Source organism: Struthio camelus, chromosome 30 (assembly GCF_040807025.1).
Source record: "Struthio camelus isolate bStrCam1 chromosome 30, bStrCam1.hap1, whole genome shotgun sequence".
Lineage (NCBI taxonomy): Eukaryota > Metazoa > Chordata > Aves > Struthioniformes > Struthionidae > Struthio > Struthio camelus.
Genome location: NC_090971.1, coordinates 5014276 through 5066725, shown reverse-complemented (window position 1 = coordinate 5066725; position 52450 = coordinate 5014276). Strand labels below are relative to the sequence as shown.

Below are 52450 nucleotides of genomic sequence, written 5' to 3'. Positions count from 1 at the left end.
GCAGAGTCTCCGTGCTCTGCTTCTTGGCAGTCTTGTCCTAATTCCTAGCCTAAATTTAGTCCTAACTGCTTCTGCTGCGTTACCGTGCTTCTCAGGCAGAACAGATTGCCTCATTGAAAACCCACTGGGCACAACAGAAACATTTTGCAGGCAGTCAGCACATCAAAGAGCCCAGTTCTCAATTGCTTCATTCACGCACCAAGCTCAGGAATGGACTTGTTGGAGTTAAGCCTGTAATCAGCCTTTTCTAGCCAATACCCTACCATGTACGCTCTCAAAGTAGAGCAGCCCAGGGGTCGTCCTAAGTTTGTGCTCAAGTTTGCAGCACTGCGGCTGGAGAACAGGGAGCAGCGAGGGTGCCAGGCCGTGTTTCAGGCTTCCCTGCGCACCTTGGGAGAGAACAAAATGTCAGCTTGCTGCAATATCAACTGCACAGAGGTTGGCCAGGTGCCCTGTGCAATGGGGAGGTTCTCCGGGGACTGCCTACATTCAGATTAAGTGCGCTTTATCCTTCCAAAATAGGCAGAAAAGGCCTTGAATGTCCCTGAGATTCAGGCCCCACATCTGAAATTTTCAGTGTGTATTTGCCACCTGCATTATTTTCATTGTTATTTTTAGGCAGGACCAAAGCCATCGGGTTTTGAAGCAGAGCATTTGAAAAATGTCTGAATAAAAAGGGGCTTTCATGCTTCAGGTGTGGCCAACACAACAGCCTTCTGCTGCTAAAATAGAAAATGCCTAAGAACAGGGAGTTTTCTCTCCTAAAGGACAAGAAAAAAAAAGTTTCTGTGAATTGGACACTTCTGGCGCTACAAAAAATGCCAACACCATGTACCGTACAGGCCCGTTTTCCTGGGAGGCAGGGCTCCCAGACTATATAAGACTATATTCCCCAGATCTTACCCTGTCTTTGCATTGATTCATTGCTTCACTGGTGAGTTGGGTAAGTCTGATTTTGAGGCATCTATTAAATATTACTAATTAGGCTTGTCATAATACGACTTACTGTGGGGGCAAATGTAGGATTATAATTTGGTGGTGCCAGTTTTAGCCTCTTCCACCTGCAAATGGGATTAAATGAGATTACATTTCAGGGGCTGCAGGCTCTAGAAATTAAACCGTTTCTTCTCCCACTGTTTCTGCGCCTGTGTAATGCCATTGGTTGATGGAGATAATCTTGGTTTATACCTGTGCCACTCTTTCGACTGCGATAGCATCACTCCATTGCACAAGGCGATAATAGGGGGTGAATCAGGCCCGGAGGACTTAGAGTTTATACGAACATGGCTTGCGCTGTGAAGCCAGGACTGCACTGTTAGCTGCATTGCTATGGAAAGATGAAGTTTAAAAAGTTTTGTGTGTCCGGAGCATCTGATTTAATAACATAATCTGGCTGATAGGAAAAACTCCCTGGGGAGGGGAAGGAAGGGATCAACTCCAGAGCTGCAGGAGAGCAGAAGAGAGGATTCTGAGGAGCACTGCAGCTTTGCACGAATGCTGCACCTGCCAAACCAGACTTTGATCCAACCTGGGAGTTCTCAGGGGTTTCTGGTTTGCAAACCAATATCAGCAAGGTTGGGTGCTGGAAGACGATCATCTGACAAGGGCTGGCTAATGAAAGGGACCTAGAGCAGATGACTGTAAAGCAAGAAGATAGCACAGGAGGGAAAATTATTGGTCTTCAGGCTTGAGAGAGGGAATTATCTTCGATATTCTGCTTCCCATAGCTCTGAGTCAGTTGTTGAAACCACAGCCATCCTGAGCTCTCACAGTTCGCTTGTTCCTCACACCGGTGTGTGAATTAGGGCTAAGTTATCAGTATTTCTAATAATATTGCTACTTTTTTGCTGCTTTTCTTTCCTTTCTTTGTTTGTTTTTTAACAACAGAAACAAAAAATTGGTGCAATATTTTTTTTTCCTCAAAGCCACTACCTTTCCTTTTTTCCTATGGTATTTTTCTCAGTCCCTGGCCTGGCAGCAGGATATCGTCACAGTTAATCCAGCAGCAGGGCAAGCAAGCAGCCCCTCTGCCCCCGGCAGCAAGCAAAGCCTTGCTGGAGCCCACACGGATCCCCCCAGCGGTGGCAGAGCCAGAGGTACCAACAGCCGAAGAACCAGGAAAGAAAGCCGAGGAGCTGCCTGCAACACAGCTTTTTGCGCCAAAACCCGAGCAAGGCCCACCGTCCGCTGAGGAACCCGATGTTCCCACTTCTGTGCCACCCCTGGAAGAGCAGCCAAAAAAGCAGCTGAGCCAGTGGCCTCCAAAGCGAAAGTAGCTCCTGGGTATGGAAAATGTGGAGCAGGAAAGAAATCCAGGGCATGCTGCAGCTAATTTGGGGTACTTTTTTGGAGGTCTGCAAAAAGTATTTCACACTTTTATCTTCTCTGGGTTAGTGCTTTGGTTCACTTATGCTGTTACCCCACACACGGGCAAAGCTGCTGGCAACCGCTGGTGCTGCACGGCCGGGAGGGGTCTCACAGCTTTGAGTTGGCATCTGCTGCTTTTGCAGAGGGGAGAGCTCAAACTTTGAACATATTCCTCCGCGTCCAGGTTTCTCCTGCACTGGAAGCCCAGCTAGTGTAGGTGATGAGTATGGGCGCCGGAGTGAAAGTCACTCGCATCAGTGTCAAAACTGTCAATTCAAGCATTTTATAAGTTACCAGGGCTATTACGATCCTGTAGTCCAATTTTCTATAGAGACTGAACTCCACTGAGCCTCGTAACACCTAGAACAAAGAGGTGTGCTGGGGCTACTACTTGCAGAGCAGCAAGAGTTCATTAAGTAATAAAATGCTTTTAAAATGAAGCAAGAAGGAGCCTAAGTGAGGAGCATTTCATTCTAATGTGTGATGGCCTCCAGTGCTGTTAAATCATTGAAATAGTGATACTGCAAATTTGCTGCTTGCTGGGCTAATAATGTGCTAAGTTTTGGTGTCTACAGCCTCTATGCTGCTTTCTAATTACAAGTCTGATACAATAAAAACAGGCAATCTGCTTATTCCCCTGTTTCCTTTTGTCGCCATCCTCCCCTCCCTGCATGCACCTTCGTGCCCTGCAATGGCTGAATGAGCACACTCGCACGGCATGCAGCTCCGCTACTGTTTCAGTGTGTTTTAAACGCACAGAAGCACGTTCATATGAGCAGCTGGAAACAAGCAGCTTTTACAGAGGTGGGCTCAGGCTCGCAGGAGGCTGCGGCTTGGCCGTGCGGTGCCTTGACAGCTCAAGACAAATCCCTGTCAGTGTACTGGTGCAGTAAGAAGCATTGAGACATGAGGGTCCTCTGATGCAAAGGCTGGGTCGAGTCACCAGTTTAAAGCATCTGCCTGGAGAGAGGGCATCCAAAGGTGGTTTCCCAACTTTCCCCAGAAGTAGCTGGTCCTGCTGTTGCGCAGGCGAGTGCTGCGCTCTAGCGGCTTCACCACGGCTGGAGGGAAGGGCCTTGCCTGGGCCAGCCTGGAGGCCCTGCCGGTCCCAGCTCCCCGCAGGAGCAGCCCTACGTGATGCTTGCTGCTAGCAGGATGCCGTCACGCTTGGAAGATGCTGAGCAGAACTTGGCCATGGTGGCACTTCTCCAAGGCAGATTTATTGCCTCGAGGGAGGACTCCCCTCCTTGGGCTTTGCTTTTGTAGCCTAACGTACTTAGTTTCCTTTGCTGTGCACTAGTTTTAATGTTTTCTTTTCCACACACCAGTTTTAATGCTCAACAGCTCCCCACAGTCGCTCCCTCCTGCTTTACAGTTCTTTGTTGAGTTTAACAGCATCTGCTCGTTACTGTTAATGGAGCAAGGCTAATTTTACACCACTTGAGCTTGCAAGCCAATATCCCAGATCCCACCTGGCCTATTTACCTCGTTTCTTCTCCCTCCTTTAGGGCTGTCTTGCTCTTTTGCCACTTCTGGCTTTGGCATAGGCAGGGAGCTGTGAATTCTCGGCACGTGTGCTCACGCTCTGAAATCGTCGCAGCATGATGGCGCTCCTTTGTGTGCCTCCCTTATTAAAAGGCAAGTGGTGGATTCCCAAATGTCTCACCTGGCATCTCTTCCAGGATGTTTTCTGGCTCCCTCTTCCTACTTCTCAGTGCCACAGCTCTATTTTTATTTCTTTTTCCACCTTGGTCTTGTGCTGTTTTCCAGGTTGTCAGACAAGTCACACATGTTTGAAGCGTTCAGGAGATTTTTCTTAGATGACAACCACTTTAGGGCAGGGTTAGTTTGTGTGGATAGGGTGGATACTGCCAGGATATGCTCAGATAATGACAACAGAAGAATATATTTTTGCAGGCATTATCGTGTGAAAATGAAACACTCATTAAATTGCTGCGTAGTGAAAGTCTCCAGTGTTGCTATGCTGCCAAAGTTAAAATGGAGCCTACTAGGGCTTATGGGGTTTTCTTTGTCTCTTTAATCCTGTAGGTTTGGGGTGCACTGCTTAAGTGGGTTTAGATACATAATCTTACAGAAATTACCAGGTATAAAAATAAAAGTTAAGTTACTGTTGTGATCAACTAATTAAAGCTCCCCTGAGCTTTCAATATGTTAGGTAGGTTCACAAGGTTCAGCCAAGTACTGAATGAAATTAGGATTTGTGTGAAGGTTGGGGCATTGCTGGCATGAAGAAGAAATAGTTATTTAAGGGACGATTCATCTGACAATGTACATATGAAAGCATTGATTAGATCTTCAGTGACTTTAAAAAATTAATCTCCCGATTTTCTATCCAGTTCCTTTAATCTGGATGCAGTGTGTGATAAGAAGTAGACTTGCTGAGAACGTCATCTGCAGAACTGGAGGAAGCTTATCTGCTCTTGATGCTGCTCATGGTCTCCTGTGCTGCTAGTCACAGCTCTGACAGCTGAGCACGTTATATAATAGCTGCAATCAAATGTGATTGTAGCTAATCCTTTTCCGTTCATCTGGGAGTCACTGGGTGACATGTTCCCATCACTCCGATAACAGGTGATGGTGTCAGGATCATGGGAACACCGTGGCATGCACAGCCAGATGCTCTCCAGAGCTGCGTGAGCTAACAGTCAAGTTCATTGCCAACCTGAATGATGAACTGTCCCGTGAACTTTTGATCCACCCCAAGGGGATGATTTGAATTTTACTGAGAGTCCCTTTTTTTTCCCCAAAGGGGCCATTGTCCTTTGTCCAACCTGCACATGCAGCAGACCCCAGCTGCTGTGCCATACAGGCCAGATGAGGAGTGCTACCAGCTCTTACCCAGTGAGCTGCAGTGATTGAAGTTGGAGAAGGGACATGGAGCGGTCAGGACTGCTGTCATGTGGCACAAGCCAATACAAGGTGTGTCTGAAGAGTGGAAACAGGCCCAATGCTGGGTCTTGAATGTACCCCCATCGTTGGTGACCACCAGCTGTTTGCAGGGACTTTGAAGGCTGCCCTCAACGGGGTCCCATAATGCCACTACTGTTGTAGTGTTGTACCAACTTCTGCTTTGCAAAACCCCTGGGGCAGGAGGTGGCACTGTCGTCTGCCTCTCCAAATGCCATACAGTCTTACCATGCCAGGAAGGATTATACAAAAGATAATTGGTCTTACCATGGGGAACTGACATTCAACTACTCATCTTTGGGGATGAGTACACTGATGCTAGTCACCAGAAGTGTTGCGCACAGAATAGGTTTTGCATAGGCGCTAATAGGGTATGTCGTGAGCACTTCATACCTTCAAGGCACGTCTAGAAGCTGTATAAAAGCTCTCCCTCTATTAGGTCTCAGTGGTCACATCACAAAGTTGTTCTCATCAGGGAGCTGGGTAAGTCTGGTTTGTGCTGAGCCTCTCTAGCTGAAGTGCAAATTTGTTTCTGCTTTTTTTTATATATATAGAAATGCTTTATGGGAAAGATTGTCAAAACTGGTGGGTCTGGGTTGCTCTGTTGGAGCGGGAGTGTGCTCTCTTACAGTATCTCCAGCTGGGACTCCAGCTCCACTAGCAGCTTCTGGAAAAGCCGAGGAAAGGCTGTTAGCAGCGAATGGAGGGCTGCTAAATGTGGTTTGCTTTTGGGGGTGTAGAAGGCATGTGGCAACAGTCAGAACTGCTTTGGTGCATCAGGGAACAACGCTGTAAGAAACGCAAGCACGCTTGTGTTCAGTTGTGGTAACTCTCCCCTTTAATCAACTTTGGTCACTCCGGGACCAAACCGTGTACCTTTTCCTGCCCAGTTTTATGGGGTTACCAAGCCCCGGGTGCCTTGGAGTTGTTTGCTCCTCTCGCCACAGCAGATGCTCCCAGCTGAATGCCCTGAGTGGCTTGTTTCTGGGCTGGGAGCTTCTCCTCTGCTCATCTAAAAGACATCAGAGGTCGTCGCAGAACCAAAAGCAGAAGGGGAGAGCTGGTTTCGGTGGCTGCAAGACAGCTCTGAGATGGGGAAATCTTCTACTGCGCTCAGAGCCTAATTCTTCCCCCGCACAGGTCAAGGTGGTGGAAGGAGTGAGCGGCTGTCTGGGGAGGGCTGAGGTATCGAACCCTGCTTGTGTCTCTGAGTGTTCCTACTTCTTGATGCAGTAGGAGCCTCAGAATTAAAAGTGAAGGGGCAGGTCCTCAGCTGCTGCTGGCATGGGCAGGAGGCCACAGCGTGGGCGGCTTCACCGTGGGGAGGTGCTGGCCCTGGCACTGCTCTCAGGGCTCTGCTTTTCCCATATCCTTGCAGTCTTGCTGAAGCCTTGCCACGATGTCGTGCTACCTGCCGCAGCGCCTCCCCTCCATGTACCAGGAACCCCTCCCCGTGAAACGCCCACCGATGTATGCTGCCTCGTGCCAGCCGGTGCCGGTCCAGGGCTCAGCGCCATGCATCCCGCAGTATGTGACCCCCTGGGTGTCCCAGCAGCGCTTCGCAGGCTCCAGTTTCTCGCAGCAACAGTGTGTGACCAAGTGCGTGCCGCGGCAGCAGTACACAGCCGAGTGCGTGCCACAGCTGCAGCATGCGACCGCGTGCATTCCACAGCAGCCGTGCGCGACTAAGTGCGTGACAACCTGCGTGCCACAGCAGCAATGCACAGCCAAGTGTGTGCCGCAGCAATCCTGCGTGACCAAGTGTGTGCCGCAGCAGCAGTGTGCAACGAAGTGCATCCCCCAGCAGTGTGCAACCAAGTCTGTGTCCACCTGCCTCCCCCAGCAACCGTGTGCGACCACATGCATCCCGCAACAGCAATGTGCAACCAGGGGTGTGACCACCTGTGTCTCCCAGCAGCCGTATGTGACCAAGTGCGTCCCCCAGCAGCAGTGTGCCACCAAGTGCGTCCCCCAGCAGTGTGTGACCACTTACTTCCCGCAGCAGTGCGCCACCAAATGTGCCACCAAGTGTGTGACCAAGTGTGCCCCGCAGCAGTGTGCCACCAAGTGTGCCACCAAGTGCACCACCAAGTGTGCCCCGCAGCAGTGCACCACCAAGTGTGCCCCGCAGCAGTGTGCCACCAAGTGTGCCACCAAGTGTGCCCCGCAGCAGTGCACAACCAAGTGTGTCCCGCAGCAGTGTGCAAGTGACTGTCTGCCCGCATGTGCCCCACAGCAGTGCCAGCCGGGGGGAGTGAAGATTTCGAGCCATTCGAAGAAGTACTGCTCTGCCTCAAAGTGGCCCTGGTAAAACGGAGAGGGGAAGGGATGAGAGTTCATGGAAACAGAGTGACCTACAGCTTTGGGGCAGGGGTTATTTATCTCCTTTTAACCCCTGCTGACTAGTTTCTTTTGCTTAGTTCCTCCTTATCTCTGTTTTCCAGTATTTCCCCTATACATCAGCTCTATTTTGGGGCAGGGTGCAATTGTATTTCCCTGGCTACTCTCTGGGTGTCTGTGGCTTGTTCCTTAGTCTGCTGTAATAAATAGTTTAGTAGTACATTAAGGTCTCACCTAATTGAAATGTATACTGATAAAAAAAAAAAATTAAAGTAGGTAGACTAGAACCATCTAAGGAGTCCAGCTCAGGACACATAAGAGGACCGGTGGCACTACAGCTCGTGGTAGCAGTGGTGCTAGTCCTGGCGATGTCCAGGTTCACCTTGTCTCCGTGAAGCTGCGAGTTCTGCACTATAGCTGCGTTTACGATCAGGTTTGGAAGAAAGATGTAAATTGGCTAAGCAAACAATATGTAAGTCTCATTCCAGTGGCCTTCATTTAGGAAGGTGCCCTGAATTCCCTGCTGCTCTGTGCTGACATCAGCAGAGTCCCAAACATTTACAGTTGGGATTTCTGGCTCAGTGAAGCCAATCTTGCTGAAATTTTTATACACTAACATTTCCTTTCACTTAGTTGCTTTAATTAATATTCAAAATACAGTTTGAAACAAAAGAAAGATATTGCCGAAAGATATAGCACTGCTGTTTTATAAAAGTTTGAGATGCAGAAGTCATTACCTGCGTTGTTAATGCTGCCTAAAGATGTGTACTCTACGCTACATTGAAAACACATTACAGATATATATGCATATTTATTTCATACTTACATATATTTAAATAAATACAGTTCTATGGCCTCAAAATTAGATATTTTGTCTTTCCTCCGCCCTCTGGTGGTTCTTGCTTTTTTTTTTTTTTTTTGGGGGGTTTATTAAATACAGTGAACTCCTGTCAGGAAAAACACAAAAATTTTACAATAATACCCTCTCATTAGGAAAATGAGAAGGTGACTGCTCAGGCTAAGTAGCTCCTGCAACATCAGAGGGCAAAAACACCTTGCAGGTGGCGGCAGTGGGTGTGCCTGGGCCTGGGAGGCTGCCCCGCGTCCGGCCCTGGGATGCCGGGAGGTGCCCAAAAGCCGCATGGGGCAATGCCTGGCCGTGCCGCAGCAGCAGCCGGCTGCCTCCTGCCGCTAAGGAACCGGCCCTTTGTACCGCACCCCTTCCCGAAATCGCGATGCTGCTGCAGCCTGGAGAGGCAGCATGTAAGCAAGGGATGCTCTTGCGACCAGGCACTTTGGGTCACCTTTAAAGTAGGAAAGGGAGCAGCAGCGTGGGGTTATGACGAGCTTTCGCATCATCCCGGCTTTCCCTTAGGAGCCAATTTCCCAGGGCCGGGCACTCGTTTTTCCTGCAAATCCCAGGTTTTGCATGGTTGGGGCTGCAGGATAGAGGCTGGAGCAGCTGCTGAGGCAGAGGACGCATTTCAGCGATGGGTGTGATGGAGCCTGATCCTGGCCCTGGCTCTGACTCATCCACCAAGTGACCGCAGTGCAGTGTGCCTCAGTTTCCCTTCTGCTTAATTGGGAATAATAACAGACCCTGCAATAACGTCCTATGTGGCGCTGCGAGTCTCTTGGAGATTAAAGGATTTCAGAGAACTTTGCAGATGCTAATTAGGAGTATTTGGATGACAGAGCGTGATGTTATCATCGGGTTAATATTTGCTACCTGTCCTGGAAACGCTTAGCTGAATGCTAGCGTTGCTTTAGGACCCCTTGGGCTGGAACTTGCCCAGGAACTAGCTTGAAGAGACTTTTCATAAAAATGGTATCAGTCTGTTTGCCATTTCTCAGGTGGCTATCTGACTTCTAAAATCTCCGGTCAGATCATTTAATATTAAAAAAGGGCTTGGTAGTTAAAGGGCTTTAGAGTTAAAGGGAGTGAATGCAACTGAGCTTATAGAAATTCAGGTAGGAATTAGTGCTTTTTTTCTTCAGACACAAGATAAGTCTAGAGAAAGTGTTCTTCTCTGTTTATTGCATCTCCCAAAATGTTGGCATTGACTGGGAAAATACACAGTTCATCTGCATTTTCTCTTTGATACCGAGGGAGACTTTTGTTGGAAAATCAAAAATGGGAAGAAACTCCTGTACAAACACACCTTTTGGGATTTCTGGTGAAAATAGAAATAGGAAACAAACTCAGGCTTAAAACTTCGACCTTGCTTAAACCTAGACCTTCCCGGTCTCGGCACCGGTGCTCATGTTGCAGTTAATCTTCCCCAGGGTTTGCTCCTGGTGCAAAGGGAGGAGTGATGGTGGCAGGGTCGGCAGGCGGGCAGGAAACAGGGTGGCAGTTTTCAGGGCAGCAGCTCGCCGTGATCCAGGCACCTTTCCCTGGGCTGCCCCAGCTCTCCTGCTCACCTGGTTTCTCCCTTGTGCAGGAAAAACGTCACCTCTTTCGGCAGGTTATTCAGGATGGGACAGCAGCATGCTGCGGTAATTAAGTCCTGCGAACAGTTCCTGGACCTTCCTGGACTGCGTTTTCAACATACGCACGTGGAAATCCCCCATGGAAATGCAGCCACAGGGGGCAGCCCTGGCCCCCGGCCCCCCGCCGCCCTCGCCAGCTCAGCTGCAGCCCCAGCTGCGGCGCGTTTGCAACCCGGAGGCAGGGCTGTTGTGGTGCCCCGTGCTGGAGTTTGCAGTGCGAGGGTCACCAGCAGCCTTTGTGCGTGATGTATTTGGCCTTCAAGGCCCTTTGGCTGGTTTTGTCTCTCCCCGGGATGGAAAGGAGGAGGTTGGCCCTCCCGATGCCCCAGCGGTGCCAGCTGTCCCCAGCAGCACGGAGCTGCACGTGGCTCGGCTCAGGCTGGCAGGCAATTACAAACATCACACGGCCACGCCACCTCGCTCCCCTGGGGCACTTATTCACTGTATAAAAGCTCTGCCATCGTGGGGCTCTCCCAGGCACTTCCCTCCGGTCCTTCTCACTGATGAGGCGGGTAAGTCTGGCTTTTAGTGGTGCTCCTGAAATGCTGGCTTGTTCCCGGGCGGCCGACGCGGGCAGAGGGCCGGTCCGCGGGCTGCAGGAGACCCGTCCTTGGCGGGGCTGCTGCCACCAGCACTACGGCTAGAAGAGCTGGAGCATCTCCCCCGTGCTAAAGACCACCAGGAAAGCGCTTTGGACAGACTGCAGACTCACGGGAGGGGGATCTGCTGGCTCCTCTGCACTTTCTCAGATATAGTCCAAAGGAGGCTATCGACTACCTACAGGGCTCAGTGCTGTCGGCAGTCAGATATGAGACCATAAATGAAAAAGCAAAACCTGTAGTGGAAGCAGCGGGGAGAATTTTGCCACTGATTTCAGGATCTGAACAGAGCAACTATCCCCGACTAGCCAACTGGCTTCAGTACCAACACACAAGCTAGCTCTCCAGTGAAGTCTGAATGAATCAAAATTTCTATTTGATTAATAATGATAAAAATAAGTCAGAGATGCAAGCAACCCCCTGGAAGCAAGTAACTCCCCTTATGTTAGCAGGCTCTGACCTTGATAAGAGTCACCAGATACTTTAATGTAGTAGTAGCCATTGCTATCATTGTTTTTAGATTAGTTATTTTTATTAGTCAATAATTATTATAATTACAGTGATTATAAGTTTTATTAATGATAGTAACACAGCATTGTATTGTTAATAGTCATATAGTGATAGGTTTGGGGAAGACAAAGCATCTTGCCCTAACTCTAGGCAGAACTAGGGGTGTTCAGGAAATGCAAGTGGGAAGCTGTGCACCTGCTGGACCATGCTGCTGGGTCCCTTCCCCTGAGGCGGGAGGTCCTTGACTCGGTGTTTCCTCCTTTGTTACCGCTATGGTTTTACTGAATGCTTAGAAAATACTCTTGTATTTTCTGTTCTTGCTTTTCTTAAAGCTTGCCCATGTGACAATATAAAGGTGGGATTGCAACGCCTGCAGAGGCAGTGAAGCTGGTATTAGGCTAGCTAGCTCCAAACCTGATAATTGCGCAGGTCTTTCAGCCTGTCTGTCCCAATGGGCTCATGAGGACACGTTGTACGTGCCAGGCTCCCTGCTACCCTGAGCTGGCTAATTTAACCACAGCTTGGGCTCACCCACATGGACAGCAGCCACACCTGCGTATTACAGCCTGGACACACCTTTAATTTTGGGTTGGCTTTCATCTTTTGTGCTTAGGTGTTGCAGCTGCTTCTGAGTCACGGCGAGCCTGCAGCAGGGCTGAGGTGCGGGCTCCCCCTGCAGTGAAGCCTGCTGGAAACGTCCGATCCCGTATCACGGACAAATAGCCAATGCACATGTGAACTATCCGCCTTTTTCCTGTTTTTTTCAGGCATAACCACCTTGCGTGACCATGCACTATTATGGGGAGCGGTATAAACACCTGTGCCTGCCAGGCTCGGGCTACATCACCGAGAGCCTCCAGGTGTGCGTGCCCCAGGCCGACGTGTGCAGCACCACGTGCCACCCACTGAGTGTGACCAAGAGCCCGATGCCCAGGTGGCCGAGCTACGTGCAGCCCTTCACCATCCTATGCCCACAGCCGAGCATGGCCCTGCCACCCCTGCTGTGCCACCAGCCCTACGTGCAGCAGTGCGTCCTGCTGGGCCCAGAGGCTTGCGAGACCTCTCGCCTTCTGCCCTGTGCCATGTCCAGTGAGCAGCCGGGTGCTGCGCAGAGCCTCCAGCCCTGTGAGACTTGCTGCACCGAGAAAAAGCGCGTGGCCAAGAGCCTGCCGCCGTGTGCACCCAGGTGCCCGGAGCCGGGCAAGCTCAGGTTCCCACCGTGTGGGATCAAGTACTCGTCCTCGTGCAAGAACGAATGCACGGCGCAGGGGGGGTCCAAGCGCTGCTCGCTGCCGGCGATGCCCGGTGGGTACTCGCGGCCGCTGCAGGGGGGCACCGAGTGCCCGCCGCAGCAGTGCACTGTGCAGGAGCAGGGCGGCTTCCCCTTGCAGCGCTGCGTGAAGGGCTACCCGACACAGGAGTGCGTGTCCGCCTGCTCCTGGCGGCAGTGCGCAGCCCCGTGTCCGCTGCCACCAGGGGCGAAGGAGCGCCCGCCGCCGCCCCTCGCCAAGGGCTCGCTGCCGCTGGATGCAGCCCAGCAGAAAGGCTTGATGACCCCGCGTGCCACCAAGTCTGGGTGCCCCCATGCGTCCCGGCATCACGCCAGCGGAAGGAAAGGTTCAAGCCATGCCAAGAAGAGTCGCTGTGCTGCAAAATGGCTCTGGTGAAGGAGCCCAAGGGGCCGTCACAAAAACAGCCAGACACATAACCGGGGTCTGAGGTTATTTCTTTCCCTCTCTTCCTACTCCCAACCACTGAAGAAGCTTTGGCTGCATTTTTTCCCCTTATCTTCTCAACGTTACATTTGTAGGGTGTATTGCCTTCCTTTTATGACTCCAGTTAATTCTGCAACAGAAAATACCTTAGTGAGAAGTTAAGCAACTCTGAGCAGGTGCTTGGACTTTGCACTTTAAATTGATGCAACTCTGCTATAGTGTCTGCACCTGTGACAGGTTTTTTCTTTTTTTAAAAAAAAAAAACCTGTGACTGGGTCAAATATATTCGCCGGCTGTGCCACTCACATTAAATTGCAGGTTGTGGCTGGATTCCTGCTCTCTCATGTCTGATTTATTCTGTTTTTCTAAACTGTTTTTATTGCTGACTGCCAGGGAAAATTATTCCCTTTTATTATGCAGCAGCTCAACTTTACATAGAATAATGAAAGCAATTATGCTTTTAGGACTAGAAAGATTGCCTGGCTGTGGGACCAGACCTCGGCATAAAAAGGTAAGCTGGAGATGTAGCAAAAGATGTGCAGGCAGGAGTTTAGAAGACTTTGCGGAAGTAGTGAGATACAGCCTTCAGTGAGAGTTTGCTGCCAGCTCAGCCATGCCAGTGTGCCAGCCACCGAGCATAACACAGTGAAGTCCTGCACCACAGGACTGGAGCAAGAGCCCTGCTGGTGCCCCCTGCTCTCCTGGGTGCTTTTGTTCCTGGACAAACCCCTTTGGATCCAATTAGGAAAAGGGTGGTATGGGGTAGCTGCCTGGGATGACGGGGGAGAGGATGAGGCAGAAGGTCCCTTCCAGCACCGTGACCTGGCACAGGCACAGCCTGCCCTGTGAGTGCCATCTGCATCACTACTCTGTGTTTACAAATTTGCAGCCAGATGGAAAGCCAACTTTCCCCTCCAGCTGTTTCTGGGACATAATGTTTTCCTAGATAGCAGGAAATAATTATCTTGCTTGGTTTTGATTTCCCAACACATACGTAAGGGGCAAAGTCCCAAAGCACATTTCTGTGCACACCTGCCTGCACGTGCTGCAGCTCCCAGGGCAAATCCCAGCAGGAATATCTCCTTGTGTCTCCTCTACAGCACCCTAAATGGACCAAGCAGGATTTTCATAGGTTTTCTTTTCTAACAAAATAATAGATTTACTCACAAAAACAGAGATTGATGCTACTGGCAAGATCTCTCTCCTGGTTGAGGAGGAGTCTTGCTTTCCGTGGCGAGGGAGAACTTTAAACTTCTGGTAAATCACTAGCCCTGAGGATTAAATGGAAACAAGAGGAAAGGCCTGGGTAATGAGGTGCTATTCACCTCCTGGCTACCCCATATCAGATAAGCTGGTGTAAGAAAGGGGTTTGATTTACAAACTGGCTCTGCTTTTGCCTCACTCAGCCTCCCAGAGACTTTTCCAGGAGCCCTCTGGCTCCTTTAGGCTTGCGCAGGTCTGCACCCTGCTTTCAACGCTGGGCACTGCAGTGCAGCAGCAGGGCGTGCAGCCGTTAGAGGGAGATGGAGCATCATGATCCACTATACAAGCACAAACTAATGTAAGAAAGACTGGTGACAAGGTTTTTTGAACTTCTGAAAATCTGAGCTTCTGTTTCTGTGCTTTTGCTCAGAACTAGAGTTGCTCTGACATGCTGAGACAAAAACGTGGCTGTTAAATGGTGCCTTAGACTTTTTTTTTGGCTCTCTGCATGAGGATAGTGTTTCATGCTGTCTTGTCAGCCTGGGTCAGTAATGCAACTTTGTCTTAAAGTCAGCATTTGAAAAGAGGTTGAAGATACCCAAATGCCTTTGGCTGCTTTGATCATACTCAGGCTGCCCCTGCTACAGTTTTTTGTTAGTAAGGGGAAGTATCTCTCTCTCTCTCTCTCCCTCTCTCCCTCTCTGGTGGTCACCAAAAGGCAACGTGACTCAGCTCTGCAGCCTGCAAGCTGGGCTGCAGGAGCGTGGCCAGCAGGTCAGGGAAAGTGCTCCTTGCCCTCCAGCTGGCACTTCCACACCTCTGTGCCCGGTTTTGGGCCCTCAGCACCAGAGCTATGGACATCTGGGAGCAAGTACCATGGAGGCTACTGGGTTGATGAGCACTGGAAGTACAAAAGGAGGCTGGGAGAGCTGGGCACATTCACCCTGGCAAACAGGATGCTCAGGGAACAACTTATTACTGTCTTCACCTGCCTAATGGCCATTTTCAGTGGGCTAGAAAGATGGGCTTTCTAGGATGGGCTAGAAAGATGTTCCCACACCACCACTGCTCAGTGGTGTCCAGGACAGTGGTCCTAGCATAGAAGGAGCCACCGGTTTAACAAAGCTTGATAATGTGCAAGGTTTTAAAAAGCATCAGACATTTAGGGTTGTGTTTCTACTCCCTTTTCCAAAGGTGCTTTTGTGTAGAAAGCACCAAAGTTCCAGAAATTAAACAACAACCTAAAAATTTGGACTGTCATAACTTTGAGTTGCTGCCTGCAGATTGATTAATTGTATTATTAGAAGCAAATCACAGCCTTTCCCCATAAACTCTGCTTTCTTTTCTTCCTACAAGTAAGATTGGGCAGTCTAAGTGTGTGTTCAGTTTGGGTATTTGAACTCTATGCAGGTAAAGTGGCACAGAAACAGGAATTTCCATTTTTAGGGGCATTTTTCCCCTTTTGAAGGGAAAAGGGTATGATCAGAAATTGATTCAGAATTTAGTCACAAAGACTCCTGACAGGTTTCCATACACAAGCTGCAATTAGCAAAGAATATGAAACATGATTTTTAATATTGATGGTACTCTCCAGTAACATGGGTTAGCAGGGTTAGCATCTGCTGTGAGGCATGAATTCTGGGTCTGCCTTTTCAGATAACTTTGTGTGAACTTTTCCTTGTCTCTGGTGAAAGAATGGGAATGTAATCCTGACAGCTAGGACTGGGGAGCTGAGATTTCCTCACAACATGGAATGTCAAAACATTTCAAAAATATTCGTTACTGTTTCATGCATGCAAAGTATTTTATCATTATAATATTAATAGCATGTTAGCTGAGACAAACACCTTGGGGTTGAGTAATAGTACCTTTAAAAATATGCACTTTTTGATTAAGGTGTCTCAAGTCGTCCTCATAAACAGGATGTAGTTTAGAGCCCTGATAATTCAAGGTGTTTTGCATTTTCATTTCTGTTTGCATTCACAGTCATTTCTTTAAACTGGAATTTCAAAATGGGCTGAGAGCAAGGCTTCTGCTAAAGCTGTGTGATTTGGATGAGTGACTCATATTATGAAGAATCCAGTTGAACCCTTGGGAAATTAGTGAGGTGCCCCCAAATTCAGAGATACTATGCAGATACTGACTGGGAACATGCTTCTATATATCAGGAAGTCTTTTAAGGCCTATTAGGTATTTTGATCCATAGATGTAGAGGTTTTTCTTGTCTGCAATGTTATCTCTTTAGGAAATTTTTTGAATACAGTTAGTCCACAGAGTTTTGTGCTGGAGACTGTCAGTTGTCTTTTAATTTGTTGTGGATTTAGTGATGCCTGTCAATATACTGAGCTTTCAGGTTGAGTCTCTCCAACTTTGCATCGTCCCCTGCTTTCTGAGGGATTCAGCCCTGGCAAAGGAAGGATGAGGGAGACAAATTTGGTGGCTAATGCATCAAATTTGTCAATCAAGATTTCCAAAAGGGGCTTTCTTTTTTTTATTTTTTGGTATGCAGCCTGAGGCTGTTTTAAGGAGCCTAGTGCAAGTTAACTGAGCGTTGCATGTGCTGGTCCTACCTGCAGACCTTGACTCTGAGCTTATCTGGAGAAGTCTGAGGGTTTTGGGGCAGTGCATCAATAACCACATGATGACATCCTCCTCTCTCTCTCTCTCTTCAGCAGTTTTCTTTCTTAACCTTCTGATCCTGCTTGCAGATAGGTGCCAGTAACCCACCAGCAGGTCGATGTCTAGAGCGTGGAGCCGGGCAGGCTGCTGGGGGTTTGGAGGACTGCTTTAAAGTCCAGTACCTTGCAGCTGATACGTCTGACTTATCTGCATGAGATCTATTGTCATTTGTGACCCACCATTCCCATTGCCAAGGCTTAATTAGGGCTGAACAAACTGGAGCAAAGTGAGTTCACGTGTTAAGACAAAGAATTGGTAGAATCACACCAGTGATGAATTTAAACAGTAAAGATACAATGTGAAGGGCATTCCACAAAAGGTAACAGTATGTGCTATGAAGAATTATGCCTGTAAACAACGTTAAAATAATTATAGTAATTATAAGTGTTACACGTGGGAAAAATTGTTTGGAAAGTAATTAAGACCTCATGCACAAAGGTTGTCTCATCTTCCTGGATGTTGAAGAAAATATATAAAACTTGGAGGATTCAGGGCTCCTCTGACCATTTCTCTTGACTTCTTCCTGGACAGCTGGTAAGTCCCATTCACTTCAGTCTAATTATATCGAGCAAGATGCTGCTGTAACATGAGCTGGGATTTAACATTAAGCCATGCTATGGTTTCTAATGATATTAGTGAGTTCCTTTCTAGAAAAGCCTTCCAGAAATTTTGTTGCATACTTGGACCATATTCAGCCTTAAAAATATATCTATGGGGATAGGTATTCTTATCAAAAAAGGAATTTATTTTTATTATTATCAATTAACTGTATATATCTACGTGGTATCCAAAATGAAAGGCAGTTTAAGCTTAATTCACGTAGAATTTAGATAATTCTTTTCATAAAGAAAATTGGAAGAGATCTGAGACGCTCAAACCAGATGTTCTAAATTTTTACTTCCCACATGCTTTTTATTCATAAAATTAAGGGATTAAGAAGGGATTGAAATCTTCTTGTGTCCATCCTTTCCTCCCAGAATGATCATGTTTGCAGCCAAAACAAGGCTTGAACAAACAAAGAATTTATTTCCCTACAGCGATGTCTCCCTAATTTCTCAGTCAGTTTTTCCCTACAGCTCTGTGTTCATGGCTGGAGCCTCTCTCTTTGAGTTAATCCCCTGTATCATAGCACTGTTAGGAAGAAACTGTGTATGGACAATTGCTTTCACACTGAATGGGGGGGGGGGGAAAAAGGGGGGGGGGGCTTCCTGATGAATGTCGATGCTCAACATCAGCTACCGAAATGAAATACTGGGCATGAGAGGTAAGAGGGATCCCCTTACCTTCTCCATCATAATTGGCGTTTCATGTGACTTGTTTAGACACCTACCTTAGAAGGAGTTTGATTGCACTTTGATTGCCTATTTCTCTCTAGCCACAGAAATAAAGCGGCTACTTTACAGGTAATCATCTACACTGTGCAGTTTTAAACTTTGACAAATAGATCCCACAATATGTTTTATAATTACTTCCTTATGAATGGCCTAGAAGGTGGATTCAGGGTCTGGGCAGTAAGTTAGGTGCTGAAAGTCTCTCTGAAGGTATTGGCTCTGCCATGGATTGTCTCTGCAAACCTCCCAGAGGTATCTGGAGGCTGGATTTCCATAAGAGTTTAACACCTAGTGTTCACCTGTCACTGAGCTCAGGTCCCTTCACCTTTTGCATGTCAGTTCCCAGCTTGCGAAGCTGCGATAATGATCTTTTCTCCCAGCCTTTGTCAATGCTGTCTAGTTTGTCTGTATGAGCTTGTCAGGACAGAGCCTGCCCATAGCTTTTCATGGATACAGTACCCAGCTCAATCTTGGGAGAGGCACAGAAACCCAATTACCAGGGATTACCCTAACAAGAGCTAGGTGAGGTTGGAGGTATCGCGGACACACCAAATGATCCCGGGCAAGATTTCTATCCATTCTCTAGTACAGGGCTATTAACTGCCCGTTCTTAGATGACCACTGGCTGCATGGTGCTGGAGATGGTTGTATTAAACTTGTGGGCTGCAGCTGCAGTAACTCATTGTCCTCGGTGCCTGGGTGAGCCTGGACCTGCAAATGGAAGAGGGAGAAGAGGCGCTGGGTGGGCGTGGAGGTGGAAACAGCCTGTGGGCAAGGGATGCCAGCGAGATGATGTAATGGAGGAGGGGTCTAACCCAGAGGCCCAAGGGTCCTTTTTGAGAGGGTGGAGGCATGAGGTGCAAACGCTTTTTTGAGAAACACCGCTGTGATCTCCATTGTGTGTGCTTCAGGTTGGCCACCGTTTCTGTTTCTCTGAGATGTCCTTCACAGGGGAGTGGTGTGCAGGACAACATTGCCATCTGTGTGGCATGTGGTGCCCACAGCCTCTTGCCACCAGCTGCAACAACCCATGCGTTGTGTCCTGCGGAGGGTCCCGAGTCATTATATACCCGCCTCCTGTCGTTGTGACGTTCCCAGGGCCGATCCTCAGCACGTGCCCACAGGAGACAGTAGTGGGAAGCTCCGCAGTCCTGGAGGCATGTGCACCTGCCCCGCAGACCTCCCTGCGGGCGGAATTTGTGTGCTCAGAGACATCTGTCGAGAGAGTGTCCCCAAATTACGAGCCTCAGTATGCCCCAAGATCCTCATGCGTGTATTTGTCCCACTGGATGCACCCTTGCAACAGGCTGAGATACAGGCACTACAAGTCCTCCCATAACCAGAAGGAAGAGCATCCTCCAGAGAAGGAGAAACCAGAAATGGAAAATGCAGATACTGAAAATACAGATACTGAAGAAAATGAGACCTCGGAAGCCTAGCTCTGCCCGCACCACCCGGCCAGTGCCAAGGCCTCGTGGATCCCGACTGCCTCTCTAAAATAGCCTTACCTATGTCTCTCTTAAATGATGTTTTACCTTAGCTTCAAAACTTTTTCCTCCAGTACATTCTCAGGCAGGTGCTTAGGCTCACAAAATGCCCCTGATTCTAGTATTTATTGGAAGAAAGTTTGAAATGTCCAGGATCTGATTCTCGTTACCAATTGGTTCTTTTGGCATTAATTTGCCAGGAAAATGAAGAAGGTAGTTGTTTCAAGATGAATGCAAATGTAGTTAATTAAGACACAACAACCCCTTTTTACTACTAAAGCTGGTTAGACTGGCCTTGTCTAGGCCCAGGAAATTCACTTTTTCCTTTTTTAAATATAAATGCATATACACAGGCCACTTGTTCACAGCTTTCACTTTCATTGCTGGGAAGAAGTATAGCGGAAACAAAATTGAGCCTCTGTTTATATTTTGCCTAACAGAAAGGGGGAAAAAATATTTGGTGAAGTATACATTGGAGTAAAGGAAAGGTGTTTTAATGCAGTGAAACTGTAATAGCATTTCCGTGTCTGGAACTGCACACTGTACACACCCCATGTTCTTGCTTCTAGCAGCCTCCTCCTGTCCTTTTCCTTCCTATTAAACAAATTCTGCATTATCACAGTGGTTTTCTGGTTTTCTTTCTTCTCCACTTGTGGTTTGCAGGTGCCCACTGGGGAAATCTAGATGGTGAACATCACTCCATGGGTGAGCAGTTTTGAGCACAGATCAGCTCCCTCTTGCTATCTGCCAGCACTCGCCTTTCATTTTCACTCCTGTCTCACATCTTTCATTTGTTCCTCAGCCTGTTAAATAGCACTTCTGGTTGTGAGAGTTCAGGGCTTGATCTTTCAGCAACAACAAGGTGAAAAGGAATGATGTGTTCAGCCTGAGAAATTCTTCCTTCTTACTTGTTTCAGGAAAAAAACAGCCTCCTGCAATCTTTGTTTTTTTTTTTTTTTTTTCCTGGATAAAATATTGAATGTGAATGCTATAATCAACAGCAAACTTATATGCTTTTGTATATGATGTAATCTTATAATTTCAGTGCTCTGCCAAAAAAAAAAGAAAAAATTCTAAGCTTCTGTTCCTCTGACGTTTTGCGCTCACCTCTTGCTTTAAGGGCAAGCATTGTCCAGTTGGTCCCAAGAAGACTATTACTGTGGTTATACTGAGGCACCTCTGTTAGTCTTCGCAAGCTAAACACCCAGTTCAATACAAGTGGAAGAAAATTCCTAGGCAGTTTTGCAGATTTGTCCTTAACACAAATATAAGGTCGCTTAACCCTAGCGAAATGTGAAAGCTGGCACACGTTAATTCTGTAAAGTCTGATTAGTTAGTTGTGATGGCTGGTATTTATTGATTTCCCCTCAGTTGTCTGTGTTGTTCACCCTATCAGAGGCAGATGTGGTGAATATGACAGTATCCACTTTATTGTGCAAGTGGCCCTTGCGGTCACATCCAGGTGCAGTTGTTTTTCCAAAGACTTCAAAGAGAAAAGGGTCTGCAGGAAACTTGGCACCAGCCTATTGCTCCGGAGAGGAAGGGGATGGGCAACTTTTCTGACAAAGCATCTCTTCCTTGGAAAAAGCTGATCTGATAAGCTGTCATGTGAAAACCATACAGCACTGAAAAAATCGTATAGAAAACATGCTAACAAGCCTGGACCTCGGCCAGGCTCCCGGCTTGCAGAGCCCAGCCCCATCTCCCTGGGAGGCTGCCAGCTCAGCATGGGCTGCAGAGACGAGCAGTCTGTGTGTGCTCCCTGCCTCCAATAAACCTTTTTTTTTCCCAAATGAGGGTCCCAAATATACGTGGTGCCCTCAACTAGGAAATCAATCCAATTCAATGCCGGCTTAGCTAGCTGCTTTCTAGGCAAAAAAGGGCCCATAGAGTTGCCTCTCATCACTCTGCTGGTTTCCCGCGTGCTAAGTAAATTCCCAAAAGCTGCAACTTTGGAATAACTTGAATTTTTCCTTCCATAGGATGGAAACTCCTGTAAATTAGCTTGTTTGTCTTGCAGGCATTAGCATATGCCCTACTTAATCGATCCAACATGAAGATGTAATTAATATATCTTGGAAGATTTGGTCTGTGAGCTGGATCTCAGTGCCACACCCCAGATAAGCTGGGAGGCAGGGCAGAGATATAAGCTTGTGTTGTTTGCCTTGCTCACGCAAAAAGTGTTGTGAAAAATAGTATAATGAGGTTGTCTGCAGGGTGGAGTTGTCAGGAATCTGCGATCCCAAAGACCCGATCTTGACTCATTACCTCCACCCCATCCAGTCTGGCGGTCCCAGCAGTTTGATAATCCACTTACACAACAGGCTTCAGGAACCAACTTTCACCGGTTGAAGATGACTCATGAATTATTATTTTTTAAAAGTATGTGCCTGAAAACAGACGACTGTTCTTGAAAATGAACCTGTCTGTGCAAGATTGTCCTCCAAGATCCTTGCTGAACCTTTTTAGGGAAAAGCCATTAGCCCTTCAGCTTAGGGATTTCCAGTTTGATCCCTTTTGGGTAAATTTGTGTGTGGTACCCCTTCCATACACCGTAGCGCTCTGCTGTCTGATACATGGGCATGGCGTTAGCGTCCAGGCAGCATGTGGTAACATGTGGCATTTTCTTCAGTCCTCAATCTTCTTTACCAGTCTGCCTAAGTCCTATATTAAGACATTTTGGTCAACAGCCTAAGAAAAGCCAATATGTCTCATAATACTGCCTCTCTCTGCCAATTTGGCCATCGCTCTTGGTCTTTCCTACTTTCCCTTTTAACGCATTTCCCTTTTTTTTTGAAAATGCCTGTTTTGGTGTTTTCTGTCCGTACTGCCCGGGCCAGTGGTGAGTCTGCTGCCCCCTCCTCAGTTTTGTGTTCCTCTACATCTCTCTGCTCTTTCAGTTTAAATCCCATTTCCAGCTGTGACATGGGTTACCAGGGACAATGAAAGAGTGCATTGACCTTGATGACAGCTTTTTACCCAAGCTGGAATTTTAGCCTTGTCGACTCCATGGAAAGAGCAACATGATGTAGATGTTGACAGCCGAAGGGGAACTGGCTCTGTAATTTAGACAGTATCGCGTAGAGCAGAGCTCTACTATCCCTGACTAAGCCTGACTATAAATTAGTTTAACAGAGTCCTGTTCCACCCAACTAAAACTCTTTCAGCCTAACAGGCTTGAAGGCACTGAAAGTCAGCTGCCAGCCTGCTAGTTTTTATTGTTGAGATTGACAGGCTTAATTAGATAATGAACCAGGATGAAAATTTAATGTACAGCTTTGGAATTAACAGGTTATTAAATCGGATGTTGGTGCCACACCTTTGTGAGCCATGAAGTGGTGCAGAGCTATGGGTTCACTCTTACGGCATCAACAGATGCCATGAGCACTAGGCAAGTATTGAAAATGTGTCATTTGCCCAGGTGGGATGCCCCAGTCCAAGTGATCCAAAACTGGATTCAGCAAATCCCACCTCACCAGCCAGCAAACAGGTCTATATGTGGCTCTATCATACTTGCATTTAAGAAGGCCCAGTTAATCCCAGGCCCTTTCTCCACTCTTCGCCATGGGACAGAAGCGCTATTCCAGGCTGTATTTGTCTGAATGTGGGATTCCCATTTCAGTGAGTGCACGTTGCTGTGTCCCTGCTCACTGTCATGAGCTTCTCAGTTCTCAGCAGGTGAGAGAAGTCCTTTGCCTCCTTCCTGCAGCTCTGATGGTGAGGAGATCTGAGTCTCCTCCAAAGAGTTGGCTGCGTGGCGAGGGACTGGGCTCCTTTGCAGGACAGCACTGTAACCTCAGCTCCTGCTGTGCCACTTCTTCCTCCTTTGTGGCCCTGGGATCACCCGGCAGCCCTCAGGCCAGCATGGCCCCGTTGTTGGTCCAACCAGGCAGCTCCGGCCTGGAAAACATGCTTGGGTGGTCCGTGCTTTGTGTGCAGCTTCAGCAAGATACAAGCTGCAGCTGCATCTTGGGCTGCAATTTAGTATACCCTCAGGTTTTATCGAGCAGAGCAGCACTCACACATTAAAGAGCATTAGTCCTGTTCTATTTTTAAGGGGAAAGATGCATGAAATGATCGTGATAGCATAATTATTCCTGCATTCCAAGCAAATCTCATTTAGTGGTGGAGAGGTATTTTTCAGCTTGAGAATTATTTGTATATATAATTATTTAATCACCACCTTTTGTTACACTGTAGCTAGAAAATGTAACCAGTTCTTTCCATAAGAGGTGAAATCCATGTAACGAGAGCTGCACTTAATGAACATGACCTGTCTTTTGCCATTAAATACTTGGAGATGGGAACAGGCATCCAGGCTGTGAATGAAAGATGAGTAGACTGGGGTCATCGACCAGCAATTGCCCTTAGGAGCAGGTGAGTTTTGCTGAAAGGGAGTTAAGTGAGGAGCATGGAAACGGCAAAAGAATTGAAGAAAGCTTTAGTGCAAATGGAAACTGGGGCATGCACCAGTGTCCAAATGTGGGTCTCCACGTCTGGGGGATTCCTAAACTTCCAGTGCACTCAGGTACAGCTGGACAATAATGTGGAGAGACCGCAGAAGTGCTCAGTAGGTGAAATGTAAGCGTTAATGGAAAAGTGCCTGGATGGATGGATCTCCAGGCTCCCCGAGTGTGTCTGCTGGACTCAGATCTCTGCCCACTGGCAGTGACTCTCACCCCAGTGTCCTCCTTTCTCCAGTTTCAACCACAGCATTTCATAATCAAGTCCCACTTTCAGACACTCGCAATGACGTGTTTGAATGGCTGAAAGAACATGCAAGCAGGAGTTTATATTAGAAGAAATTGTTACTAGAGGAGATTGTTATAAATATAAGATAAAAGCCTGAGAGAGGAGAGACAGATAGGGATCTGCTTTTAAGAAGTAATGACTTTCCGTTGTGGGGGAAACATCCATGTTTCTGGAAAGCTACGGGCTCCTTCATCAACCTAGGCTTTTTTTCTTTTTCTTTTTTTGGTTGTCTTGAACTCTGCCTGGTTCAACACAGCCCACAGTCACAAGGTTTCCCTTACCAACAGCACAGTCTGAGTAACTCACATCAAATACTTCCAAACACTGGGAGAGGACCAGGCTGCCAGTACAAAAAAGACTTTTTTCTTCAGTAAAGATGACCAAAGAAAATCAAGTAAGTGTAAAGCACAATTTACAATGAATATAAAGACACTAATCTGAGATGTGACTATGGTCTGAACCATGTAATAGCATTGACTGTACAGATAGAGAATAAAAGAGCAGACAGCAGTGAGCTAGTCCTTTAGTTCCCTGTTTCACCTTCAGTTTTGCAATTAGGCAATGAAAAAGCACTCAGTAATATTAACCATGCAGATTGAGCTGTCTTGGGAATAAGCTCCCAGCTGACATCTCTTACAGCATACCGGAAACCTGTGCCAAAACATGGATGTCCAGGATCCAAAGCAGTGCTATAGTCTCCAGATTGTACTCTTATACATATGTTTCCCACATCTTGGCTGATCTGTGTTGGCGCATTGGGGTATTTGTTATTCCCTTACAAGCACTGTATTTCAAATCTGCCTGGAATTGTGATAAAATCTGCAGAAAAATGAAGATTAAGGATTTCTTATAGGATTAAGGTTTTCTTATAATCTCTTATAATGATAGGAATTATTGCCTTTCAGACAAATGAACTTTCAGACCAATTTAGAAAATTATAGCATGACACAGGTGAGAGCACTAGCAATTATATCAGCTTCCTCTTCGAGATTCAATCTTCATATGCAAAGCAGGTGTGTAAGAATCAGAGTGCAGCACTGGGATTTCTAAAACCGGAAAATCAATAAGGCCTGACGACAACAACAACAACAGAAACCTGGAAAAAATAAGATAAGGAATCTTTCAGGTTTGGAATTACCTTACATGAGGTGAGTTTAAATCTAAAGCTGTAAAGCCAAGTTTGAGCTTCCTCAGCCTGACCAGACTGCAGATTGATGTAGTCTGCTGTTTTGTCTATGAAGCAACAAGTTTTTTAAAGGAAAGCAGAAGATCCCTGAGGTGGTCTATTATATGAAGCAGTGTTTTTTCTTTGTAGTTTACTTAGATTTATTTAGATATGTATTAAGTATAATGATTATGTATGTGTTTAGCTTTTGTTTGCTAAAGGAAGATATCTGTTTCTCTGTCTTTATAATAATTTTTGCTGTAAACATTTTGGGATCATCTATTCAGCTGACATAAATTACTAACATAAGACAACTGAGTTTCAGGCAATATGAAAAGTTATGCTAGTATATTGCCAATTACCACTTTGTATTTTATCTTTTATTTTTCAAAGATATCTACAGCATGTGAAGGCTGACCCCAGTTTGGTCTTGAAAACTCTAATCTGCTTTCATGACTTTCTACCTTTGGTAGAAGATGCATTCACCATTATTTACAACTGCTAATGAAAAATATCAGTTATAGAAACGATATAGATGGTCAAACCAGTGCAATTTTCTGCAGCCTGGGATGTGGGTAGCTGGAAAGCCGTGTTTTGAACTTGTCATAGGTACTGTTGAACAACCTCAAGAACAAAGAAATCCTTATTTACTCTTATATAATATTTTGTTTGGTAGCTGTTTCAATTGCTTCAGCTATCAGTGATTGCAATTATTAGTTACTTGTTATTCCCACAAATTATGTGACTCATTACTCTGTGCAGCTTGTTGTCATTATCTCCATTGGCTGCACATGTTCCTCTGGCCATTGCACTGATTTCATGGTCAGCAGACATAAAATCATCTATACTTTTTTAGCTCTAGTTTTAATAATTTGCCACAAGAAGATAGTTAAGAGATTTATGATATAAATGTGGTTATGTGAATCACAGACTCAGTATTTGCCATAGCCTGTGAATTTATTCTGAGTGAGATTATGGACGTGTACTTCAAGTAATGGTTCCTCAGGAGATGCTAGTCCCACAGGTAATGTGTATTGTCCTCTCCTCTTACTAGACTTCAGCATAAACTCTGAAAAAGAGAAATTCAAGATTTTCACACTTATTAGTAATTTTTGGAAGGGAATGATTTCTTGAGAGCAGGAACTGATGCAGTGTTGTAAAAGCCTACCCAGGTGCCCCTCTTCAGCTGAATTTCTAACTGAATCGTTATGCCTGACCCTGGGGCTCACAGGAGAGTTTCTGCTCAGTTTCTGCTAATTCCTACTTAGTCAGGATGTTATTTTTTCATGTGTGGGGACATGTGTCCAAAGGACAGGACCAAGCAGTATGCTCCGTTCCCACTGCTGTTAGTGGGACGTTACTGGCTATTTTACATAAAATCTGCAGAAAGCGATTTCCTACCTTTAAAAGGGAAAAATGCCACCAGGTCCCCAGCTGTTGTTATCTGAGATGTCAAATGATAAACTAGAGTCTGGCCCTTACTAGCAAAGTGTTGATGACCTGAGCTACCTCCACAAGGGCAAGCTTTAAGTGAAAACTAAACCAAACTCAGTTTCCTGAGATTTTTCAGTGAAAGGATAAGATGGGGTAAATGTGTGCATCATGCTGTGTAAGACTGGAAATTAACCAATAACCATAAGCTGTTATCAAAACAATTGCAACAAAGGAAGGCATTACCTGGGGAAAACTTTTTATTTCGTAAGATGTAGAGAATGGTTGCGTAAAAGTGTCTCTCGTTTTCTATTCTCTGAGACAGCATATAAAAGTACTCAGAACTCAGGTCTCTTCAGCTGCTTCTGCTGACTTATTCCTCTTGGTGATTGGGTAAGTCTTATTTTATTGTATTAGTTCATAATTAGAGAAATTGATGTATAGATAGTTTTAATATAAGGCTATATCCTACCCTATTTTAGTGGTATTGGTGTAAGTCATTTGTCTAAAAGCATTTTTCTTGGAAACAGTAACTTGTGAATAGAGGTGGATGTAGGCAATTGCCATGTGTAAGAAAAAAAAAAAAAAAGAATAGGTTTTTCAAGAAATGTGAATAGTAGCAATTCCTGGGAACTGGGCATCTGTCTCAATGGAGAATAAATGAAAGCTGCTGGTCTTGCACTGCTGGGGAAGAGTCAGCGTTACTTCCACTGTTTCTCTCTTTGACCGAGTTCGTGTATAGAACAGAGACCTACAACTTCTAAGAAACAGGTAAATCCATCTGTGAAAGGTAGAGCTGCTGTATAAAGTCTGAGAACAGGATGCTGGCTCAGGTGTTGAACTAAATATTGCAGTTTCCAAGAATTTAGCAATAAAATCAGTCAGTGAGGACCCCAGCTCTCGTGGGGCTTGATTGATGTAGCTACTTTGAAACTGGGCAAATTCATTCTACATAAGCATCTAGCCTTTCTTTTCATTAACAAGGTCTCCCTTACTACTTTGTACTATATTTATTCTAAAATTATTTGTACGTTTAAGGAGTTCCAGATGCAGCCTATCTGGCTTACAGATTTATTAATCAGTTTCTATGTTTTTGACCATTCACATGTTTTGGCTGATAAGAAAAGCTGTGTTATGCTCTTGGCACCCTGCATGGAGTCAAAATATACGCTTAAAGGTCTTACTCTCTGCCAGAGATTTGCTTTGTAGTCTTGTAAAGTCACATGAGACTTTTTTTTTTTTTTTTTAAAGACTCATTTAGTATAAATACCAAGAGTAATTATTCCTACTATTATTACGGAATTTTTCTGCCCAATTGCATTGGAAAATCTGGGGACAGAAAAGTCTCTTACTTTACACATTTGTACAATGGCTAGTGCAATAGTGCTTTAGCAGCGACCAGAAGAAAAATGTGAATTTCAAATAAATGCTTTCATTAGCAAGAATTCAGTGCACCTCCTCATTCCAGCTCCTCTATCGTTGCACAAAGGGATGCTGGAAAAAAACAGGGAGCTTGTCCTGTTTATTTCTGTCCTGTAATACAAACATAGCAGCACTTCTTCGGTTCACATGGGAATTTATGCAGACAGTCTCAGCATGGACAAGAGAGGATGAAGTTTGCTACAATGGTAGGAGGCAGCAAAAAATGTAAGGAGCTACTTGGAAGCTCAGTTAAGAAAAGATGTATGAGCATGGAACGGGTAAGAGTCAAAGTCTCAGTAGTTATCTCTTTAGAGAGATTAACTGTGGAAGCAAGACACTCACAAAACATTTTCAGAATAGAACTGCTTCCCAGATTTAAAAAAAAAAAAAAAATACAGCAAGGGCCAGGGATGTAAGGAAAGGGCAGAGGGACAAACAGCTCTTCCTGGGGCTCATTTAGGGAACAGGCGACAGGGCGATAGAGCAACAACACACAGGAGAAACAGGAGCAGACTGGAAGTCTCTACACAGCAATTCATCTCACCTGATTGAACAGACCTGTAATGTACAGGTCTACTTCGGGGTGGAACAAAATGCAGCTGTTTTTCATTTATTTTATTTTATTTTTTATTTCCCACCACCACAAACTCTAAGTTGAGCGTGGACGACTCAGTCAGACATGTATGATTTCACGTTCATCTGGTCAGATGAACACCATTCAACATGTCTGCACAACCCATGTTACTATAATACCATTTGTTCTTTTGCTCCCGTGGCTGCCCACTCTATCAGGCTGTTGCACACTGTGCGTTTCAGGTTGACTTGCCTTCTGGAAAGATGTCTTCCTACGGACAGATGCTTAGCTCCCGCTGCGCTCCACCATGTGAAGTGACGTGCCCGCAACCATTTGTCAATGCTTGGAATGAACCGTGCATTACCTCATGCGCAGATTCAAGAGCAATCGTGTTTGCGCCGCCTGTTCTTGTGACTTTCCCAGGACCCCTTATCAGCTCGTGCCCTCAGGAAAGCTTCGTGGGAACTGCCGAGCCTGAGCTTGAGGGTTCAAATGGCTTCAGAGGCGGGGGCATGGGATTCGGTGGTGGGGACAACTCCTATGGATCTGGTGGTTCCTATGGTGGGGGATCTGGCGGCTCCTATGGTGGGGGGTCTTCCTATGGCTTTGGGTCCTCGTATGGTGGTATGGGGGGCTCGTATGGTGGGGAGGGCTCATGCGGTGGTGGAGGCTCTCGCATTGGCAGTATTTACCGAAACTCATTTCTTTCAGGATTTGGCAGAAATTGTTTCCCCTTTTTTAATAGGGGGTTCTATAGATATCGCTATGGAAACTGTGGGTCATTTTAAGTCTTTAAGAAAGATTCATGAGACAAGAGCCAATAAGATGCAAACTAACGGTTGACATACAGGCCTGGATATTAGACATACCAAGCAGCCCCTGCTCCTGCTGAAGTCAGTAGGAGCAGTGGTTGCTTGGAATCTCTGTAAATCAGCCTACAATTTTTTCTTTGTGCTATATTTTTGTCTGAGGCTTATGATCCCAATGTTACACTACTTTACCGTCTGCTGATGTTATGCTTTGTTCTTTCTGAACCTGAATAGAGGAAGTGTAATGGGACTTAATGGGTAATGTAGTCAAGTAATGTGTAATGTGGTCAAGTAATGGGACTTGACTGTGAAAGTGTACAGCTGAAAGAAGAATGTCTTGTGAGCAGTGTGCTCCTCTGAATGACTAACTGGTTGTAGTCCTTGTTGAAATGGAAATTACATTCTTTGTCTCTATGTTGTCTCATACTGCAAGAGTGTATTCCACTTCTTGTTTGTATTAAAACCCTGTTGCATCATAGCACTGTCTTCTGGCTTTCATTTCACTGCAGTTCTTTAGTTATAAATGAGTCTGCAGAGTTTAGATGCCCATCAACTCTGATGTGTTAATCAAGGACTCATCAGAGGAGAATTAAGTCCCACACATGATCAATATCAGTCTTCAGGAATTCTTCATTAGGGTGATTTATTACCTCTTTGATATATTTCATAGTATACAAACTAATAAATGTAATATATTAGAAATGGAGAATAATTTTGCTTGGAAGGACCTCTGGAGATCATCTGACACAGTCCCCACTCAGAGCAAAGCCAACACTGAAGCTAGATCAGTTACTCAGGGTCATTTCCAGTTGAGTCTTGAATATCCCTGGGGAAATTGTTTTAACCCTAGAGCAGCTCAGCAGGTGTCAGAATGACTGCATGTGTCCTTACTCCAGCAGGAGGCAAGGCTATGCTCTGATCTATCAAGTCCTGATGGAAAATAGTTTATCTGACTACAGACTACAAGAAGAAATTGGTTAGCCTAGATCTGAGTATCCCAGGCTATCCTAAGACCAAAGGGAAGGAGGAGTTTATTCATACACACTTGAGAATCAGACTTGAAGACAAAGGTCTTGCACCTAGGGGCATGCCCTGAAGTAAGCTGAGAAATTCACCCTGGCGGCTAAAATAATTTTCTTTGGGAGACCTTTTGATCATGATGCTTTTCATGATAAGAGAGGGCTTGTGTGTAGGCTGTGCCAAACATAACATTCATTTCCTTCCTTTGATTGTCTTAATCCTTGTGGTTTATTGATTTAATTGGAGCATTTATGCTATAAATTACCTGAGCTTGTTAAGCAGCACTGTGGGGATCCCTCAGGCAACTACTACATGGCTGCCCTCATGCTCACTCAGAATTAAGGCTCGCAAAGTGCCTCGCATACGCTCACTTGAACTGCCTGAGAAACGAATTCTTACACCTTAACTTTGCAGCTGGTTTTAACTTTTTTTTAATTAGTTTTTTTTGTAAATGTTTAAAATAATGTGCCTGCAAATTTTGATGAAGCAGGAATTTCAACCAGGAGAAGATCTTATGAGGAACTTCATACAGCTCTACTCCTATTATGGGCTTATGCGTGTGCTGTGTGCTGTACCATAATATTAACAATATATTGCTGGAATTAGATCTCCCAGTAGTAATGGCATTACATTAAGAGCAGTCTATCAAGCAAAGTAATGATGTTATGCTAGTTGGACTGTAATCTATAGTCTTTGATGACAGTATGTGTCTTTATTGTAATAAAAGCAGGATTGTTTTTGTTTGGTATAAATTCTTTCTCCTAGCACAAAAAGTGGTATCCTCAGCGGCAGATTGCAGGTGTGCACAAAGAAGAACGTGCATACACACCAGGGTCCCAAAGACATTGAAGGAGCCAGCTAACTGCTGTGGCCCCAATGTCAGTTTCAGCTTGGGGATGTCCAAATTTGCTCCAGTGCACTGCGGGTAAGATCAAGATAGCAATGCCCCAGTAGTTTTCCCTCTTATTGCACAATGTTTCATTCCTCAGACTGTTGAGTAAGAACCGTTGGGAGGTGTAACACTCCTCTAGAAATTGTAAGGTACCACCTTCACTGAAGTCACATGTATGATGGTTTATAGAGATGTTGCTAGCTGAGCTGAAAAATTGCTAGCTCTTACCTCTTAGTAGTGTGCAGATTCAACTGCATAAAGCACTCCTCCTCTGAAAACTGTTATCCAAAATGTTCTCAAATTCAAATGAGTACTGAAAAAAGACCCCTTCCAGGATCAGTCACCCAAAAAAAAAATATGGATAGAATTTCCTACACAGGAAGATCAGTGAGGTTGTTTCTTTGACTCAGCCATGCATCAAGATACTGATTTCTGTTCCCATTTACATACATGGAGCTCTGGTGCTGCTCTTTTTACTCCTACTGAGTTGGATTTCATCGAAGCTAGTTTGAAAAGCAGAATGGAAGATAAAGGAAAACCAGAAGGTCAGTAATATAACACAATGGGGCTTTAATGTGATGTGATATAAGTGCTTCCAGAATGAAACTGTGCAAATTATTAATGATCTATTCCATATCCCAAGGGCAGCCAGAAAGTCTGAGTTGATGATAAAAGGTACTGCGCTTTACAGGGTAAAGCTGAAATCTTTGCAGCAAAGCCCCGTTCTCAAGTTCTGAAACGTTTCCACTCCACCAGGAAGACCATGGTACAAAGATAATAGAATTTAAAGAGAGAAGCCATTAAAGGAAACTGCTCCTGATAGACTATGAGGCATAACACAAAAAAGAGAGGTGCTAGGCTACATTTCAGACTGATGCAGTGGGCTTTCACCAGCTCTGGAGTCAGCCCCAACAAGAATCTACATCTTGCATTTTTGTCTCCCAAATTGTTCTGGGGTCTAGGGGTATTTGGGCTGCCTTAATGCGAGCCACAGTTTCCACAGCAGGCTCCATGGCTACTTCTGTAGAACCTCCTGCTTTAACAGTCCCCCATCCCCAAGGAGCCCCTAGACCAGAGATATTCCCAGACCCAAAGATGCTCCCCAGCCCAGAGAAGCCCCACATATGAGAAGAGCCCCAGACATGGACTGATTCCCACTATGCAGCAGAGGAAGAATTATTCCCACCATGCTTTCCTGGGGGCAGGTTGAGATTCGGGCCTGATAAATGGGTGATGGCCAGGAGGTGGTAGACCACAGCTCTCGAGTCCTTGCACAGTCTAACACAGGGCTCGCGGCCATAGCTGAAGGTGTACAGCTGTGGACACATCACCTCGTGGGTGGGCAATCACTGGGAGCTGATGTTGCTTGACATTCCTCTCAAGGAGCTGGAGGTTAAGCTAGACTAGGCAGTGTGCAGTCAATAAACCATCACGCTCAGGTGTCAACAGATTCCCAATATAAAACAGATTCAGTTTGATCCTTCCCCTCCAGGTGCTCTGCATCTCACAGATTGCCCCTCCCTTCCTCCCAGTTACCATTTCCCCACTAATTACCTTCCTGACTAAGCCTTAAAAAGGCTTCTCATTGCTTTTTTTTTTTTTTTTTTTTTTTTTTTTTGGGGGGGGGGGGGGTGGTATCACCTATCTCTCTTATTTCTCTCAATTTTCTGAATTGCTTGAAATATATTGTTTTTTTCTCTGGGACAAAGTTACCTCATCCTTATGTAGTTCCTGATTTAGAAAAATCTTATTTATTCTCTTTTCCTACTAGGTCTGCAGCAAAGTTTGTTTATAATGTCAGAAAATCTCTGAACGAGAAGGAATAGATTTTTCCCTCTTCTACGCTTCTCTATACTCTAACTTCTCTAAAATTGCTAGAATTCAGCAAGATAAACAAAGCAAGTATTCTATAGCTACAAAGCTACATAATGAATTTAAGCTTAGCTTGCTAGCTCAGAGGAATGGATCAGTGGACATGGAAGAATAGGAGGCTTCTTGATTTCAAATCATTTTATACCATTTCTTAGACAATAGGAAGGATATGAGGTCATCTGTTATTCATTAAGTTCTTGCCACTTAGGAAAAAAATTATTATTTTCTGGCATAAGTCCTCTAATCACTGTAATTATTTTGATTTCAACTATTTATTAGTGATCCACTTACAGCCCTATTTTGTGTGACATGTATATAACACCTAGCAGCTTTCTTTTGTCATAAGACTTAATGGAAAAAAAATTCTCTTTGGTATCCTTGTAGTTGCAACTGAAACAGTTTGTTTACTTCTTAGTGGCTTTAATGAAGGTAGCTCACAGGTGTATCAGTTCCATAACTTGTTTGCAAGTATTATATTTAGGTTTAATGCCTTCTAAGATGGGGGAATCATTGCATCACCTTGGCAGGGGTGTGAGCATTATCTGCATCACTGACTGTAATTATCAACTAAATGGATGAACTGGCACCGTGAAGGAATGGGGCCTTACGAATTATTCTTCAGCACAGGCCAGAAAAAGACCCTGATAGAGGTGTGTCCTCCTATCAAAATAGACAAATAGGAGTGAAGTGGCACATGATATCTCCTACAGGCTGTGAGCCCTCTAAGTGTTTTTTACCCTAATATGAATAAAAATTCACTTTAGCTTGTCTTGTCCACAAAAAGTATAAAAGCATGGACAATTCAAGAGTCTCCTAAAAACTTCTGCTGATTTACTTTTCTTGGTGACCTAGGTGCATTTGATTAGACCTGATAGTTTTATACCTATGGTGTCTCTGTAGTGATAGTTTTAAACTAGGACTCTCTTTTCTGCCAGTACTCTGTGATGTAAGCAAGGAAGAGAGATGTTGCAGTGAAATCTTACTTTTCACAGGAGGCTCTCTACAGTAACTAGTAGAGAGTGGGATGGATAGATTTTATATTTAAGGATAGAATTTTAACAGTTACCTCTGTTTATTCAGTAGAGTTTAGCTCTATAACTACACCCTGAATTTTGGAAGAGGTAACAAATAAAATCCTAGACATCCCCTAAACGGGCAAGTAGGAAGGAAGAAAAGGGATCATGAGCCAATAGGATTGGAGGCAGGAGAAGGAAGCATGAACAAGGATCTAACCTGCCATCTCGACACCGTTGCCACCATGTGTGCACTGGGAATCTGTTGACACCTGAGTGCGATGGTTTCTTGATTGGTCTAGGGGCTCCTTGGGGATGGGGGACTGTTAAAGCAGGAGGTTCTACAGAAGTAGCCATGGAGCCTGCTGTGGAAACTGTGGCTCGCATTAAGGCAGCCCAAATACCCCTAGACCCCAGAACAATTTGGGAGACAAAAATGCAAGATGTAGATTCTTGTTGGGGCTGACTCCAGAGCTGGTGAAAGCCCACCGCATCAGCGGGAACCACCCTTGCTCAGTACCTCTGAAATCCAACTCCACACCTCTCTCTTCTATGTTATGCTTTATCTTTAATTAATAGCCACTTTCATTAATCACTTCACAATTATAGAGCTCTCTTTTCCTTGGGCCAGTGCAAAACAAATAACCTGAAAGGGCTGAAACTGGGACATTGACAGTAAAACTGCAGCAGAAGAGAAGAACCAGAGCCGGTGGAAAGGAATGTTTTTATAGGCAATGCCTGCTGTAACCTCTCCTGAACCTGTGGAAGTGCCTGCCTTCTCTTGTGTACTGCTTCATTCTGCAGGTCTGTATCCCACTTCTCTTTTATATGAAAATCCTTCTGCATCATTGAATTCTGTTCAAGTTATCTTTCTCCCCTAAATCATTTTTGTCCTATACTTTTCACTAGCTTATTAGGCTTCCATGGTGTGCTAAATAGCCTGTGAGCCCCAATCATCCCTTTTTAATGATAATATGATAATAATTGCCTAGGTAATACAGGTGTTGTGAAAACGGGTGGTGGAATAAAGCATTCAAAATTTAAGCATGCAAAGCCATTCAGGATTGCTTCTCCATGGAGCGCAGAGGTTTCTGAAGCTGCCTACTCAATAGTTTGTGCTGATGTATGAACAGATAGCATCAATTTGCAAACAGAATTCCTTCAGAATAGACAACCCTCAGATAAATCATTTTCCATCACTGCAACTATTGCATTTCATGTCAAATGGGGGATGAGATCTAAAAATGCCGGATGTACAAGTAAGACCTTTTCAGAGCAGGTCAGCTTGCTTAATATTCTCTTTCCCCGAGTGATAGTGAAAAGTATAGATAAAAAAGATTGAGAGATGTGACATGGTCAGCTGAAGCAAATTTTACTTAAGAGCTTTTCTGGAGATTAGATTTAAAAAAAGAATGTATAGAATGCTAACACAACTAAGCGGTTACTTAAGCAGTCTCCTGTGTTGTAAGAAGATAAAGAAATTTTTAATTAATTTAATGATCGTTACAGGCAAGAAACTCATGAGCGTCAAGCAAAACTTTAATATGCCTGAAGAAGTAAGTGCAATGTGAAAACAATTAGATAATTTGATTGCAATCTGTATGTGGCCCAGTAGTTAGGAGACAGGGCAACCATAGATCTTCAGGAAGTGGAATTCCAGGCCAGTGGCAAGAACCCTGAAACGTATTACAGGGCGCAACATTTTCCACTCCTAAAAAATCTTGCTATCAACTAAAGTGGCCCAATTCTCTCTTAAAGACTAAAGCCTAAGTGCTTTGGGCTGTCCCCCAGCTGCATGGTAGTGTGTTTCACAATCTAAGGGGTTTGTAGGTGAAAAGGTGAAAAAGAAGACGTTAGCATAACATATTGATGCGGCATAGCTTTAATGGCAGGAGAAGTACAGCGTACGTTTGACAGAGACCATCATGCAGAGCACAGAGAACACTTCCCAGGGCTTTGGGAAGGGCTGCAGCTCCACGCACGCCGGCAAGCAGGTCGGCTGGACATCACCGGGCTGCAGCTTCTCCTCTGCAGTGAGCGCAGCCCAGGGCTGCCACAGCAGAGGACGCAGCCTCTTCAGAAGCCACCGGCGTTGCAGCTTCCTCCGCCCAGGGAGGACACTCCAGAAGTGTACGACCTCCTATAACCGGAGGAGCTCCCCATGCCAGAGGACCTGCCTCCTCCGTAGGAGCCCCCAAAGCCTAAGGAGCTGCCCCCTCCATACAAGCCCCCAACCCAGGAGGAACTGCCTCCTCCGTACAAGCCCCCAGAGCCAAACGACCTGCCACCTCCATAGGAACTCCCAGAGCCAAATGATCTTCTACCACTGTACAAGCCCCCAGAGCCAAACGACCTACCCCCTCCATACGAGCCCCCCATTCCAAATGAACTGCCCCCTCCATACGAGCCCCCCATTCCAAATGAACTGCCCCCACCATATGAGCCACCCATGCCTAATGAACTGTCCCCTCCATACGAGCCCCCAGAACCAAATGAGACCCCAGAATCAACAGAGCCTGCTATCCCCATGAAGCCCCCTTGGTTTGGGAGCACCGTGCCCACGATGCTCTCCTGTGGGCAGGAGCTGAGGATGGGGCCGGGGAAAGTGATGACCACAGGTGGTGGGTAGACCACGGCACGGGAGTCACTGCATGTGGTGACGCAGGGCTCATTCCAGGCATTGGCATATGGCTGTGGGCAGGTCACTTCGCATGGTGAAGAGCATCTGCTGCTCAAGAGCTGTCCACCCAAAGACATCTTGTGTGATGGAGATAAACCTGCAGCACAGGTTAAGGGGTAGAAGTAACGTGCTGTATGTTTCCTGCTAGAATAAATTGTTATATTTCCCGTAATATGAGAATTACTCTTGTGAGGATATGTATTGTTAATCCAGTCTGAAATTTTGTTCTTCAGTATATCCAAAGCTAAATTACACAGACACAAAATCGTCTTCTGTTGCAGTTCACTATTACTGTCAGTAAGGGATATATCTTTCTAAAACACCTTTAGCTTGTTTTTATTCTGAGAGTGTATCTTACCATCTTCAAGCACTAACTTTTAGTCCTGCTGAGGACATTCACCAATTTAATAATCTAATGTTTTTTTTCTGGAAACAGTTTTTACAGATCCTGTACTTAGAAATCAACAGTGGCGTTTGCCATCTAGTAATGTGCATGTATATATAAAAACATATATATATATATATATATATATATACACATACACACACACTTATTTTAAGACATCCCAAGCTAGTAATGTATAACATTGGAATACAGTTATAGCTGTGAACCAGTGCAATATTTAAGTTTCAGCCTCTTTATTTAATTAACAAGGTTTAATTGACCCCTTCCTCTTGAGGCTTAGGAGAACACAGCCTTACATTTTAACACCTGCACCTACCAATGGCTACTGCTGAATGGCTACAAAAGCTCGCCTACGGAAGAAAAAAAACAGAACTGATATTGCTGATCATTGCAAAGTATTGACACAGGCTTCATTCCCAAGATAAACATTGAGGGCAACATCCTCAAAATTATAAAAGAACTTAAAGACAGAGAGCTTACCTGGTTCACAGAGAAAACCAGATGAAGGGAAGTGGCTGGTGAACGCAGAGTAAAAACTGAGCTTTATATACCCTTTCAGACTGCTGCCAGGTATGCAACACGCTTTTGTGCATGGAGCTTAGTTAGCCAGCAAAATATTTTGCTGCGTAAGCGTCTTCTAATTGTTATAAGTATTTTGATATCTGATAATGATTAGTAAATCAGCCTCATATCATACAATATGCGCAACACACCCTTTGTCTTACTTTAATCACTAAATAGTTTTTATATCCTTTTTATTACTAATGTCATCTCCTGACCTCATTTGAATTGCAGTGGCAGTGACTTGAGCTGTTTGCTTAGGCTACCTTTAAGCAAGCTAAAGACACGAGTTTGGTTCTCTGAGGAGAAATATTTTTTTGTTCTGCAAAAGATCCCATTTAAACTCAGAACTGCAGAGAGTTGGGAAAATTGCAAATTTCATCTTTGCATCTCCTCAGATTGGGCAAATCATTTTCCCTGCCTATTTAACATCCACTCAAATAACTGCTTATAAAAGTGCTTTACCAAATTTCCAGTGTCGTTTAAGCGTGTACAAAGAAGCACCATGGGAGAACGTGAGGTATTTTTGATATCTTCCTTCTCCTTTTGTCATCTTTCAGGAGATCTGAAATCTGGGCAAGATGCACTGCCACTGCCCAGAAGATGTAGTCTGAGAAAAAATAAAGTCTTTTTGGACAAGCAATGCATGTGCATAGAATGTGTCTAAGGTTGGTTGAATCTAAAGCAAAGTATAAGCATCTTAAAGGAGCAAAGACTCTTTTTTCAAGAAAGCCACTCCAGTATTCCTAGACTAGTACTTAAAAGTCTTATATATTAGTAGATATAGAAAGAAGTCTCCACATAGGAAGATATCTCTCTAAGCAAAATTTTCTTTATCAATAATCAGAAACATAGGGAAAACATTAGATGTGATGAATATTTTTGTGACATTATAACATATAAACATGACACTGATATGTGCCAGCAATATCAAACACCCTACTTTAATGCTTTATTTCTAAATCAAAGAAAAGTAATTCTAGGTTTTGGCTCAGTCATAGTCATTGGGTGAAACTAATTGCAACCTACCCGAAACTAAATGGTTGATTTTCCAAGCTCTTCCACTTTTCACATTATGTTTAATGTTTCTATCACACACTTCTGGTACTTTCAAACCTGGTCAGAAAATGGAGCATGGGGAGCTTATTTGGTTAAGATCTTGCATCAGAATGAGAGCGAGTTCTGTCAGGCATCAGTGGGCAGCCCTTGATTTAGCAGTTTTGATAGTCAGCAGTTCTTCCTGAGCTCCTCAGCCAATGTGAACCTTCCCAGTTTCCTGCAGTTGAGTTGAGAAATACCAAATTACAAAAAGGATTCTGGACACGAAATTGCTACTTCTCCCCACATTGCAGCACCACTCGGGTGACTTCTACAAGCCACCCAACTATTTGCAATTCAGACTTTAAAGAAGAAAAATAGAGTATTATGTACAAAAAATTTATGAGCTTGATACATCTCTCAGCCAGATGCACCTAGACTCGCTCCCTTTTCAGCTCTAATAAGGGCCAGGGATGATACCAGCTGCTAGCTGACTTTGTCAGAGTTGGAGGATAAAATAAAATATAGGGTGAATAACACTTGTCGAGTGACTTGTAATTGGGAATAAACTAATGATCACAACACTTATGAGAACAATTAGAACAATTACAGAAATAATCCATGCAGCAAAACATAGTTTGGTAACACATAAGGAGCTCTTGCACAAAATGTGGCTCACATCCTACCAGTGGTCTAAGAAGGTATATAAGAGCACTGTGAACAATTCAGTCTCATAACTACTGCTCTTCTACAACTTCTTCTACTCTTCTCCAGAGTTGGTAAGTTGGATTTCTTTCATTCCCTTTATGAACAGTTAGGAAAATGTTTTCATTATTAACTAAGGGCTCAGTCTTGCACAGAAAGTGTAATGCTCAGCAATGCTGTTTGTCTTTTCTAATACGTAGGTATATATATTTGTAGTCATTTATGTGTATGCCTTTTTTGGACACAGATGTTGAATTATAAGACTGGAGTCTCCTACTTGCTTTGACTAGCTCAATATTGTTAATTAGCTCTGTAGTTGTGTATTAAAATCCTACAAAATCCAAAGACACCCAGAGCTTGGCTTTGCTCTCCATGATTATCTGCTTGTATATAGCAATAGAAATCAAGTTGGGAAGTATTAAGTGTGTTATTATATGCATGCTCAATAACACTTAAGAGAAAGAAACATGGATCTTTCCAAACTCTCTTCTTATATCCCTTTTGCATGCTTGCAAATGAGCTTAGATCTACAAGCTCTATTCCTTCTGGCTTTTGAGCATTGCACTTATGCTGTATCACATGCTGCAGGTTTATCTCCATCACACAAGATGTCTTTGGGTGGACAGCTCTTGAGCAGCAGATGCTCTTCACCATGCGAAGTGACCTGCCCACAGCCATATGCCAATGCCTGGAATGAGCCCTGCGTCACCACATGCAGTGACTCCCGTGCCGTGGTCTACCCACCACCTGTGGTCATCACTTTCCCCGGCCCCATCCTCAGCTCCTGCCCACAGGAGAGCATCGTGGGCACGGTGCTCCCAAACCAAGGGGGCTTCATGGGGATAGCAGGCTCTGTTGATTCTGGGGTCTCATTTGGTTCTGGGGGCTCGTATGGAGGGGACAGTTCATTAGGCATGGGTGGCTCATATGGTGGGGGCAGTTCATTTGGAATGGGGGGCTCGTATGGAGGGGGCAGTTCATTTGGAATGGGGGGCTCGTATGGAGGGGGTAGGTCGTTTGGCTCTGGGGGCTTGTACAGTGGTAGAAGATCATTTGGCTCTGGGAGTTCCTATGGAGGTGGCAGGTCGTTTGGCTCTGGGGGCTTGTACGGAGGAGGCAGTTCCTCCTGGGTTGGGGGCTTGTATGGAGGGGGCAGCTCCTTAGGCTTTGGGGGCTCCTACGGAGGAGGCAGGTCCTCTGGCATGGGGAGCTCCTCCGGTTATAGGAGGTCGTACACTTCTGGAGTGTCCTCCCTGGGCGGAGGAAGCTGCAACGCCGGTGGCTTCTGAAGAGGCTGCGTCCTCTGCTGTGGCAGCCCTGGGCTGCGCTCACTGCAGAGGAGAAGCTGCAGCCCGGTGATGTCCAGCCGACCTGCTTGCCGGCGTGCGTGGAGCTGCAGCCCTTCCCAAAGCCCTGGGAAGTGTTCTCTGTGCTCTGCATGATGGTCTCTGTCAAACGTACGCTGTACTTCTCCTGCCATTAAAGCTATGCTGCATTCAAATTCAGTCCTGATTTTTTTCTTTGTAGTTTATGTTTTCAAGTTTTGGGGCAATTCTGCAGTAATTCTGAGAAATTGTAAGTGTCCTGAAAGTCTGAAATGCAAATCACGCTCCTTTATTTTGCAACAGAGTTGTGTTCCATGGGGAAACACAAGTCTTACGTGACATGCTTTAGCATTTGCTAGTGTTGTCATCTGGCATAGACTCGAAAGGGTAAATCATCTGCTGTCTTCCTAGAACTACTAAATAATTGCAGACAAGCTCCTCTTGAAAATAAGGACCTACAATATCAGTTAAGTTCATTGTAACTTAACAATTCTTTTACACGAAGGTCTCTTTTTTTAGATTTTCTTAATGAAACACCTAATACTCAGATTTGTGCTCACACATGCCCTTCAGCTCTGCCTTGATGGAGTGCTCTCTATCCTCTTAATTATATTGAGATACTTTCCTGTAACAGCATAGCATGTCTTTTGAATCTGGTCAGACTACTCTACTGACTAATAGTGAAGCACCGGTATGTGTCTTTATAAGAATGAGACCTAAACGTGTATAAGTTTAAAAAAAAAAAAAAAAAGACAGAAATAACAACTATGATTTACTCTTGTCTCTCCCATGCCCCTGACAGTCTGGTTAGGCAACAAAGAGAAAAGCAAGGCCGCAGCAGTGAGCCCTTATGGATGTTATCTGTTCAGTGAAAGTACCAAGCAGGAGGAAGGTGAATCTCAGATCTCTACTCAGATTTAGCACAAGGGGAGGAAGCTCTTTCCATCCCATGTCTGTACTGCCAGAAATGGTTCCTCTGGCTAGTTTAAAGCTAGATCTACTGTGTTTATATGAATTGTGGCCATAGTTTTAATGGCAATGTAGACATAACCATGAAGTTTATTACTGAATTGTACAACTCTTCAATATTTTCTGAATTTAATCAGAAATCCTGCAACAGCCGCTTCTCTCCTGGCATATGTGCACATCAGATTTCCTTTCTCAGATCTTTGTGGGGTTCTACGTGCTGGAATGAAGATATGGAAGTGATGGGTTTGGAGACTGGATGCTGGTGCCACATCACAACCATAAATGAATATTACCCAATACTTTATCTCTGCTCCATAACTTCTCCTTAAATTATCATACACCTTTTGGCTGAACACCCACTTTGATTTGAAGTCCATAGGGAATCCATTCATCTCTGCCAAGTTATTTCAGAGATTAACTGTATTTCTAAATAAATGTTTACATATTCTCCCTTCTCTAATTGCAATGTTACCTACCCGGAGAATCTTCCCAGTTTGTAGACACTTGCGCTGTTTGAAGTTTCTTCTTGGTCTGATTTCACAGAAACTATCCAGCACACTTGATTTGTTCATTTTAGGGAAGGAGAGCATAAGAGGGGTTACAAAAACGTAAGACATTACCTCAAAGAGAAAAGCAATAACTCCACCCTTAAATCCAGCAGGAAAACAAGAGAGAAAGCATATCTTTATATTACAACAATAGCAATATAAATTGCTGTAATAAGAACAGTATTGGCAATTTCAGTTTTCCAGTTATCTGAAATACTTTAGCAACAGTGATGGTACAATTACTTCTTGATTATTGATTTTATATAAACAAATAAATATAAATAGGAGAATACACACACACACACACACACATACATATATACACACACACACACACACACATATATATATGTATGAGAGAACTTGGCTGGCTCCAAAGCTCCCTCTGGACTGGGTCCCAGTGAAGGATGGCAGGCCTGGGGTGGTGCGGCCAGCTCCTGCACGCAGCTCTGCTCCTCCTGCTGGGCTTTGCAGAAAATGCTCCCCAGTAAGAAATGTGGCAAAGGCGTGAACAGCAGAAGCTGGAAGTGTCTCTCAGGCAGCCAAATACAGGGCAAATGATCCAGCAGGCCACTGCCCTGCGAGCTTGGCGTTAGCAGGTGCGTTCATGGACTGATGTTGCTTTTCCAAAGTCTGAAATGTGCCATCAAGACTGGCCTTTTCCCTGCTTCCCAACAACTCCCGACAGACACACTTCAAAGCCTCTCCTGGCAGCAGATCTACTCTCCCATGTAGACTGGTGGGGTAAAAGTTACATGTGTACATTTGGTTGGGCAGTACTGGCCAAGCTGTCACTGGGCTCTTGGGGTCTGCCAGCCAGAACAGAGGGTATACGCACACATTGCATAGTTTCTGGGTTTGTTTCCCACCTTCTTTTCCATACATATACAACATTTGTGTTTATTATTTATGTTGCAACTGCTATGCTATCAATTATCTCTTGGAAGCAAGGTGACTTTGTAGGATCCTCTAGGCAAGAACACTTATTGAAAAATGTTCTGAGGAAATGCTTTCAAATAGTTTTGGAAACACCCACTAATGTTTTATACATGCAGAGTATTGTGGTGTTATGAAGTTAATAATAGGTTGCTAGTATTAAACTCCACAGGACTGAATCATAGCGTCACTTTGAAATATGTATGTCAGGGCCACCCACGTGATTCTCTGAATCAGGTAATGAAAAACACCTTGGAAGTTTGGATTGCTTTGTTTTTTTGATTGAAAGCCAGCTTGGCATTTGTTATCCTAATCATGCTATTTAAAATATATTGGCCAAATATTCACCATTCCACATCAAGGCATATTTACCTATTTCAATAGTATTATACTTCTATCATCTGGGGGGGCTGGGTCATTGTAAACATGTCATGAAAAATTGCTGTGTCTCAGCAAGTCAAGTCAGGGACAAATAAGATATGGTAACTCCTAGCTCTCTGTTCAGCCTTCCTGAGTAATCTCAGATGAATCAATTGCTCCTCTTTTTCCTGGCATACCTGTACACTAAAGACAATTAAATCAGCTTTGCTAGCTTTCCCAGAGCGTTGTTCGATTCTCCCAGGTTTCCCATAGCATGCTTCTCCATGCTCATAGGCATTTTTCTGACACAAGTGTGACCATAACCACTGTGGAAGGGACTGGACAGACAGTGATCTCATCCAAATCAGACAGAGCAATTCCTAGATCCCTCTCACCATCCCTTTTTAGCCAAAAAAGCTTTCTCTCCTTGTGCTTCTTCCTTATTGCATAGGGAAAACTATATTGCAGAGGAGGAGACCTCTCAAGCTCAGCTGTGGCCAAGGCTGCCACATCAAGCCCTCGCGTGGTAATATATTCTCATCTTGGAAGTACCTTGAACATCATGTGAGGAGCTGGGCCACCATGGGCAAGGCTTGGCTCTGCTAGGAGTGTCTTTCCAAGACAATCCTGACACTACAGTCATGCAGTGACTGTTGTTTCTGTAAACACATCCTAACAAGCTTTAAACTAGCTAGCTTGCTTGCTACTAATACTAGGGTAGGCCCTTATGCACTCTTGGAGGTGTTGATGCTAAGCATAAAAAACATGTTCCTTTTTTCTAAGGAACTGCAAGGGTCAGTCCCACTGTGCCTCTGGTGAGCCGCAGGACTGAAGGGGCTCCTGTGCCAGTCTGGGTTTAGTCCTGCAGGCCATCTTCCCATTGTCCAGGCTGCAAGCATGGCTTTGATGCTTACAATTGGGAAATGAAAAGAATTTGCGGATGGGAATGTACATTTCACGTGCTGGTGAGAAGAGGGTAATCAACACAAACACTAAGCAAAACAATTACTGTAATTACATGCCAAATTTTGTTTGGGGAGTAATGGAACCTAATGCACAAATATGACATTATTTTCTTGCATCAGCCTGGTGGTCAAGGAAGGTATATAAAACCATTCATGATTCAGAAACCTTCCAGCAGGTTCTCTTGACTTCTCCTCGGTGAACTGAGTAAGTTGGATTCTGGTGTAGCCTTTTACTGCTAAGAAACGTCACTTTTGAAATCTTTGGGTTTACTTCAGGACTGCATTTTGGATACATATTCTGTGATTCTCTACAATATTCAGGAGTTTATTTTCATAAAGGAGCCATTTGCTAACTAATCATTTCGAGGCATTGGTGAACTGAGGTTTGAAAATTCATTTGAAATCTAGATTATGTTAAAGATATCTAAGTTCCATTACTTTGGGGAGATTTAATGCATTTAGCCTTAAAATATCTTAGCCAGCAGTATACATTTAGCAGCATTGTTCTGGACTTGTGGCTTCTGAATTTCATCTAATTTTGGAAAGAGGCATCATGCGTAAATATGGAGATAGGTGATATGAATCCTGAGATGGCAAGACAGCTAGACTGACCCCCCCAGAGCAGAGCCAGCTGTTAGGATGTAGTGTCTCCAGGGATGTGATATTATATAATGGGCCAGTTTAGGGCTCCTAATCTGTCTTCTGAAATAGCTCATGCTGGACCCTCTCAGGGAGCAGCTGCTGGACCGAATGGACCAGGACTCCGTTATAGCCAGGGAACTTCTACAGCATCTGTCAGTGTCGTTACATAGAGAAAATGAGAACCCGGAAAATCTCTACTATATACTACTACTTGCTCTTATGTAAAACATTCAACAGTCTGTCAAATAATGTATATAAATATTTTGTACTCTATGTATGGATGTGGTTTTTTAGCTGTCTACAGCTTTCATTCTGCTGTAGGCTTTCCAGCTTAATTCAAAAATATAGAGTTAATAGCTGTAATAGAGGGAACGGGTAGGAAGTTGAAGATAAGGTCTCAATTTGAACTGAAAGGTTAGAAGTTCCAGGTGAATAATGTGTATTTTGGCAAAACAATAACAGGAAAAAAAAAAGGGGAGGGAAATAGCTTGAGACAAACTAAGCCTCCCCCGCCTTTTCCCACTTTGCTGCTCAGCCAGATGAAAAATAAGTAATCACTTTTGCTAAAACCAAAATATTTCATTTCATCTGAAACAATGCATTACCTAGCTCTTTCATTCAATCTTTTGATTTTGAATTTGGATAAATTTGCACTGATATCTTGAAATGGGTTTTTATGGCATTTTTCCAGATTACCTCCCCATCCTTCAATTTATTTCAAAAGAAAGAAGTCATAAAATTCAGCCCAGACTTGTGAACAGTTTTACTCCCTCTGAAATTAAAAAAAAAGAGAGAGGGAGCACAAAGCAAAGTGGAACAGGATGCTGTCAGCCTAGCTGTCGATCCGTGTCTCTTCAGAGCTCATGCTAGCTTAGTCTCACGCACTGATCCTCTCCTACTGGTTCATTTGGTTTTATATTTGCTCCCTCCTGTGCCTCTCAGGTCTACTCCATTGTGGCAAGATGTCCTGCGAGAAAACACTATGCAGTGAGCCATGCTCTGCGCCATGCGAGGCAAAATGCCCTGAGCCCCTTGCCACTGCCTGCAACGAGCCTTGCGTGGTGGCCTGCCCCGACTCCCGGGTGATCATCTTCCCGCCACCTGTAGTCGTCACCTTCCCAGGGCCCATCCTCACTACCTACCCACAGGAAACACTCGTGGGCTCCACTGAGTCGGCAGAGCTTGCCCAGGTCCAGGCAGCCACAGGGGTGGCTGCGGTGAAGACGGCTCCTGAGTGCGTGGAGCCCTGTGTCCAGCCCTGCGTCCAGCCATGTGTCCAGCCCTGCGTCCAGCCATGTGTCCAGCCATGTGTCCAGCCATGCATCACTCAGTGTACCCCGAGGTGTGAGCCCCTGTTCGTCCCGCAGTGTGCCCCAAGGTGCGAGGCCCCGTGTGCTGCTCCCAGGTGTGTCCCCGAGTGCTCCTACAGCTACTCAACCCAGTGGACCCATCCTTGCAAGAGGGGCATCTGCAGAAAGGTCTAATCAGCTTAAAACTAAAAGAATACTCATGGGAACAGAACAAGCAGAGAAGTGAAAGAATATGGCATTTGGTTTATAGGCACGGCTTTCAGGGTGCTGAGGACCGCGACTTCCTACCGAAGTCAAGGGAAGCACTTCCAAAAATCAGGTCCCAACATTGCATTCTAATATAATGCTTGAGCTTAGATTAATGAGCTCTATCTTCCTACAGCTTTGCATCTTACACCTGTGCTTTTAACTTTCTCTGCCCGGTTTGACATTGACTGTACTTTCAAAAACGATCACATGTGGGGACTGAAAATGAAGTCTGAATGTCAGACTCAGCAAGTGTAAGAAAAATGAACATCTTCATGAAGTGTGTCACGTTGGAATGGGGAACTGGTTTTAGCTTTCTTGTCTCTAGAAATATATCCTTTCTAGCCTGCATTATTCTCTCTGCAAATGTTTACTCCACTTCGCATTTACATTAAATTGCTGCTGCATCAAACCACTGGCCTTCTGAACCTCCTTTTTCCTCTGCTACTTATTTGCAATGCTCTTTCAGCAACGCCCAGCCTTGTATATATAGAGGGACTGAAGCTGGCCTGGAGACTCTTTTCAGACCGCTCAAAACATGACACCCAGGGAAAATGAAGGATATGATTCTGCTGTGCAGGATCCTGGCCAAAAATGTGATGTTGCTTGTATAATCCAGGCTGCAGTCCTGAACAAATGAGCAGAATCCCTATTCACAGAGAAACGTGGTTCTGCATTTTCTAGGTAGAGGCCTCCAGATTTTAGCAAAATGTGTATTTTTAAAGAGTGTCCTGCTCTACGTCATGGAACTAGTCCTTCCACTGGAACAGTGAGCATCATATTCAGTCCTGTTTGGAGGCCTTATTTTTCTATAAACAAAACCGAACTATATTCAAGATATTTTTCATATTCCTGCATTAAAACTTTTCCACCTGGCTTTTGCAAGGAACACTTTTTCACATGAAAATGTTCAGTCATGTGGAGATCTGGGACATCAGTTTCTTACTAGCTCCTGGGTGTCCCAGTCAAAGCCCAAGGACTTTGGTCTGCCCAGTTGATGCGAGCAGCAGGTCCCTCTAGGCAGATGCCATTTAGGACCTGAAGTATGTCCTACTCATGCCAAGCAATTTCAGATGCTGTCTTTATACTAAAGATTATGTTCATTTCCTTCTTCTATGATGCCTACATACATGTACTTGTTTACTCAAGTCACGGTCTTTTTGTGCCATGTCATTTTGGCAATTATACCCACCCAGAAACGTCTCAAGACTTCTGCAGAACAAAGGGCTGAAAGGGCACTTCGCAGACAAGGTGTATTACACGTGTGAAGTGGTATGTTAATATAATGTTAACAGTATATTACTTGGGTTACATTCCCTAAGGCTCTGAAATGGCTGTGATTTGGGAAAAAAGGTCAGAATTTCATACACGTCATTCTCTCTATCTACTAAGGATATATATTTTTCTCTAGTAAACTGATGATTTTCACTATCAAGTTGCTTTGCTTTTGCTTTATGATGATTCCTTTTACGTTAATGACCAAGATGCTTGGCTATAGCTGGTCAGTCTGAGTTTATGAGAGGTGCTCAGGAAACACATTCAGACTCTTTAGCAGAGCAGTTCCAGGCCTACAAGTCCACTGGCCATGTGACCACGTTTTAAAACAAGTTGTTTTCTTAGCAGCTTAAAAAACTCAAAGCAGTTGTTATACCTCTATTGAGCACAGGTTGCTAGTTCAAAGGGGCAAAACACCATCACCCTAAGGTTTTTTTTTTGTTAAGGAAACTACTCAGATAACAATTTTGTCAAGCCCCAAGCTACCAGTCTGGAAAATTTGAATGCTGTGCGTTCACAAGTAGTAGTAACACTGGCACCAAAAACACAACTAATTCCAGAGGTTAAACAAATAGCATGTTTCAGGGAAAAGGGAAACACAGGAAACAGGAAGACCTAAGCAAGGAAACAGCTCTAGATAAAACTGCAAAGCTACCATCCCAAAGGACTCAGCAACAGCAGGAAACCCATCTTCTTCTGGCAGCTGGAAACATCTGATGGGAGAAGCAGAAAATGCCTCGTCCAGTGGATTTGGAGGTTCATCTCCATGGCCAGCTCCTGGTCCAGCCTTGGGGACGCTCTCCTGGGAAGGTCAGGCTCTCCCGTGTGCAGGGAGATTGCTGGGGCCGGATGCTCCTTGCCAGGGCTGCTGCCCTCCTGTGGCAAGCTCCTTTCCCATTGCAGCCAGGCTGCAGGTGCCCTCCGGGGTCTGAGCTCCATCCTGGGCTTGGTGCGCAGCTCCAGCTGGCGTCACTGGAGCTGCAGTGAAAAGTTGCCGTCAGACGTCAAAACCTCCTAATTTCCTTCCCACACGGGACAAGGCCTCCCTTTGCAAAGTTGTTGCCCACGCCTGTCCCAGCCTGGTGATAAGCCTGCACCAGTGCCATCCCTCGATCACTTCTGTCTACACTGTGAGGTGGTGCTGCCCATCACTTTCCTGGCTGTTTTACTTTTCACTGCTTTATGTCATTGTTAATGTTTTATGGAAAGCAGGGAGTTATTGCGTCACTTTTCATAGAAAAGATAATTGCTGTCTTAAAGCTAACTGACTTGCTACAGTGCAGAGGCTGTGACTATACTTAGTTGTTGCTGGCTTTTTACTGCTGCTGGTGTTTTCTAAACACCACAGCTAAGTTTTAGTTTTTGATAGCCCTGATATAAACAAAATAGCAGACAGCTTCTGCATGGCAGCACCTAAAAGCTAACTAGACAAGGCAAAAAAAAAAAGATGATTGGGAGGATTATTGTTTCATATTTACAAATGAGGTACCAACACACTAAGTGGCAAACGGGCAAAATAAGCTATCAAATATAAAGACTTTGGAAAGTCTGGGCCTCGTGGATTTGTGTGTTACCTGTCCACGACAAATGCCCTCGGTTATCTGCGCCTACAGTTATTCTTTAGAAGACCTGTGATAAAATGCAGTATTAAGGCCAGTACTGTGAACATATTAAAAAGATTGACAAGTAGCAACAATTATTCCATTGTGAGCAAGCGGCATTTTTAAAGCAGTCAGGAATGTTTCACCATGTGCTTGGGCAAGGACAGGGCAATGCCATATCCTTCATGAAGATTTAATCTTTGCACATGAATCAGCCCTGCAAATCATCACAGCAAGACACTTTAGCTTCCAAAATTTGAGTCAGTTAAGACATGATAATGAACCAAAATGTATTCTTTTGCAAAAGTAATGCATAAAAGGCAGATCTTCCCATGATGCAAATAACTATTCCCTCCCTGTAATGCTTTTATACCAGTATACAAAAATCAATCACCAGGCTCTAAAGTGGCAAAAGCAATAGATATATGCAAAATAAGAGAGCTGGAGAGACCTAACATTTTGCACATACACATCTGGAGCTGAGTACCAGCTGAAAATGTATCTGACCGCAACACCTCATGTACAGGCAGACCAAAGGCGTTTTAGTGGACAGAGAAACAGCCTGGTGTAATTAATGTGGTGAAGCCAGGATGGTGCCTTGATGCTGGTGGCTGCACTTTGTAGGAAAAGGTCAGGACCCAGCTCTGTACCCCGGGAGCGCTTGTCACTCCTCAGCACAACGAACACTTTCATTTCTATACTTAATCTCCTATGCTTTGCTCTTGGTTGATCAGCCTCTTGATCTCTAGACTATGTTGAGTCACTGGGGAGATCCCTGGAGTAACAGCCTGGGAAAGTCTTAGGCTTGCTCCAAACAGGGAGTTTCAGAATATGTTAATGACAGCGGTTCCCTGATCACAGCAATGTGCAGGATTATTAACAGTCAGGTAATTGCAAGACGCCCCAACATTGAGTAATCGCTCCTCTTTGAAATATAACATTGGTGGTGCTTCCTCAAGCAGGTCATGATGGACAGCACTGATGTTCAGGTTATGCCAGTTTAAACAAACCCTTTTGACTTTTTTTTTTTTTTAAAAAACTCAATGGGCCAAACCCTCACTTATCCCTGCAGCTGGGAGCCTGGTTATGGGCAGGAGCCAGCGTGCCTGCGGCGGAGGCTGCACTGCCTGCAGTTTCTCTCTGGGGGATGCTCTAATGTTGTACCTTACTGTTGTCTAGCATCTGAGGGATAGGTATGCCAGTACATTCACTGCTCTGGGCGTGTGCTGTTCCCAAAGCAGGGCTGGGAAGCCCATTCAGCTTCCTAGGAATGGGATAAGGAAGAGAAAATTAGCTCTTTCCAATAGGAAAGAGCTATGGGATGGTCAGAGCTCCCAGTAACAACAGCCTGGGATCCTCCAAGCGGCAACTCTCATCTATTCCAATTAATGTGTATCTGGATGAAATGGCTCCCAAAGTTGCATTAATATATAGTTCATCACTTCTGGCTCTTAGGCTTTTTTCAGAAACTTTTGATGCTGGACACAACTGCAGTATCCAGCCTGAGCAGTGGGTGTGCACCATGGCACCTCCAGGGTCCTGAGCTGGGGCTGTGCACGAGGATGCCCATCCTGTCCTGGCCCAGGCCTGCAGGGCAGAGATAGGGAGCAGGCTTGGTCTGACCTGAAAGGATAGATCACATATTCCCCATGTCCAGTTTCCACTGGTAGCTGTCAGCAAACCAACAGCCAAGCGACAGGAACTCTGAACTCATCCAGAGAGCTCATTCCTAAAGTTATTTTTTCATGCTGCAAATTATTCATTTGTTATTGAGTCACAGGCACTAGAGACCAAAGTGCTGACCAGAAGAAGTAGGAACGCTGAGGGTAAATGTTAGTAAAGGCACTGCTAATGCTATTAAAGCTAGTGTTAAAATAATTAGCACACACATCATTTCTTAATTCCTAATGCAACTGTTGCTGTTATGGTACCTATTAATTGTTAAATATAACTATCACTACTAGCACTATGGATTTATCCCTGGCAACTTTGTACGCTGTTATTTTATGCTTGTATGTTAAACCCCTTAGGAAAGACAGTGTCTCATGTCCTGAGTCTGTGCAGTATCTGTCCCTTTAGGGTGTCAAATTAAAGCATCTCAGCATTGCTGGCATTTACAAGCTACCTAATAAGGAGTACATAAATGCTAACCTGGGATTTTTGTGCTGAATTCCCAGGAGGTGGCTGAAAGGGCCAGTTTTTAACCAGTCTGGCTGGTTTTTGGTTGAAACATCACTGGCCCCTCTTTGCAGGAATGTGCCCAGGGCAGCAGCTGGATAAG

The 52450-nt window shown here is 44.8% G+C and overlaps 2 protein-coding genes and 1 long non-coding RNA gene across 4 annotated transcripts; all 3 read left to right on the top strand.

Moving 5' to 3' along the window:
• Positions 1-6653: 6653 nt before the first annotated feature.
• LOC104144185 (keratin-associated protein 10-5-like) lies at positions 6654-8051 on the top strand. Its single transcript, XM_009675017.2, has one exon. The coding sequence runs from the start codon at positions 6695-6697 to the stop codon at positions 7604-7606; it is 912 nt and encodes a 303-aa protein (XP_009673312.2). The 5' UTR covers positions 6654-6694; the 3' UTR covers positions 7607-8051.
• A 3974-nt stretch (positions 8052-12025) lies between these two features.
• LOC104144186 (uncharacterized) lies at positions 12026-12982 on the top strand. The gene has a single exon (XM_068922643.1). The coding sequence runs from the start codon at positions 12026-12028 to the stop codon at positions 12902-12904; it is 879 nt and encodes a 292-aa protein (XP_068778744.1). The 3' UTR covers positions 12905-12982.
• Positions 12983-13266: 284 nt separating this feature from the next.
• Positions 13267-30280, top strand: LOC138062888 (uncharacterized). Of its 2 annotated transcripts, none has more exons than XR_011136610.1 (4): positions 13267-13463; positions 17273-17368; positions 27322-27393; positions 29239-30280. It is a non-coding gene; the product is annotated as an uncharacterized lncRNA (long non-coding RNA). The 2 variants fall into 2 exon arrangements; XR_011136609.1 differs by having other exon boundaries at positions 13334-13463; positions 27326-27393.
• Positions 30281-52450: the final 22170 nt, after the last annotated feature.

Excerpts from the sequence above, each read along its gene's own strand:
- LOC104144185 (XM_009675017.2), top strand. The coding sequence starts at position 6,695 with ATGTCGTGCTACCTGCCGCAGCGCCTCCCCTCCATGTACCAGGAACCC.
- LOC104144186 (XM_068922643.1), top strand. The coding sequence starts at position 12,026 with ATGCACTATTATGGGGAGCGGTATAAACACCTGTGCCTGCCAGGCTCG.